This window comes from Neoarius graeffei, chromosome 11, assembly GCF_027579695.1.
Source record: "Neoarius graeffei isolate fNeoGra1 chromosome 11, fNeoGra1.pri, whole genome shotgun sequence".
In the NCBI taxonomy this organism is placed as follows: domain Eukaryota; kingdom Metazoa; phylum Chordata; class Actinopteri; order Siluriformes; family Ariidae; genus Neoarius; species Neoarius graeffei.
Window position 1 is genome coordinate 80,294,780 of NC_083579.1, and position 72,089 is coordinate 80,366,868.

General features: G+C 40.8%; 3 protein-coding genes across 7 annotated transcripts in view; 1 reads left to right on the forward strand and 2 right to left on the reverse strand.

Annotated features, from left to right (window-relative positions):
- The window catches only part of cnksr1 (connector enhancer of kinase suppressor of Ras 1), a 112,106-nt gene extending 111,268 nt beyond the window's left edge, over positions 1-838 (forward strand). For 2 of the 3 annotated variants that reach the window (XM_060934767.1, XM_060934768.1), the window contains exon 21: positions 1-838. This exon is cut by the window's left edge and continues 536 nt beyond it. Coding sequence is in view for 1 of the 3 variants with exons in the window: in XM_060934770.1 (XP_060790753.1) it covers positions 255-277 (23 nt within the window). In the remaining 2 variants the exon portion in view is untranslated. The other variant, XM_060934770.1, reaches the window with a different exon arrangement.
- Positions 839-7,916: 7,078 nt separating this feature from the next.
- cldn23l (claudin 23-like) lies at positions 7,917-8,606 on the reverse strand. Its single transcript, XM_060933188.1, has one exon. The coding sequence runs from the start codon at positions 8,604-8,606 to the stop codon at positions 7,917-7,919; it is 690 nt and encodes a 229-aa protein (XP_060789171.1).
- Positions 8,607-21,523: 12,917 nt separating this feature from the next.
- Positions 21,524-37,494, reverse strand: grhl3 (grainyhead-like transcription factor 3). Of its 3 annotated transcripts, none has more exons than XM_060934773.1 (15): positions 37,334-37,494; positions 35,804-35,915; positions 35,653-35,717; positions 34,497-34,752; positions 34,219-34,304; positions 33,895-34,048; positions 32,674-32,785; positions 32,085-32,179; positions 30,928-31,086; positions 30,141-30,222; positions 28,452-28,573; positions 27,576-27,702; positions 24,946-25,031; positions 24,742-24,806; positions 21,524-22,702 (listed from the first exon to the last, which is right to left on the reverse strand). In XM_060934773.1, exons 1-15 carry the CDS (start codon positions 37,348-37,350, stop codon positions 22,585-22,587), a joined length of 1,656 nt encoding a protein of 551 aa, XP_060790756.1. In that variant the 5' UTR covers positions 37,351-37,494; the 3' UTR covers positions 21,524-22,584. The 3 variants fall into 3 exon arrangements, with proteins under 3 accessions (XP_060790756.1, XP_060790755.1, XP_060790754.1); XM_060934772.1 differs by having other exon boundaries at positions 33,895-34,045; positions 35,804-35,969; XM_060934771.1 differs by having other exon boundaries at positions 35,804-35,969.
- Positions 37,495-72,089: the final 34,595 nt, after the last annotated feature.

The window sequence follows — 72,089 nt, forward strand, 5'->3', positions numbered from 1 at the left end:
TAGCTAGTAGCAGTGGCTGGCTTTGTTTTAGTGAAAATTTTTTAAATGAAACTCCAAATGGCCGTAAATAATCATGTCAATATTAACTGCTTAACCTTCATGTTTCGTTCACTACTTTTACAGTAGTGTTACTGTTGTGAAATGTAATTTAAAACAACCAGTATAAGTTCATCTTTATCTGAATATGGATTTGCAAGTCTTCGTGTCAGCAGCCCAAGTCCAGCATGATCAGTATTTATTTACTTTTCGTACAGTTCACGTCCCAGATCAGCTCTGAAGCTGTGAACTACTGATTGGAAAGAACACACTGGTGCTGGTGCTGGTCCACTGACGACTCACTGGATATGGAGCTTTAGTCCACGATGGGCTAAGAAAATAAACACTGAACCTGGAACCAAGAAGGAGATGACTAAAATCCCTGACGTCTGTGTGGAAGTGGACATGAGTTCGTAACTCATATTCGTCAAACATCATTATTTCCTGTTTTCTGAAACAGGAAGTTATTTTTCATTCACAGTAAATATTTTGTGATCTAAAAATAGAACAAAGTGGCCTGTGCACATAAGACATTACTACGGCCGTTTATTTTTACAGGCAAGTTTTAGAGTGGTCATTTTCAAGTTTTAATATAATATCCTTTTTTTCCCCCCGTTTGTACTGCATGTTAATATGTGCAATGATGGGGAGAAAAGGAAAAGAATTAATGTAAATGAGCTTGTAATTCATTTCACAGAACAAAAGCACGAGACTTGAGTCTTGAGTAATGTTGTGAACACTGTCAGTTGGATATGTGAATGTGTTTATTATTGTAAATAAAATGTCTACAGTTTACAAAAGAGACTTTTTTTCTCTCTCTTTCATTGTACTTAAAGATTAGTGGGATGGGATGATTCTAGATGGCAAACCCAACTTATCGGACTACATCAAATCACCAGTAAGATACTACATAATCCTTTTTTACAACATCCAAACAACCTACGTTTTCAGATACGTTCTTGTCAGTTCCAGGCTTAATAGCTGTTAGTCTTCATCTACAGATCATTGAGAATGTTGCTGTTTAATTCCCAGAAGTTTGTCATGTGACTCATCACAGTCCCTGTTGAGGAAAAGCATCCCCATGACGTAATGCTACCACCACCATGTTTCATAGCCGGGCAGGTTGTATCAGGGTGATGAGCAGTGTTGGCACTTTGTGCCAAGCTCAATTTTGGTCTCATCAGACAAGTCATGACAACTCCAAACATGTTTGCAAAAATTGTTGGTTTTTTTCCCCTCCCCTTTCTTCCATAAAAATTCTTCCTCTGCACTGGCAATTATTGTTTGCACACTATATCCTCACATACTGTAGGTTTTTTATCCCCCGCTGGCCAAAAGGGGGATTATGTCGTGGTGATGTCCATCCGTTTGTCCTGGGAAGGGTACTCACCTTCTGAAATCAACTCCTCTCACAATTTTTGGAGGAATCTCACAAAACTTGGCAGAATTCTTTGTTAAATGTCGGTAATACACATATTGCAATTTTGTTAAATTGGGTCATATTTTACCAGAGTTACAGCCCTTGATTAACAAAATTATAATTTCACAATTTCATGAGTGTGTTTTCCTTCTGACATCAACTTCTCTCACAATTTTTGGAGGAATTTCTCAAAGCTTGGCAAAAGGCCTTGTTATGTGACGGTAATACGCATATTGCGATTTAATTTCATTTGTGAAAATTTTACCAGAGTTTTGACCCTTGATTAAATAACTTGTACTTTGACAATTTCATGAGGGTGTACGTTCTTCTGAAATCAACTCCTCTCACAATCTGTGGAGGAATTTCACCAAACTTGGCAAAAGGCTTTGTTATATGACAGTTATACGCAGATTGAAATTTCATTTAATTTTGGCAAATTTTACCAGAGTTGTGCCCTTGATTATTAACAAACTTGTACTTTGGCAATTTCATCAAGGTGTGCTCGCTTTCTGAAATCAACTTCCCTCACAAGTTTTTTCCCTGCTGGCTGAAAGGCCCGAAAGGGGGATTATGTCGTGGCAATGTCTGTCCGTCCCGGGAAGGGTACTCACCTTCTGACATCAACTTCTCTCACAATTTTTGGAGGAATTTCTCAAAGCTTGGCAAAAGGCCTTGTTATGTGACGGTAATACGCATATTGCGATTTAATTTCATTTGTGAAAATTTTACCAGAGTTTTGACCCTTGATTAAATAACTTGTACTTTGACAATTTCATGAGGGTGTACGTTCTTCTGAAATCAACTCCTCTCACAATCTGTGGAGGAATTTCACCAAACTTGGCAAAAGGCTTTGTTATATGACAGTTATACGCAGATTGAAATTTCATTTAATTTTGGCAAATTTTACCAGAGTTGTGCCCTTGATTATTAACAAACTTGTACTTTGGCAATTTCATCAAGGTGTGCTCGCTTTCTGAAATCAACTTCCCTCACAAGTTTTTTCCCTGCTGGCTGAAAGGCCCGAAAGGGGGATTATGTCGTGGCAATGTCTGTCCGTCCCGGGAAGGGTACTCACCTTCTGAAATCAACTCATCTCACAATTTTTGGAGGAATTTCACAAAATTTGACAGGATTCTGTTATATGTCGGTAATACGTATATTGCAATTTCGTTCAATTCAGTTGCATTTTACCAGAGTTATGGCATCGTTGCCAGCAGGGGATATTGTGCTCTCAGAGCACTCTTGTAATTTTTGTGTGTGATCATCTAAACTGCAGTAGTACTTGTCCAATGAAAAATGAGAAGTGCTAAAATCAAGTACTGAAATGCAGCAAGTGTAGCTGAATTTCCTGTAAATCATTTCCAACCACAAACAGCATGGGTTCTATCAGAAAGCATGAATAAACCACAAGCCTTTATTTAGTTATTTAGCAACATTACAAGTTTCACTTTTTAACATTAGAGAAATGTACACAAAACTGATGAGACACACAACATGGCACAAAGTCTGCACATGTAAGTCCTATGGTTGCTGGTTTAAGGCAAAATATTACTTGGCTTCATATAAATAACTTTTAAGCACTTTCCGTCTACATGTGATGGTTTATAGTCAATCACAAATCATTTTTATAGGAAGAGATTAATCTTAAAGTAAAACACTGTAGATGTTCGATATTATAAAATGATGCAGTGTAGAAGCAAACAGTCTAATTTGCCTTGGGATTCATGTCACTATATCAATAATAATAATAATAATAATAATAATAATAATAATAAAAAAGGTGAATTATAACAACTGTAAGTGAAATTAGAAATGAATACTAACATTCATAAATATGCCACCAAGCAGCATGGATTTTCTACTGGCAGCTAAATTTCTTTAGCTGTTTTTTTTTTTTTTTTTGCATCTATTGGTGAGCACTGAACAGTATCGCAGAGTATTGTTGGTACCAAAACAAAACATTCCATCAAAGCATGAATAGACATGAATAGATGGCAGCTGCATTTTTCACCCTTCTCACATCTGTCATTAGTACTTTTGCTTTCATAGTCATGCACCATCACATGGCCAGAACTGATTCCAGATGAGGGCTGGTGTATGTATATATAAAACTTCTCAAGTTAAGACCAGAAATGTGAGACCAATAGTGTATCAGAATCTCTCTGAGCAAACCTGAAGTCATGGTAGTAATTTTTAATAAGGCATGGCCACAAATTTTTTATGCTGTGGGCAAGAGGTACCAAAAGCATGGCCATGAATTGTGTAATGAGTTGTGTAACTTGAGCCTATGACAGGGAATGTTGTATTTAATACAAAGCCTCCAGTTAATTATTTGGTGGGAAAGGGGGGCATCAGTTCACTTTGAGAATTCGTTTAAGGTGACATAGGTTAATATCCATGTTGCACGATCAACACCAGTATGTTTTTGTCCATCACACCAAGAGTGAAGTGTAATATTATCAGTCATTTAAAGTTAACTTCATATACTTAAACACAAGTATCTAATTTAGATTTCTCTGTCTCTCTCATTTTAATATACAATAATTGCCACTATTTCAGTATTTAATGACCACAAAATAGATTTTGAGAAATTTAACTCGTCCTTAATATAATTTGAGGCCTCAATATATTAATTTGTGGTCACATCTTATAAAAATATAACCACCATAGGCCCCTGAGTGGTGCGACTGAAAACTGTCCTATTGCTGGGAAGATTGTGAGTTTGAGAGCCAAAGGAGCTAAACTGGCCGTGCTCTCTGGGTTAGAGGTATGGCATGTGGTCTCTCTCTCCCCTGTCGGTCACTGTGACACTAGCCAACCATGGGTGTCTGTGAGCTCATGTAGGCAGAAGGTAGATAACACTTTCTTCTGAGAGTGTTACGCTGCCCTGTGATAAAGCATGAGCAGCAGTTAAAAAAAAAGTGTTCATGTTCACCCTTGTCGGTTGGTAGCTGTCTGATGATAGGGAAGAGCTGGCTGGTGGGTGAGAATTGGAAGGTGACCAATTTGGGGAGAAAATGGGGGGGGGTATTAATTTGTTCAGTATTCAAAGTATACTGGACAAATTAATAAGGCATGAAGTTCTAAGGAGGTTAAACTGTCCACATTTAATAAGCTCTTAAGGTGATGATACATGGGGCAACTTTTTGGGCAATGTCGCTGAGCAATTGCGCTTCGACACTTTCCCATTGAGATTGGGCAACATAAATTCTAGCTGAACGATTTTCCAATCAAAGTGCTAGCAGCGAATCATATGACCACCTGAGAGCTTCTGAAATTTTCAACAAAGATGTCAGCGTCTCACTCAGTGGCAGTGAAGCAAAGAAAAAGAGAAACAACTTTTTTTTATGCCGGTAAATTGTTCTGTGTAAACCCAAAGTGGTGAATTTACCTCATCAAATGCTCAGAAAACCAACAGACCTTTATTTTTATGCTCAGATTGGAATTAAGACATTGATTTTTTTCAGCTAAGTGTAAACTGTCGTTAGCTAACCACCGCTCCATAGAGATTGAATGGGATTTAGCTAACTAGCAGTGGTTTTTGCTAATATAGTTAGCTGAAATTTATCGCCAGCTATGTAGGGATAACGTTAGCTCTCTTGCATCAAGTTAAAAGTGATGGACAGTTCATTATTTTTTTTTTTGAGAGTTGTAATAGGGATTGTCTAACTTATCGTCTGATCTAATTCACATACAGAGCATGACTACTTGTGGAACCCAAGGGCCAAACAGTACAAACTTCGGGATCTAAAAAAGAAAGAAAGCCACCTCCTGGTCCATGCCCTTTTGTCTTTTTTGCTGAGATGAGAATTAAACGATGATGTTTTTGTGATGTATGTGTCAGTTATTAGTTACAGCATCTGTGATTGAGGCTAGCAGTATTTTTAAAGAGATTTAAAAAGTTATTAACAGAATAATGTGGTTATTTTGACTTATAAATGTTAAAAATAATGGTAAATTATCTTTTGACCTGTTCAGTTTTGTTCAGGATCTGTTCAGTCTGTCTCCCTGGCAACAGACTTGCTCTTATCTGATTGGTTGTTGCCAATTGTCTGTTGCCCTGTGTCTCACCTGGTTGCCCATTACCGGCAACATTGCCCAAAAAGTTGCCCCATGTATCATCACCATCTATCCATCCATCATCTGTAGCCGCTTATCCTGTACAGGGTCACAAGTAAGCTGGAGCCTATCCCATCTGACTATGGGTGAGAGGCGGGGTACACCCTAGACAAGTCGTCAGGTCATTGCAGGGCTGACAGAGACAAACAACCATTCACACTCACATTCACACCTACGGTCAATTTAGAGCCACCAATTATTCTAACCTGCATGTCTTTGGACTGTGGGGGAAACCGGAGCACCCGGAGGAAACCCACGCGGACACGGGGAGAACATGCAAACTCCACACAGAAAGGTCCCTGTCGGCCACTGGGCTCGAACGCAGGACCTTCTTGCTGTGAGGCGACGGTGCTAACCACTACACCACCATGCTGCCCCATGCATCATCACCTTTAGTCTTAAAGATTCAATTCAATTTGATTTGATTTGCATAGTGCTTTTAACAATGGACATCGTCATAAAACAGCTTGAAAGAAAGCTGGATATAGATATAGATTTATCTCTAATGAACAAGACAGAGGCAACGGTGGTAAGGAAAGTTCCCGTGAGGACATGAGAAGGAAATCTTGAGATGAACCAGAAGGGAACCCATCTTTGGATTGGTGAAACCAGATAGTGATAACAGAAATAACTACTCTTTAACAACTGTATACTCTACTGTCAAGCAGTGCTAAGTGTGTTGGAAAGAGCTTCAGGATCATTTTTTACTTCAGTCAAAAACGATAAGTTTACAATATCCAGGTGAAGTTTCTCGCTGTATAATGAATAGGACTTGAGCATAAAGTTTAGCAAGTGAAAAGATAACTGCAAAAGATAACTGTTACCCATGATACCAAGCTGGTGCTCTGTGGGACTGTTGGAGATTCAGCCTTTGGAATGACTAACTGATTGACTGGTGGGGATGAAAAAGAAAACAGTAATGGGCAGATTTAGATCCAAACTGTCCAGGATAAGACTGGATCCAATTTCATGGATACCATAAGGGGAAATCATTTCAAAGACCCCAAGTAGGCCCAGGAAGTTTGACAGCCAGTATACCTGGAGGTTATGTTGTGTGCATAAATGCAAAGCAGATTATTTATGTAATATGTTTACATCTATTTACTTTGTGTCTATACTATATTCCATGGTACCCTTTGATGTCCGGAAGTCATGATGACCTTCATTTCAGTTGTTATTGCATTATCTTGTTGTGTTGCCAGTGCTATTTTATCTCTAATTAAATCAGTGATCAGTAGGTTGTCCTCACAAATGGGATCCTTTCAATAAGCTTGGCATAATTAAACAGATTTAGTACTTTATGTCTGGTGTGGAAGCTGTCTTTTTCTATGAACATCTCTGCGTCTTTTTGCTTCTTTGTCCATTTATTTCAACTTCTGAAACCCTTTTAAACAGTCTGGGAGTTTAGACTACTCTTAAAATCTCGTATTTTTTTTTATCCATTGCTCTTATTTATATAATTATGAATGAGAGTGGTTCCTGATTTTGCCCACTTTTGCACAACTTTATCTGTACCAACCCTGATCTGTTTTTCAAAAAGTTATCATCATAGATTGGGGAGAGTTGCATCAGGAAGGGCATCCAATGTAAAACCTATGCCAAATCAAATATGCAGAACAGATCCACTGTGGCGACCCCTAATGGGAGCAGCTGAAAGAAGAAGAAGAACTGAGTCATCAGCTTTGTCAGTAAAAACAAGCCAGTTCAGGAGGCAACAGGAGTCCAAAAGAGTGTCTTTTGTGAAGAGTTGCATTTATTCTCTACTTACGCAATTATCATGAAACAAGCTCTACCTAGCTACGTGGAGCAAGACAAGTACCATAGGCTCCTAACTCGGAAATGCAGTGGCAGTCCACACAGCAGCCTGGGTTTGATTGTCTTGTTGGATCCTCATTAGTAAGCATAGTATCCTGGCTAGGGTCATTGTGGGAACACAGCAAAGGGTAACATAATTCACCTTGGATGGGGTCCATCACCCCATGGATGGGGTGGGGATCATCACCTTGCATGGGGTCCATTGTATGCACATTCACATTCTTATTGAGACCTAGGGGCAGTTTAGCATAGCCAATCCTCCTACCTGAATGTTTTGGGATGTGGGAGGAAGCCGGAGGTTCCAGAAAAAAAAACCATGTTACCTTGGAGGGAACATACAAAACTCCACACAAACAGGAACCTGAGCTCAGCACCAAACCAGGGACCCTGGAGCTTTTTGACAGCAACACTACCTACTGATTGACAGAGTTTATCAATTAAGCAGTTGGTGTTATCCTTCTGATCCAAGCAGTTACACCAATGTTGATGAGTAGAGTCCTGAATGTCCATTTATGAGCAAGCTTTTCTAGCAGCTGACATCATAGGCTTTCATCACAATCTCCCTCTGTACTTGTTTGGTGCGAACCGGGCACTGCGGTCGTCCAACACCAAACAGCAGTGCCAGCCCTCCAAGCACCTGCACCCATGCACCAACCCACCCGAAATACAGCGAACCAGCCGGGCGCAGGGTCAGACTGGGCAACTTGTGCAAGTCAAGCCCTTGGAAGTCAGATATGTTTGATACGAGCTCTACTCCCAGTTTGGGCAAGTGATGAGTGTAGATGCTCAATGCTGCGAGGCTGAGCACACCTGCAAGTGCCACCAGCAATCCTCCAGCTCCTGCTACGTTTCTGAGTGGCGTGTCCGTCCAACAGCGGGCACCAACACTGGCAAGCACAATCCCTGAGCCACACAGGAACAGAGACGAGAGCACAAGTCCCCGAGTGGCACGGACATGTGAATCATGTTGGTATGGTCCAGATACAGGCCAGCACTCCCGCAAGTCAGAGTGCACCACCTGCAGGCAGCTCTCCCATAGTCCATCTGAGCGGAGGAGCAGAAGCTCGATACCTCTGGCTTCACCTACACCAGTCCCAACCCTCCCCAGACGAGCCTGGCCTTCCCGCCACTGAGGTGTGATGGCTGCCGTGAACACCAGCACCAGTCCCAAGGGAGCGAAGACAATGCCAATCACAATTGAGGCTGGAGTGTGCATGATGGGTAATGTCACAGCAACAAAGAAAACAGCAGAGATTTTTGGGGGTTTTCAGTTTGCAAGAAATGAATATTCAAGGCTGAGAAACAAAAGACACAAACATCGAGTAAAGATCAGAATCAGAATTGATTAAGAGATCACCTCAGCTATTGACTCACATTATAAAAGGAAAAAATGAAGAAAAACATAATACAAATAAATAAAGACATATGTAATGAATTTGGATTATCATAAACTAGACAATCACTCACACACCGAGGAAAGGTTCCAGGATTTTCCGCAATCCAGATGTGCAAGAATCAAGTGTTTGATCAGAGCAAATCTGATCATTGTGTGTGTCAGACTCCGTTGAATCTTCTCTCCTCCAAGCTTAAATACAGAATGGCTCCAAACATCACCGTTACTCCTGGCAACCAGTAGAGTGGAGGTGAATGTCTGCCTGTTGCTAAGAGACGGTAACCTAGACGATCTCCTGGCTACGTGCTGCTTTACACTGATCTCAATGTGTTCAGCTACAAGTGTGTGTCCTTGTTGCTCAGGACTTTATTAGTTTGAACTGTGTGTGTGTGCCATCTGAATATTGAAAGACAATACTGGAAGCACATACACACCACATTCATGCAAGCAAATGAGGAAGCCCTCCTTAACACAAAGCCAGGGTCAGCAAGGTGATTGTGCAAAAATATATTACATCTAAGCTTTTTCTCTGGTGATGTGTTTACACAAGACACATCGAACCATTTTATTTCAAACAAGACAAAGATACTAAACATTAAAAGAGACCAGGTTGAGACAGAATGACAGAATGATGGAAGATAGAGGCAAGGTGAGAATAGAATTAATATCCAACTCGAATAAGAATAACTAGAGAGATCCATTTGTGCTGGAATAATTTCCATCCATCCATCCATCCATCCATCCATCATCCACAAGCGCTTATCCTGTACAGGGTCGCAAGCGAGCTGGATCCTATCCCAGCTGACTATGGGTGAAAGGCGGGGTACACCCTGGATAAGCCACCAGGTCATCGCAGGGCTGACACATAGAGACAAACAACCGTTCACACTCACATTCACACCTACGGTCAATTTAGAGTCACCAGTTAACCTAACCTGCATGTCTTTGGACTGTGGGGGAAACCGGAGCACCCGGAGGAAACCCATGCAGACACGGGGAGAACATGCAAAAAGGTCCTCCACACAGAAAGGCCCTCATCAGCCACTGGGCTCGAACGCAGGATCTTCTTGTTGTGAGGCAACAGTGCTAACCACTACACCACCGTGCCGCCCCCCTGAAATAATTTAACTTTATTAAGCTTGTTTTGAAGACTGAGATTAATTTCAACTGGACTAAAGGATTTCTAGGACACAATTAGCCTCAGGTTCATTTGTCCATGTGATAGAGAATGATTTTGCAATAGAAAAAAAATGTAGATGAAAATTATTTCAAAAAATAATAAATACAAATTACAACACTGAATTCTCGTTATTTTAGATACACTATATGTCAAAAAGACACCTGACCATAGCCATGCTATTATACTAACCTCCAATCTTCTGGGAAGGCTTCCCACTAGATTTTGGAGAATGGCTGTTGGAATTTCAGCCACAAGAGTGTTACTGAGGTCAGGTACTGGTGTTGGTGAGGAGGCCTGGGGTGCAGTTGATGTTCCAGTTCATCCCAAAAGTGTTCAGTGGGGTTTAGGTCAGGGATCTGTACAGGAAAGAGTTATTCCACTCCAACCTTGACAAACCATGTCTTCACGGAGCTTGCTTTGTGCACAGGGGCAATGTCATGTTGGAACAGGTTTGAGCCTCTTAGTTCCCACTAATAAAAATTATACAAATGAAAACTGAGAATGAAATATTTCTAAATAATAAAAACATATGTAATATATAAATATATATGAGTAAAATTAAGTTCATCTTAAAAATGTGTGTGAATGCATTATGTAAATTACACTGTACATTTTTAGCTGCGGGCGGCACGGTGGTGTAGTGGTTAGCACTGTCGCCTCACAGCAAGAAGGTCCGGGTTTGAGCCCCGTGGCCGGCGAGGGCCTTTCTGTGTGGAGTTTGCATGTTCTCCCCGTGTCCGTGTGGGTTTCCTCCGGGTGCTCCGGTTTCCCCCACAGTCCAAAGACATGCAGGTTAGGTTAACTGGTGACTCTAAATTGAGCGTAGGTGTGAATGTGAGTGTGAATGGTTGTCTGTGTCTATGTGTCAGCCCTGTGATGACCTGGCGACTTGTCCAGGGTGTACCCCGCCTTTCGCCCGTAGTCAGCTGGGATAGGCTCCAGCTTGCCTGCGACCCTGTAGGACAGGATAAAGAGGCTACAGATAATAAGATGAGATGAGATTTTTAGCTGCTTTGTATTTACCTCCATTGTTCGTTATTTTTTACAAAGATCTTTGCCAGTACTAAAATGACTGTTTTTGAAACTGATTTCTCAATAGTGTCGTGTCAGTGTGTGAGGGTGTGTGTGTGTCTATGTGTGTGACGGTCTATTAATATATCTATATGACTTATAATGAGTGAATATTTGTTTTCTTGTTGGTATCGGTAAAATAGCATTGATGTGCATGTGAACATATTGATTTATTTCTAAGGCATGAAAAATGGACATACAATAATGCAACAACCAGGTTTCTGTTGTGAAAGTGTGAGTAGCAGAATGTGTGTGGTTATTTGTGTGCGTGTGTGTATGCAGGCAAACTGACTGATCTGACAGCATGTTTTTATAGATTTGTGTCATTATAGCCTGTCGCTGCTAGAATAAGCACTGAGGCATTAACATCACGACCACAGAGTCTTTATCAACAAATCAGGAAATACAAACATCCACGATGCCATGGCAACGCAAGAACAAACATGGATTAATACAGAGATGTGCTTTGGTTGATAAACCTCACACAGACACACACACACACACACACATGCACAGTCTTGTGTTTATTAGACATGTATGGTTACGGTATCATGATACATTTAACAGTTATTCCATGAAATCAAGTCGTACATGAGCTGATAGCCAATATTCACCGGATTTTCAGAAACAGAGCATTTTTATTTTTTGCAAATTTGATAAATAAAAAGTTTTATACAAAATATCAGACAAAATCATTTCTGCTTAGAATGTAAACAAACCGGTGAAATGACAGGAGCAATTTGTGAAAAATACAATAATAATAATAATTCTTGAAAAATTTTAAAAAGATATGTTCTTACCATCGAATACTTTTATTTCATATTTTGTTCCAATTTTTGTATTTTTTGGGGTTTTGTTTTTGAGTGGAATTTTTATTTCGTCCTCGGTTGGTTCAGCAACACGCTCCGCCATTTTATTTTTCTCTACTCACAGTATATGAGCTGATATCCTAGTAGTAAAGTAGCCAATCAGAGTGTACGATTGCTCATATCCAGTGAGTGTGGAAAATATATTTAAATAACTGGCTGGTGTTGAGTGGTCTATCAGATATATTCCATTCAGCTAGCATGATATTGAATGAGTTGAAGACAAGTAGCTGCATGGAATATATCTGATAGACCATGAAAAAAAGCCAGGCAATAAAATTATTATTATTATTATTATTATTATTATTATTATTATTATTATACATACACACTCTCTTCGTATCAGCATTCTTAAAGGCCAATGCTAGCTTACCTGCGACTCGATGCTATTAGCGTGGCAGTCCAGTTAGCCTCCAGCTGGTGTAGTGTTAGCAAAAGCCAACGCTAGTGCAGTCAAGCTGAATGTTATTATTATTTTCCCTCTGTAATTTAGTTACTTTTAAAATCAACAACAGAGCGATTTTTAACAGATTTTTAAATTCTCTCAAAATCTTCAGTTTTTAATGAAGCAACCCTGGCGGCCATGTTTGTTTACAAATTGTCACTGTTACTCGCTAGCACAGAAGTTATACGTCTCTGACATGTGACATCATGTTGTCTTGACAACATGCAATATTGTAACAATATTGCATGCTCATTCTTCATTGGAGAGAGTGACATAATACACAAAGGATAAGTGATATGATAACAATATTGCATGCTATCAATAAACCCACTAGAAGGGAATAGAACGCATGTTTTTATTCCATGGAAAAAGTGTCCTGTATGTATAATAATAGGTGTTATTTTGCACTGATGCAACACATGAGTGAGTGAAAACTCTCCAGAGGGTCCTGATGATTGTTTGAGCCAATACAGGCAACCATCTTTACTCTATTCAAATTATTTTTGACTAACAGTGCTTGACTTACAGAATTATTCAGGATTCCAGTTCAGTCCAGTCATCCTGCCCACTCTCTTTGCCCTTTTACCATCTGGTATGTGATGTTGCATCATCTCAGCATGTGATAAAAGAAACTCAGGCAATGATTTACTAAAGGTTTGAATGTTTACAACATGTCCAAACCTAAAAAAACCAAACATGCTAGCTTATTTACTCGCGTAGAATTGTGTCTTTTATATGACCATGTATAGTTCTTTTTTCCCTTTAATAAACATATAATCTGTAATGTATCTCCCTTAAGATGCAAAATATGGGGCTGTATATAATATATCTTCTTCTTCTTTCGGCTGTTCCTGTTAGGGGTTGCCACAGCGGATAATGTCTCTCCATCTCCTTCTGTCCTCCATATATTTTTCTGTAGCACCAACCGTCCTCATGTCCTCCTTCACCACATCCATGATAAATCTCATCTTTGCTCTTCCACTTTTCCTTCTACCTGCAACTCCATCTCCAGCATTCTTTTCCCAATATACCCTGGATCTCTCCTCTGTATGTGTCCAAACCATCTCAATCTTGCCTCTCTCATTCTTACTTTGTCTCCAAGTTGTCCTACATGCTCAGTCCTTCTAATATACTCATTTCTAATCCTGTCCAACTTTATCACTCCCAGTGAGAATCTCAGCATCATCAGCTCCGCTCCCTCCAGTTCAGCCTCCTGGCTTTTTGTCAGTGCCGCTGTCGCCAAACCGTACATCATCACTGCTCTGACTACTGTCTCCAACACTTTCCCCTTCACTCTTGCTGGCAACCTTCAGTCCCAAATCACTCCTGACCCAAATCACTCCTGACCCTCTCCTCCATCCATTCCAACCTGCCTGCACTCTCTTCTTCACTTCTCTTCCACACTTGCCACTATACAATTCACTTTGTCCAGTTGACCCCAGATATTTGAACTCATCTGTATATAATATATACCAGGTGATTAATTCTGTGCCAGAAATTGAATGAATAACCCTAAAAGTCACTTCAGGGACTTGTGTGTTCAAATTTGTATGACCGAAGGCAAGTACTAAAGCTGTACTGCCTTTCAGATTTTTCGAGTGTAGGTCATAAAAAGAATTTTCTTGACACCCAATTATTTTTGTTTAGTGACTGAAAGCTACTGAATTCAAATCACAGACTTCAAATTTTATTAGTTTTTAAAAATAGACCAATTACTGAATTTAGAGCCACGTAGCTCTAAATTCTCCGCTATTTTTTCCTGCTTCACCATGACCCAATTCAAGATACTACATCATGCATCATGTGGTGGGCTTTCCCCGTTCGCTCAAGGCATTGTGGGATACAAATTTGAAACAGGAGAGAAAAATGGAGGACGTGAGTGTGCGAATGAAACGTGAAAGACCGACTACAGTAACGGAAAGAAAGCAAGAAGAAAAGACGTTATGTTATATATGAAGGAAAGGAAACGCAGGACCAAACTAATAAATATGGGCGCTCAGCGAGCACCTCGGTGTGATCAGCTGTTCGTTTAGCAACAGAATGATGGAACTGTCAGTGCACGCTCAAAGGGAAACCTGTAGATGGCAGTAATGCAACAATGTGGATGCCAGCTGCCGTAAAACCCAAAAGAAGAAGAAGAAGGTAAACCTGCGCATGCGCACACGGACTTCCTCTGTCTGCTTGACTGCGCCAAGCGAGCGATTTCATGCACATTATTTGCTTGAATCCCCTCAAATTAAATAACTTCCCAGCCACAGAATGGCCTGATATTTTGTGAGATATTACAGAAATAAACAGATATCACAATCACCACATTTCAGACGGAACTAAATTTCACCGATTTTATGAAATCGAAAGGCCGTCTAGCTTTAAATTTGTCAAAGCTCATTTCCATTAGGATTACTTTTATAATTTGTTTCCTATTATATTTGCACTTCATACTCACAAATCTGATACCAACAGCAGTTAAGCACAGCTTTCAAACAGGGCATTTTTAGAATTTGTAATCATGACTATACTGTACTTATTCACTGTTATAGGTTACAGCTGGTGGCAATAAAAGGAAGTAACAGGAGTGTGTACCAGCAAAAGACCCTGCAACACCTTTGACGTGTACCAAGTGCAGGAAGTCCATTTTTAGTACACTGAATGTGTAAGGTTTTGTTCATCATGATAAACAGACTGTGCATGTTGACAGATGAACACTGATTCCAGTAATCAAGTTCCTTAATCTAGTTCATTTATCATAAACATGAATGCACACATACTGTTCTGTTTTATCTGATTATTACATTACAGGCAGTTAGTAGAAACGTACAAATAAAACCCTGACATACACCCAGCAGTGGGGGTTAGGTACCTCGCTTTAGCCCATGGCTTCCCCATGATGTTATTTCAGAAGGAAGTGATTAATTTTTGTGTAAGCATAAATGAAATAAAATGAAATATAACAATACAAATGTGATTTCCTGTGTTTTCTATTTGTTCTTTAATCTTTTGCATTAATACAGCAAGTACACACACACACACACACACACACACACACACACACACACACACACACCTAACAGGCACTAACTGATGAACGGGCTTCCCTTTGTGACAGCTGCTTCAAATGAGATTCTGCCCTCAGGCTGAGTTGTGCCCCAGAAAGTATTTGATTGATGAATAATACAGATGATGTGATAAACATTTTGCTGTCACATTTTAATTAAGTTTTAGGGGAAGCCAAGCTTCCTGTGAAGTCTTGTAAGCAGTCGCCTGTGCACCGTAGCGACTTCTAGTGGCCAGACAATGCACAGTTAAGCAACTGAGGAGTCTTTTGTTTCTTTCTTTCTTTTTTTAATTTTAATTTGAAGACTTAACATACCATGGGTTTAGTTTCAGTTTATAGGTATCTCATGAATAAGAGTTAATTATGACTGTGAAGGTCATGATGTTGGACAGCCCACAGTGTGGTTTCAGTCCAAATGGTTTGATCCCAAATTATCAACTTCTGTTTTGTGTTGAAGTGTAAGTGGACACTTTCACAGCATGACAAATCAAGGACTCACTTTTTTCTTCCAGTGATTTGGTTAGGAGAATAACTGATGTTAATTTGTGCTTGAGTTCTTCAGTTTGACGATCTTTTTTTTTTTTTGGGGGGGGGGGGGGGGGGAGCTAGCTCCATTCACTTGCTCAATTAGATTATTTATTTGATGAACTCGAGTTTGTTGACGGTGTAGTGGCTGCTGCTTTATGTCCCGGGGCCCCTCATGCCTGTGTTACCTTCTGGCTCTCCCTTTTAGTTATGATGCCATAGTTAGTTTTGCTGGAGTCCCTGCTTGCACTCAGTGCAAAATGTATGCTGTTCCTACTCATCAGATGACATTGGGCATACCTAACAACCTGTGTCCCCCCCCGTCTGTCCCTCTGAGTTACATGCCAATCCTGAGATTGAGATGCTGAACTTCTTCTGCTCCTTGGACCTGCCTGATCCATCCTGGTGCTCTGTGTCTGGCTGGAGTCTTATCGCATCAATCCTGTGGAGGACGGCCCCATGTGGACAGTTGAAAGTCACACCTGGAAGACGCTCTGGACTCTTACAGTAATGCTTTTATGGCTGAGGACTACAGTTGACTTGCTAACTTTAGGACTGCAGTTATCATGAACAGTTTTGCACTCAAGTTTCCATCAATGAAGAGTTTATAACATCAACGAAACTGACTTCATGTTAAAACTGTTATAATCATGTTGTCTGTTATCACCCAAATGCAGAGGTGGAAAAACTGGATTGACAAAGTAAAAGTCCTGCTTAGGTTTTCCTTCTGCCTGTGCTCTCAACACAGGTGATTTCACCAATTAGCTCATCAACCTGGCTTAGGGGATGTGGTAATTAGGATCAGCTGGTTCATTGAATTGGCTGGAGCAAAAATGTGGCAGGGTTTTTACTTTCTGCACCCGGGTTTTTCCACCTCTGCCCAAATGAGGAAGGGTTCCCTTTTGAATCTGGCTCCTCTCGAGGTTTCTTCCTCATGAGTTTTTCCTTGCCACCTTCGCCACAGGCTTGCTCATCGGGGATAGATTAGGGATAAAATTAGCTCATGTTTGAAGTCACTAAAATTTTGTAAAGCTGCTTTGCGACAATGCCTATTGTTAAAAGCGCTATGAAAATAAAGTTGACTTGACTTGATTTCCAATTAATCATTGTAGGTTATGTGATATTCATTTGTTCATTAGTTTGTTTGTTTGCTCATTCATTCTATTTATTTATTGCTTGCTTCCTTGATTCTCTCGTTGCTGGATGTTGGGCTGAATTCATCTTCAGTCCTTGACTTTCCTTTTTGGTGTGAGTAATATGTTTTTTTTTTTTTAAAAAAGCATAATTAACCCACTGGCTAACACACAAAATTAACTTATAAGAAACAACAGGCCAAAGAATATGAGTGCTGATGATAATGCAAATGAAAATACATTTTATTTATATTTAGTATACAGGGTGTTTCCAAAAAATTGATATTATTTGAGATGTAAATATCCCAGAAAGTACATAGTCCAGGCAAATGAAACTGAACAGGCTTAATGTTGAGCAATATCCGATTTATTTCTCAAAATTTGAATGAGAAATTCAAAGGTATGTGGATACCATGAATGATTTCACAAATTTTCAATAGGCACACCGCTTGAGATATGGCACATGTCAAGTCGGCAGTCCAGCTCCGGCCAAACATACTGCAGCATGTCTTTGGTAACAGTCTTTTCTAGTAACAGTACAATTTTAGAGAATTCTCTCATAACTGCATGCTGCAGTCTTGTTTGAATGTGTTTGAGCATATTCTAACACACAAAACACCTTTTCTTTTCCAGGGAATGGCATTTCTATATCTAAAAAGATAAAAACAAAAACTATTTTGACCTGTTTCTGCACACACTGTTAAAATTCGAGGTCAGTTTAACGAGAATTGGCAAAGTTATTAGATTGTGAAATTATATCAAATTTTTTGAAACACCCTGTATAAGAAAAAGACAATGTTCTTTGCAGAAAATAAATTAATTAAAATAATTTCAAAAAATAACGCATGTCTGTAGAAGAAGAACAGGGCTTTTTTTGAAAAGAAGAAGAAGCCTTTATTTGTCACATATACATTACAACACAGTGAAATTCGTCCTCTGCATTTAATCCATGTGAACCAGTGAAAACACACACACACACACACAGCAGTGGGCAGCTACGCTACAGCACTCGGTTAGCAGTTTGGGGTCGATGCCTTATTCAAGGGCACTTCGGCTATGGATGTAGAGGGAGGGGAAGTGATGTTCATTCATTCCACCCACCCACACATTTTCTTTTCCTGCTGGTCCAGGGAATCAAACCAGTGACCTTTTGGTTGAAGAAAGTTTTTGTCTCTCTCTCTCTCTCTCTCTACACACACACACACACACACACACACACACTTGTCTTATTATCCTTGTGAGAGCCTTCCACTGACTCAATTATTAATGAGGCTAATTAATGTTATGCTACACCCTGATCTTAACCTCAATTACCAAAAGCCCCCCAATCTTTTTTTAAATAAAAGCTGCAGTGTTTATTAAAACGTAGTCTTCATTGTGGGAACCAGCTAAATGTCCCCACAAATTCAGAACTGGAGTCCTATCCTTCTGGAGGTATTTTGCCCCCACCAAGATATAAAAACTCCACTGCTGATCCAGAATCTGCCACTCTCCACACCAATCCTGATCCGGCTCGGATTTTACAACTCTCACACTCACCTAAACTCTAACACACCAGTTTTCTGTTTCTTTCAATCAACTCAATGTGTGTAAGAAACTCATGTTAATAAAGATTTACCAACATGTGCATCCACCTTCCACTGAATTTGTGATATGAGGGTTAAGAGACGTGCTGATGGACTCATCAGAAGCTATCTAAAGTGGTAACATTAGAGTTCATTCTGTCATACTGTTACCAATATGGCATCCAAAACAGGAAACAATAGTCTACGTCAGTAGGTGCCAGAATACTGGCAACAGCTGGTAGTGTACACATGATATAAAAATTGTATATGTACCTTATTTTGGCTCTATTTAGCTTTATACTTAAAAAAAAGTTTTAAAGTAGTATCAGCAGTGGTAGCTACTTCTGAGTATTGCTCCACAAGCATTTGTTTACGACGGTGAGATGAGAGGTCACACCCAGGAGAGTGCACTGAAGTCATTCACTGTGGCCAGGTTCCCAGATTCCCATAGTCTGGTCCTTTAAAAATTTGATTGATTGAATAATTATAGTATATGACCTGAGGACTTTGAAAACGATTGACTGAAACACCGGAGATATAATTTTAGTCAGAAATAGAGCTCCAAAGTTGGCTAAACTGTCCGGCTTCCACTACCTTTTTGTTTGGCACCATAGCTCACAAGTCATTTGAAAGCTACTGAAGAGCTCTTTTTTTGACAGTTAGAACATTGTGTGTGTGTCTGTGATCCATAGCTGTTGGCTATTCACAAGCGCAGACCACTCCCATTTTTGCTAATGGCACAAGCTCTCCGTGATAGAACACGGTCACGTGTCCAGCCTGCTCTCTCTATATTTTAACTCTCTGAGTGAGAAGTAAGGTGGAAAATGAAAATCTATCCAGTCTTAAGAAAGAACAATTTGGGACTCAGTTTATACCAGTGTTTTCACTTCACATGGTGAAACACTGCAATTATTTGGTGTTCAAATTTTGTTACATTAGATTTGGATTAATCCAAATGTTAAACCCTTATATAATTATAGAAAATTAGAACCTTTAAGGATTCTGGGGAAACCCTTGAAGGTCCAATGTAGAACCCTATAGGAAGTGAAGCCCCTTTAACTCTTAAACAAAGAACTCATTGAATAACCCTCATTCTAAGAGGGTTACTCTAGGTAACAGTGGAAGCGCATAACAGAAAACTAGCAACATATAAACTGCTTTTTGTTTTTTTCTGACAAATTTTATCATAAAAATTGACAAATGTCACAAAATACAAAGCTATAATAGCAGTCAATTAAAACCCAGAAATGTATCATGTTCAGTACCAATTATTATTATCCATATAAGACACTTTTTTGATGGAATAAAAACATGTGTTCTATTCCCTTTTAGTGGGTTTCCTTCATTTGGTTTAATAGCATACAATATTGTTAGCATATCGCTTATTCAATGTGTATTATGTCATTCTATCCAATGGAGAATGAGCACTGACTATGGTTTACAATATTGCATGGTTGTCAAGATAACATGACATCGCACGTTGGCGCTGATGTGAATATCCAATAAGAAAGTTTTCCGCTGTGCATGTGCGCAATCATTTCTTTGTTCACTGGGAAAGAGAAAGGTGCATTGAACACCCAAAAGACTACCAAAACTTCATTAGATGTTCTTCTTCTTTTGGCTGCTCCCGAACAGGGGTCATCACAGCGGATCTTTCATCTCCATTGCTCCCTGTCTTCAGCATCCTTCTCTACCACACCTGCCACTTTCATGTCCTCTCTCACCACATCCATGTAGCTCCTCTTTGGCCTTCCTCATTTTCTTTTGCCTGGCAGCTCCATCCTCAACATTCTCCTTCCCACATGCTCTGCATCTCTTCATTAGATATTCTTCATGCATATTTACAAGCAGTGGTGAACCGTTACTATTAGAGCTGGGACTTGAGCTCAGCCAAACCTTAGCCAGACACCAAAAAAGCAACAGGGTAAAAGATTTTGTAAGGGATTAGCGTCAGGCTGCCAGGTCACTCCGTTGTGTGTAGCTGTTGATGTTGATTTTAAAAGTAACTCAGTAAATTACACAGGGAAATTCATCTTTAAGTCTGAGTGAAAAATACTGTAGCGAGTGTGCAGCGTGAAAGAAGAGTCTGGAGACAGAAATCTTAGTTTCTTGGTCGTTAGCCTGTGCTACTTGCTCTCAATATCACTGGCTTGACTGCTTTATTAGCATTCGCTAACGCTACTGATGAACGCTACACCGGCTGGAAGGTGACTTCACTGCTGCGCTGACGGTGCCGACTTGCGGTTAAACTCGTGTTGGCCTTTGAGAAGGCAGGTGATAAATTTTTGGTCCCTCCCACTATAAATCAAAATCTGATTGGTTAATTAATCTGTCACTTCCAACGTAAACATACACTGCCGTGGCCTTTTGTCCCCGAAGTTCTAACCAATGAGTGAGCAGCTCTGAACCCTTCTCAGCCTAGAGACAACAAACAAAACAATCTCATTGGATAACTCGATTTTAATGTTTTCAGGACAGTAACCCTTTCATTTCTGAAGCACATTTGATAGAAAATGAGGCCAAATTAGAAGAGAATAATTATCATGAAATTATTAAAGAATGAAAGAAATTAAATATAACATTTGAAATACTGATATGTTTGGGCTTCTCTGAAGGACTAGAAGGCCCTGATGGTTCCTTTCTGTTTACAAGAGAAAAACATACCAATAGACATTGAAAAACTGGAAGAGTGAGTGTGCATTAATAATAATAATAATAATAATAATAATAGCTTTTTCATGGTATATCAGATATATTCCATTCAGCTACTCATCTTTGACTCATTCAGTATCATGCTCGCCGAATGGAATGTATCTGATAGACCATAAAAAAAGCCAGCCAATATTATTTAAATATTCAGTTATCGTATGTCATCTTAGTGAAGACACTTAGCCAAGTGATTTCATTTCATTTTTTATTTTCCTTATAAAAGTAGACGAAATACAAAAGCAAATAGGGTTAATGTGGCAAAATACCAATGATATACAATGGAAACACAAAGCAGTTGAAATGCTTGTGATGTGAAATCCGAATAAACAAAGAAATTCCACAAAAACTTAGATCATCAGTCCAAACTTCAACAGGGATTTTTTTTCCTGGTGATTTAAATTTTTGTGGTTCCTTTTTTTCTTTTCAACTAAATGTGGGAGGACAAGAGGCTACCTCGTCGTGAAACCCGTAATGCTTGAGCAGCCTCGAAATGTGCAGAGTCGACGGTGAGCAACAAAAAGCCACCAGCTATTGATTTTTCACAAGTGAAACACTGAGACAGAAATGCGGCTCCGCGGGCAGGAAATGTGTGACGTTCAAAGTCCAAAACCACCCTGGTTTTGACTTGGACAGTTTCGGATGTGAAACAGGCAGGCTAGTGTGAAGCTTCAGAGTCCTGACTGGAAGCATATGAACCTACTTAGTGTTAAGAGGCGCATACATGAAGTTAAAGGAATGTACACAAGCATGCGTAAGCAATACCGCTACCATGTTCTGTTTTTCCTTCCACAGAAAGCAGCAGTGATGGGGGGGGGGGGTTTCAAACAGGCAAACATTGCAAAGCTATCACTGAAATATTAACAAATCATATCTAATCATAAGACATACAAAGTATCTTTTTGTTAACAATATTCACTTCTATTTACAATTCCTATTTACAGCTCATTCATTCATTCCTTCGCTCATCATTTTGTTCAATGCATCTTAATTGCTTACGTCATATTCGACAGTGGTTAAAAAACAAACAAAAGTAATAATTAATAAAAATAGGTAAAATAGAATGTATTTACAGAGGTAATTAATATGGTCCTGATGTTTAGCTGTAAACCTGCTGCACTCTATTGTCCCCATGGTGACAGCTGTTGCCCCAAAAAAAAATATCTCTGAGACGTGGCAGTGCTTTCTGATTGGCAGGCTGAGGAGATGCTGCCAGTGAGGGGGTGGGACTTGCATCAATGGAAGATGATGTCCCTCATAACTCAAGTAGCGTGACTTGGAATTGATTGAGCAGGGTCTCGGTGATCTCGATGAGGAAGGCGGAATGGTTGCTGTAGTGTTCGATGATGTTATCGTCCATGTTCACAAAAATCCTGGAACAGAGAGAATAAAGAAAGGAGGTGAATCATGAGGAGTACAGGCCACTATAAAAGACAAAATATTGACTTATTACATTAACTAATATTATGCATAACTTTTAAGCAGGGCTGTTTCGGGACCTTTTGAAGCCCTAAGTGACATCCTATGTATGAGATCTTATGGGACCCCCTGGTGGCTTGGGGTCTCTAAGCAACTAACACAACACATAGCTGAATGTTGGCCTACTTTCAGTTCAGTCATTCAAGCAAGTTCCTCCATCCATAATGCAAAGAAAGAAGTAAGATTTGATGAAATGTGCAAAAGTTAATCCTTGACTGGCAGAATGTTGAAAACAACAACAAAACACCGCTCTCAGAGGCGAAATGATATCTACACTGAAATCTACAATTAATTTCCCAACACATGATGAATGCAACATAACATTAGCAACATAAACATTAACAAGAGTTTTAGTTTAACGGGGAAGCCATGGCCTAATGGTTAGAGAAGCAGCTTTGGGATCAAAAGGTTGCTAGTTCAATTCCCTGGACCAGCAAGAATGGCTTAAATGTCTTTAAGCAAGGCACCTAGCTTCCCAGGCTGCTCTGGGTATGCTGTACATCATTCTAGATAAGAGCGTCTGCTAAATGTCTGTAATATAAAGTTCATTTCAGTTCACTTTTATTTGTATAGCTCTTTTAACTTATATATATATATATATATATAGTCATAAAGTAGGTTCAGAGAAATCCAGATGTAGATTCAGATCTCTAATGAGCAAGCCAGAAGTGACAACAGCAAGAAAAATCTCCCTGACATGACATGAGGAAGAAACCTCGAGATGAACCAAGCTCAAAAAGGAACACTGGATAGTGAGAATATAAATCATTCCTCTTCTATAACTGTATACTGTAAAACCAAATGGTATGAAGTGGGTTGAATAGATATTGAGCATGCACATATTGTGTAATAATCGTGTTTATGATTCTTAGGTATAAATCTACAGTATAATCTCCAGGTGAGATTAACCACTTAAACAAGGGTGAGACTTGGCATAAACTGTTTATAGGAAGTGCAATCTTTAGCGATCAACAACAACACTAAAATGAATCACAAGTGCAGATGAATATCATGATATAAAATAGAAATGTAAGAGGACCCAACTGTATTGTTTTAAAAATGAGCAGTAAAAGGTGCCGTAATTGGCCTCCAGTTCCCGAATCTAGACTAACATTTAATTAAAATACAAACCATGGATCTGAACTCCATTTAAACTTGGTATCACTGACACAACAAGATTTAAGGAGATAAATTGATCATTGTTCCATTAGAAAGATATTTGATTTGTTGCATACTGCAAGTTTGCTTCAGCCTTACACCTACATCATAAATGAAACAAATGTTCCACCCAGAAGGTAATGTGTGCCAGATCTGCCAAGCCTGAGGGTACACAGGAAACAGATTGATGATGTGGGTTGGAGAGAGCGAGAGAGAGAATGCTACCTAACCTGTCCTGTTCTTCCAAACACTACCATCATCTACGTGTCTGAAGGCCAGCTCACTCCGAATCACAGCAACAAAGCCCTGGGCTAGATTACTGATACTAAAACTCATATATAAACCAGTGCTGTACATGCACAAGGGTATGAAAATATAACTCAGACGGTGACAGGTGACTGGAGGATCTGCACATTTGTGATTTCCCTGCTCTACTACTTCGTCTTCCTTTTATTTTATTTTATTTTATTTTCTACACATTTTTTTTCCCTGGTAAAGAGGTAAAGAAAACAGCAATTATGAAATTCTTTTACTACACAGTTCTTGTCCATCCAGTCTGTCAACTTAAGTTCCAGAAAGCTGACAACAAGAGACCAAAGCTAAACTTAAAATCACAACGAGAGCATTTCAATACATCCCAGCCTTCTTTTATCTCTAAGATCTGCTCTGTCATTACAGCGTAAACAGCAGCCATCATCTACCGAGACCCTCCCTGTGCCAAAATGGCCGATGCCACCTTGTCAGGCTCTGTGTGTTTAGTGATAATGTCACTCACCCTCGTTTGCATTTTTTGAAGATTTTCCCAATGGTGTCTTCTTGCAGGCTGTATTTTTCTGAAATCTGAGCATGAGAAAGGAGAAACAAGATGAGTTTCATGTCAAGGATCTGGTGGCATGTACAGTGAGGCCTTCACATATATGACAAAGAGATAGAAGGAAAAGAAGGAGAGCAGGAAGGAAGAGAAAGAAAAGAGGCTAACCGCTTGCCGGAGTCCTTTCAAGGTGGGAGAGTTCAGCATCAGGGCGTCAAACACTTCCTCTGATTCTTGTCGTACATACAGGAGGACTATAGCAAAAACAAACAAACAAACAAATAAATTGCCTTTTTGCTTTATGTTTGTTCAGTTTAGCTTGATGAAGTTTGGTTTACATGTTGCAGAGTGGCTTTATTGTTGTAGATGTTATAAGGTGGATGTGGTCTTAATCGTTTTTGCCTTTGTATGTGGACTACTGAGTTTGTTCGTTTTTAATTTATGCAGGATCTTTCTACTTTTTATTCTTCTTATTGTTATTATTCTCATAATGTTTTTTGGACGCTATTTCTCCCTCAGTTTTCAACAAATCATCACCAAATTTCACATGAAGAATACATCTGGGCTGAATTACATTGCTATGACTTTTGGTACTGATCTGGATCACCGAACTGGAATGAGCCATGAAAAACAGGATTTTTTTTTCAATCACTTATAACTCTGTCAATTTTCATGATTTTTCAATGAGGGTTTTTTTTTAGGGCAACAGGGTGCAACTTTTCCTCACTAAGCATCATTCTCTATCACTTACTGTTCCAGATCTATAGGGTACGGTGACCAGACGTCCTGGTTTGTAACAGCTAGCACAAATTACTGTGTCTCTACCTAGTTTGTTTGTTCTATAAAGTTATTATTGGACAACAAGTCCATAAGCTCGAAAGTCCATGAATCCAAATGTTCATGACTCTGGTGCACTTTTTTTAAATCTTGGATTTGTTACAAACTGTGATGCTGTGAGATGGTTTTGCGGTAGTTATATTGCGGTTCAGTCTGATTCAGCAGGGTTTATGTTGTGCTGTCTATGGTAGTGTTTGGCTTTCGAATGTTGTTTGGATTCTGTGCTTTATGTGATGGTGTGACTTGATAGTTTTGTAGTTTTGTGATGTTTATTTAGTGGTGGTCTGTGATTCCAGTGGGGTTATGAATGAATGAATGAATGAATGAATGATGATCTTTATTAAGGATGCCAACATCACAGAGTGATTTACAGAAGGGTCCTCAAAAAATATAAATAAATTAAAAACTATAAAAGTGATACAATATAAAATATGAAAAAACATAAGTTCATAGAGTGGTTTACATCAACTCATGAAATAAAGTGTAACTGTGAATTAAAGTAAAAAACTCAGGTCCGACCAATCAAGTCAGCGGATTAGAGAGAACTGAAAAGAAAATTCTACTACTGAAGTACAGTAAGCTAAAAATGATTAACTTAGATTTCAAAGGTTAATGAAAATGACTCTACTAAAAATAATAATATATGAGATAAAGTGAGTGGTTTTTTTTTTAGAAAGAGAGAGAGACCATTTTGGCAAAAGATACTAGAAAACTACTTTGCAGAGGCCTTTTTTAAACTTTCTTAATGATGTCACTTCCCTCAAGGATGCATCTAACTTGTTCCAGTGTCCATAAGCCCCAGTTTATATCGGCTGCTGTTTTTTGGATATTATTGTTAAATCTAGTGTTAGAGTTGTGATAAGCCTTATTGAAGTTAATTTCAAACTGATGAGCGAACAGCTGGTTTAGACACTTGTAAATGAAAGTCGCTTGATGTTCAGCACATTTGTGGCTGAGTGGCTTCCAGTTAAACTTGTTTAAGGTCTCTGTTCCTGATGAAGGAAAAGGTAGGCTAAAATTTTCTAAAATTATTCATGCTGCTTTATTGTCGAGAACTTGAAGTTGTGCCATAAGGGCAGAATTTCCCCTTTCACCCCATATGATATCTGCACAACTGAAAATAGGCAAACTATAACTGTTAAAAAATAATATCCGGGCCTCTGGGGTAAACAAGCTTTGATTCACCTGAGAAGACCCAGCTTCTTATTTATCTTGGAACTTATGTAATCTATATGATCTTCCCAGCTCAAGTTGGTAGTGATAACAACCCCTAAACAAGAGTGCTCTGAGAGCACAATATCCTCCGCTGGCAACGATGCCGTAACTCTGGTAAAATGCGACTGAATTGAATGAAATTGCAATATGCATACTATCAACATATAACAAAGAATCCTGCCAAGTTTTGCGAAATTCCTCCAAAAATTGTGAGAGAAGTTGATTTCAGAAGGTGAGCAGCCTTCTTGGGATGGACAGACAGACGGACGGACGGAAGGAAATTGCCACAACATAATCCCCCTTCAGGCCTTTCGGCCAGCGGGGGATAATAACTAAATAAGGTTACAGCTTCTAGAATATTGTTAGCAACAGAAATACAAACAGAACCCACTTTGCTTAAGGGTTGGCTCCTCCCTATTAGAATGAACTTAGACTTCTTAATGCTTAGAGTAAGTTGATTAGACTCAAGCCAAGAACAAACTCGAGATAAATCAGAATTTAACATAGATTCAATGTCATGCAGAGACTTAGATGATATATAAAACTGTATGCAGATGACACAGTTTTATATATATTATCTAAGTCTCTGAATGACATTGAATCTTGTGGTGTTTATATTGTGATATAGTGTGATTTGTTTGTGTTGATGTTTCTGTGGGGGTAGTGTGTAATGTAGGAGGTTTTATAATGCAGTTTCGCATTGTTCATGTTGTAGCTCAGCTCTGTAATGTGTCACGCTATCGTACCTCTTTGCTGTTCTTCCCTGCGTGGTTGTTTGCTGAGCGGTAAGCCACACTGCTCTCCTGAATCAGAGAAACAGGCGACACGTTTCAGCGAGTTCCTCTCACTTTCGTCTGCACTGGTAGTCACCACCTAAGAGCCAAAGATAACAGACACTATCAGCATTAGAGTAAAAGCAAAATGTGGCAATTGAAAAATTTCCTACTGCACTCTGACAGTGTTATCGTTTCTCAGATCGAGGCAGGTGCAACCTGGAGATGCATAGCATCACACAAACACAATCAAACGAGTGTGTATCTAACCGCCTGAGCAGGGATTTTGTTCTCATATGTACATGATTGATACTAGTGTGTGACATGATCCCAAACAGAGGCTATGATTGCATGACATCCAACACTGTGTGTGTGTGTGTGTGTGTGTGTGGGTAGCTGCATGCATGCAAGATGCTGAGATGGAAGGAAATACACATCTTATCTGAAACCCTGGCTCCCAAAGAGACTGTGGGAAAGGCAGTCCTTCAGAACAGTGTGTGAGTGTGTTACCCCTCCGCTGTGTAAACACGCAATCCCTTTAACACCAGTGAATAAGGCTGAGTCAGGCATGTGTGTGTTTGGGAGTGTGCAAGCCCCTGCAAGCTAATCCTCCATGTCCATCAGCATGGCCGACTCTTCATGAAGTGAGGTTCGTTTACTGTTGTGTAATCATACTTTCCCTTTCCATCTTTCTATCGTGCTTCCCAGCCCACTTTTTCCCCCCACTACATATTTTCCCACACTTTTCCTGCTTCTCTCCTGCAGCTGTTGGAACATGACTCAACAGCACTGTGGTTAACCGCAAATCACAGGATTTCTGGGGGGAGAGAGAGAGAGTGTTGGGCATACCAAGCGCTGCAGGTTGCTGTAGTGGGTCTCAGGGATGAACAGCACAGGTTGTGTGATGTGGTCGTCCAGGGCCTTGAAGAAAGTGCAGTCCTTCCCAATTGAGCTGGAAACAAGCTGTTTTCCTGGAAAAAGAAAGACACACTCTTTCAAAAACTCTAGTGACACAAGCTCAACAAAATTTTTGATCTAAAATAATTAGCTAATTAGCACTGAAAGTACAAAGAAACTGAATGCTGCCATTTACAGCAGGCTGAGTTCAAGCTGGGACTTTACAACAGCCTGTAATCATTATATGAAAAAGCCATAAAAGCTTTTGTTTGTTTGTTTTTTTGTTTTTTAAAGTGGTACCGGTATGACCCTTGAAATGTCCTACAAGGCTGTGCTGGTGATTAATTCCTAAATGCTAACAGCAATTCTGTTAGCCATTAAAAAGCAAAACAAAACCAAACATTAATATTTCCCCTGATAAAATAAGGGAGTGAATGAATTATTTCAATGTGTAGGTCAAATATTTCATACCAAACACACCTGACTTTTGCATATTACTAATTTAGAGTTGGAATTTGAAATTAGCAAGTTAGCAAGGCAGATGCTAATTCAGTTATCACAACTACATTTACAAAAACATGTCATCATGCTAATACAAATAGGTCAGGGTCTTACCAAGCTAAACAAAGCAACCCTGTTAGAGATGAATAGTTATTATAGCAGTGAAAATAGTGCAAGTTGAGCACTTTTTTTTTGGGGGGGAAATACAGTCCTGTGCAAAAGTCTTAGGTGCATGTAAAGAAATGCTGTCATCCAAAAATAACTTAAAAATAATGAAATGAAATGTTTTAACATTAAAAAAATACTCTAAACTAATCAGTGAGCCATAATAAATGAAATAAAGTCAGTATTTGGTGTGAGACGAAATTCCCTTTGCTTTAAAATAAAATATCCGTCAGAGGTCCAGTGAGTGCAGTTTTATGCGGAAATGATCTGTAGGTTTTCCTGAGCATCTTACAGAACCAGCCGCAGTTCTTCTGGACACTTTGACTGTCACACTCACTTCTTCATTTTACACCAAAACCCAGCAGCCTTCATTATGCTTTCTTTTTTCATCTGAAAAGTGCGCTTTTATGGAATATGCTGCTCAAACATTTTTTTTCTGTAACATTTAAACAAACATTTGGACTCTAAAATGTTTTTGTACTGGCTCAATAATGTCGAAGTCATAAAATAGAAAACTATAACAAAGTTTGTATGAAAAAAAAAAATAGTGTGCCTAGCCTAAGACCTTTGCACAGTACTGTAACTATGCTCATAGCTATTATTATCTAGCTAATCTCAGAGCTAGCTATGTGCTAGGAATGAACTTTTAATCTCTTCAGCCTGCTTTTCAGTTTGTTTCCTGTTTAAGCAGCTCACTGTCTGGTATATTACTAATTCTCCAGTGTGTTCTGTTGCTGTTTTTTCTCTCATGTTTGGATTCTTAATTAAATCAGGTGAAATAAATTATGGAAATTTTGGCTTGAGAAACAAATGTAAAACTCTAGAATGGGGAATACGTATTAGCTAAGAGGAATGAGCTACAGGTGTGGTCTCTGTACCAAACTTCTGTGATTGCATAAAGCTCATTTTTCTGACAGTGATCTCAGACCTGTGTGATTATATAACTGGTTAAAGGGCAGGATGGATGACACGTACCACTGTTAGTGGAGTCAGCAACATTCTTGGGTCGCCTCTTGACCCTTTTGCGTTCTTCATCTCGCATCTTCCTCTCTGCACCCTGTCAGAAGACAAGTGTAACAGCTTTATAATTTCATTTTTGAACTCGCTTGACTTCAGCCTTGACACCTCAGTGATTTGTGCCTCATCAAAACAGACCTTCAAGGTACAATACTGAAAAAAACAAAAAACAAGCTGCCAGCACCATTTGATGGAAAAACACACTGGTTCCTTGTTCTTTGGTGATGCGCTCAGCTCACCTGCCATGGCTAAACCTGTCAGACAGGTACAATTCTGAATGATTCTCTCATCCTGTACTCACTAAATACTCTAAGCTAGCTATGAAGGAAGCCAAAGAGAAGGAACACAGTAGATGGAGAAGATAGCAAGAATATGAGGGTTTGGAGATTTTGATCAGATTAGAGCTGAATAATGGGATGAATGGTGCGTCTTATCAACCAGCAGATACAAACGCGTTTGTGTCTGAGCAGACAAACAGATTCTCCAAGTGACCTTTTTTTTTCTCCTCCACGAGTTGCTATGAAAAAAGATCCTCCAGGTCACAAAGTGTGTGGCAGTTAGTAACAGTGAAAGATGACTTTTAAGGCACCTATTCGCTCCGAAGGCACAATCTCAAGTCTTGGGTAATAGCCTAGAGGGCCATAACTGTAGCTTCGTGCTTTAGTGCACAACTTTATCACAATTACCACAAGCTGAAACACCCCAGGATGTTTAAACTTGCATGGAATTGAAAAGTCTAACTGACCTTATCGCAGAAGATCTTGACCTGGCAGGCGGCTCGGTGGATGAGACGGTTGGTGCCAGAGCTGAAGTCATACGTGTCGATCTGCAGGTTTAGAGGAACGCCTTTCACTCCCTTCTGAGATGAGAAATCTGTGCTGAGGGAATTGATACCAATATACACCTGTGGAAAACCAAAGAACCAGCTGATTAGATTTTAAACTATTGTGCTACACTTTGAGATACTTCTTAATTAAGTAATAAAAATATCCAGAAGTCTAATCTATGTGTGTTTTTGATTAATGATTCGACTGTTAATAAATCATAGTGCTACTAAAGAATAAATACAATTGTTACTGCTAAATCCTGCTGTTATTAAGCCACTGTACAATACAGCACATTTAGAGAGAGAGAGAGAGAGAGAGAAACAGGTTTTAAGACTTTCATTAACTTATTAACTACATTTTCATGTATTAGCTAAAAGTGACAGAGCTGATCTCAGATACAAGAAACAATGAGCACCTTGAAATAGTTTCTGAGCCCCGAGCATAATCATAACGCATGTATTATGTCACTCGGCAAGTCTTTAAGATGAATTCCAAGCATCATGAATGACAACCTACCCCTGAATGCTGAAAGATGGTGGGGCAGCAAATACACAAGTGTTCATTTCCATAGGAAAGGTGTGGAATAAAAATGGGAAGACTGGGACATGACCAAGCAAGTTTTAACCCAGTGCAACGAAAGAAAGAAAGACTTAATATGCAAAAGGTTCAGTTCTAAGCCAGGATCAGCTTTATTTGTCTTTGTAATCCATTATCAACAACTAATCTGATATTTATCTCTTCTTTATACATTTTTATTTTCTACCCAGTTTATATTCTCAGTCAATTGTTGTGCTCTTTTTCATGCTCTTATAAATTTAGTCTTGGGTAATTATCAGGCGTGTATATATTATTTTCTTTTTTCTTCTTTTTGATACTGCTTCCCTCCTCCGCCTGTTCTTGGTTTCGCTGTCCCACCCTAAACTGCCTCAGGATATTCTTGAGATCTCTCTCTCTCTCCTTGTTGTCATGACAGGTGCCTGGGGTGGTGACATGCCATGGATTCCTCTGCCCTTGTGACTTGTGACACACACCACAACACAAACAGATGGATCAGTTCAAGTGTGTGTTTTTATACCTTAGCTTCTTCATTGGTGTTCCAGATGAAGGATAAGGCGTTAAAAGCGACCTCGTCTACATCGCTGATGCCACTGAAGACTTCTTTGTAGTCAGCTGGAAAGAAATGCATGAAAATGAGTAAATGACTGCACTGTCAAATGAAATGGATGGTTAAACATAAAAAAAATAATAAACGAGAGTGGTTCTGCTCAAAGGACAGGTGATAGTGCATCGTTTTTAACTGTGAACACATGGTGAATGAGGTATGGTTCATGAGGTTCCCAGCCCTGCTAATTGTGTTGTGTTTCCATCTTTAACACACCTTTTCCAAATAATCAGCAAATTAACAGACTTCCTGAGTCAATGTGGGTGTGTTGGATGAGGAAAAACACCACAATCTGTAGCACAGTGGTACTCTAGCCAATTAGGAGCCACACCTAAGAGTCATTTGAAGATAAACCTAAATCGATTAAACAAATACAATCAGACGAGGCTCCTGTCAGATTGGAAAGAAAACCGGACACCATACAAACCATTAACTAAGACTGCAGACCTCTGCATTGAGCTAAGGGACTTTTAAGTGCTATTGTGTGTGTGTGTGTGCATACCAATATCAATGACCCTCTGCTTAGCTGTCGGTTGCCGTGCGTGCCAATGATTCCAACACTTCAGCTGCATCTCAGGACTCTTCTCATTTTCAAACACTGCCATGATCATAGTCTGAGAGAGATAGTGAAAGATAAGAACAGAGAGAAGGAACCAAAAAAAGTAGATCGATATAAAAGGTTTCTTACAAAAGCAACTTGTCATCAAGCTAATACCTTGGCTTAAGTTTTATTGTCATTAATTGAGTGAGCATACACTCGCTTGAAAACAGGTTGGCATGCCTCTCCCTCTCCATTTCTAAGACTTTAGTCATTTGGAGTTTTGGCGTAAATGCTACAAGACAGGATTTGCACACATACATAGGTGTGTTCTGGAAATGTATCAGCAAAAAGACAACCTTAATGCCACCAAACCTCTGATCAAATCTCATGCTAAAGTGTTCACCCCTAATCACTGGAAACTGTCATGGCAAGTGACAGAAGTGATGACAACATGACATTTTTATGAAATGATCTTTAGGGAAACCATGTTTTCAATCATCTAAGCACTGGGCTAATAGTGGGAGGTTGTTTGAGCCAAGTGTGTACCTTGAGTCATAAATAATGACACTCTAATCAGCTCTGTAATTGGCTACAGGTTTACCAGTAGATCTTTCAGCATATAAAACATTCCACATTAGCGTTTTATGGTATGTGAGTTGGTGTCCTGGAACTGAGCCTGGCTGTCATATCATGAGCACTGTGAATGGTGGAAAACATTTTAGAACGTACTAGAGCCTTCGACAATTGTGCCAACTTCCAGAACCTTCACAATCTTTCCCAGACTTTGATTTTGTTATTCTTTTTTATCTGAGTGTTTTAACATTTTAACTTCCTTTCCGATGGATCTCCACAAGTACAGGAGGTAATTTGCAACACCTTTCCAACCTCTAAAAGCTTCATGATCTTTTGGTTAGTATTACTGACTGTATTTTATTGGTTTTTACCACCATTTTTACTGAGATCCATTCTAATATCTTGCCAACTTCTAGATGATTCCTAACTTTCCATCCCACTGATGACACTTTCTAGACCTTTCTGAGAGTTTTTTGTTTGCTTGGTTTTTTTTTTTACATTGCTAAAGGTCCCTGTATGAACTTTGGAGAAGGTTCTACCACCTTCCCAATAATCCAATACTTTGCTGGTGTCTGTTTCAACTTAAAATCTTTAAATGTCTTTTCTCACCTTCACTTTGTTGCACGGGATCCCAGCACTGCTGTCCACTCCCTGCAGGGTGATGGGGTAGAACTGACCCTTGTTCAGGTACACCATAGGAATCTCTGTGGTCTTGTTTTGAGAGGCTTGAGATGCTCCGAGAATAAACTGAAAATCATCCCTACTAACAAAGACAGCACAAAAACCAAATGAACAACCAAACAAGAATCAGTAGTCTACAAAAAAAAAAAAAGTCTTGTCCCTAGAGTAATGTGAAATATTAGCAGTTGGAAGAAGGTCTAAGTCTTGATGATTGGGTTTGGTGTGTGATTATGTGTTCCCTGCATGGCTCACCTGTACCTCTCAGGAGGAGAGTTTGAGTACGAGTCAGAATAATCAGGACTTGGGGGGGCCACAAAATCAGTGCTGTAGCCTAGAGGCTGTGTGTGAAGGGAAAAAAAGCAGAACATTGTATATTAGTTTGCATCAATTAAGTTTGAGTACTGATCATTTCATGAGTCATAGTATTGTTTTGGAAATTTAAAACCACTTGTTGCATAGCAATACATAAATCATAAGTCAACTTGGCTTATGTAAGTTCTTCATGTGAAGGTTTTCTTTGTGAGACTCACTTCAGTGCTGGCGTCTAGGTAGGAGGTATCCGAAGGCCATGGTTTATGAGGCGTATTGAGCATAAGGGAATCAAATATGTTGTTGATGGCTTGCTTTTCATAGCTGTCGCCCGCGACGGCCTGGATGTAGCTGTTGTTGCTTGGAGAAATTTGCTTCGTAACTTGTGATTGATTGATGCAAATACTCTCGGATACCAGCTTCATGAGGTTTGAGTTTTGTAGAGTTGTCAGTTCAGGGGAAGAACCATGTGGTGTTCTGAAAAATAATTGAAGATAATTGTGTTCATTGTGGAGGCAAACTAGGCATATGTGTCATATTTAAATGCTACAGTTAAGTGGAAGTAGCTAGGTAACTTGTCATTTATTCAAGAACAAATAAAGATCTTAATGTTTTTTACTCATAGCAGTAATTGGAGAACTTGTTAAAATCAACAGAAACAGCACTCAATCTCGACACTGTTTGAGGAGAGCTGGGTGGGAGCTGTTTGCCACATAATCCACATCTCTAACTCTGTTTGCCTTTCTCGTCGTTGCTTGAGCTTGAAGGGGGAAAAATATTCGTGTTCAGCTGCCATTTTTCAGCAGCACAAAAGACCAGTGACTCAGCTGTCTCTGGGATGGGATGAAGAAGAGGATTAGAATCTTAAAACTGCTCTGACCTCAGCTAAGCTTGAGCTAATCTTACTAGCCCCCGCTCTGCACACTGGAGGAGTGGCAGTAGGTGAAGAACCAAAACCTGTGAGAAACACCGACATTAAGTTTCATACACCGGTCACCATTGTCTCTCTTGACAATTGGACAGGCACACCTTTATCCTTTCCAATCTCACCCGTCAGTGTGTGTTTGGGGTTTGCCTTTTATCTTGGCAGGATGTGAAATGAATTGGGCACGTATGGTGAAAGACGCTGGAGATTACTCACTCTCCTTGTACAGAAGTAACAGCTAGTTGGGGAATTAAGGGGAAGCCAAGGCTTAAAGGTTAGAGAAGCAGCTTTGGGACCAAAAGGTTGCTGGTTTGATTCCCTGGACCAGCAGGAATGGCTGAAGTGCACTTGAGCAAGGGATTTAACCCCAGGCTGCTTGAGGTACATTGTATATCACTCTGGATAAGAGTGTCTGCTAAACATGTGTAATGTAGTTGTTTGTTTGTTTTTACCTGTCTATCGGTTTAAATGTACTGCCAGCATGTGAACAGGAAGTCATCTTCTGCTCTTTTGGAGTCTATAAAGAAGAAGACATGAATGAATGAATGAATGAATGAATTCCTCAACTGATTAGAAATTTCTGGAGAATTTTTTTTTTTTTACCTTGCAAATATCACTTGCAAAGATGGAGATACTGTTGAGATCTTCCTCAGTGAGCCTGGATTTAGTTTTGCTGCCATCAGTGTCCATGTAGTTCCAGGAATCCATTAGGTAGCTGTCAGGGTAGCATGGGTAATTAAAGATCTCGTTTTGTAAAATCATCAGAGCCCTAGATCAAGATGAGACCAGAAGAAAGAACGGTTGAGAAACTGGGTTAACTTTTTTTTAAAAAGAAATGCAACAGTTCATTAAGATTTTGCGCGCACAGATATGAGTTGTCTTCCAGTTTGTTGCCCATATCTCAAGCAAGAAATATACATTGTAAAAAAAAATTGCACTGAAGGATGCAGTACTTTAAGCAAATCCTGCTTTAAGAAAATACCACCTGTATGGATTTGATGTCAGTGATCCACATAAACACCTGCCTGAACATTGCGAAATGTGCTACTGAGATGATCCTAAACCCTCCCCGATACATTTGCTCTATAGATGTTCTTAGCACCTGAGGGAAAGAACTCATGCAAATATAAGATCTCTGCTAGAATTAACCAAAAGAAAGGCGGATGTCAGTGTCGCTTGAAGACCACAAACAAAACCTAGGCATTAGGGAAGGATCGCTTATCTCTCCATGCAGGGAAAAGTGGGGTCCATGTTTGGGTCTTCCCCCTGTGCCATGGATTAGCAGCTAGCAAGCAAACAGTTAGTGTACTCCTGACAAGCGTTCCATCACCTGAACTCATGACAGAGCTCTGTTTGACCAGGTGAGAGGTCTTGTTTAGCAAATGAACACATTTCCTGTTGATGATTTTTTTTCCCTTAAATAAAGCTCGTTTCCTTTTTAAAAGTGACAGAATCAGGTTCTGAAATAGTCTTTCAAGAAGCTAGGACTTGAAAACACTGCACTGTCACAGCCATATGAATGAAACGACCCTCACATGACACTTGTTTGGTGCTGTTATTATTGCATGCCACAGCGGGATACACCGTGCCATGCAGTTTCAATGCCCTTATTTAGTTTCTCTGTTACAATGATCAGGTGAAAACTTGCTTTTGTGATTCAGAACCCCTAGGACAAGTACTATGATTATTCGTTCTTAATCTTACGCAGCCTGGTGTGCTCTGAGTCTGTGGGTTGTGTGTGATATATATAATGTGTGTGTGTTGATTGTGGTGTCAGCTATCTGTAAAACAGCCCTTATGTACTGTTTCTGATCAGGGTCTAATTGCCCTGTGGCAGAAAACAGATGGAGTGTCAGAGCTGCAAGCAACGAAACTATAACTGACACCTTGAGAATGTGAAAGGAATAGACAACTTCCTGATGAATGTCTAACATCTGTAAACATCTGTGTCAGTTTGATTTCAAGAAGTTGTCTTTGCATTACCAACCATTTAAGAGCAAATCTTTTAACTAGATTGATAAAGTTTCTTCAATAGATTTTATATATATATATATATATATATATATATATATATATATATATATATATATATATATATATATATATATATATACACAAAAGCACGTTACTTACTCAGTCTCCTTGGTCATGTCGTTCCTCAGAGGCAGCAGAAATAAAATCCACAGTCTAAGCTCTCCTCTCTGGTAAGGTGTGTTTCTGTTTTGATATATAAAGGAGAGAGAGAGGTTATATCTGTGTACCTCCTTGAGTGAAGTGGTTTTGATTTGGGCCTGCTGCTGCTGGCACATTTATCTGTCCCAACAAGTAGCTTTCATACACTTGCACCTGATTGGTCGAAGGCTCCGAGGCAGGTGTGTAGATGGGACAGGTGTTCGCCCTTAACTCTTGTCGTGCTGGAGAGAAACTCAGGCAGGTATGTGAATGGCACTCATTAACACATGAAATAAAAGGCTGAGCTTTATCCCAGGCAAGTGTGAAAAAGAGTCAGAAACCAAAAGGCTGATCTCAGGGAAATCCTTTTATTATGCTAACTGGGATATGTATCACATGCATGCATGTTTCTCTCTGGTTTAAACACAGGATTAAATAATAAAAGGTTTTGTTTCTTTACAGTGTTCTTCTAATTGCTGCTAAAAAGGTTCTAGGTTTAAGATGTTTGATGGGTGAAACTTTCCCCCAGAACTTTAGCCTGGATACTGCATCTACAGTCTGTACAATTTACCTGAAGATAAAGCAACGCAGAAATAAAAGAAAAAGCAGGAAAACCAGTGCCTTAAAGGAAATAACTGAAAATTCTTTCCTTAAATTTTATATTTTATATTAAATTTGGGGTATTTAAAAATAGGACTGAAACTAGTATATGTGAAAAGAAGTAAGTGTCCAGATGTCCCCAGAATAATAGGATTATGTGACAGTTTTGAATTTGGCTGATCCCCTGAGTTTTTTTCCCCTGAAAATCTGCAGTTTTTTTTTTAAACTAAAATAGACAAAATATTTCATTTTAGTTATGCAGTTAATGTAAGACTTAGATAATTAACTGCAGTAATACTTATGCCAATAGAACGTCCTCACAAAGATAGAAATATCTGATGGTTTTGACATTTGGCTGGTCCCCACAAGGAAAACTGCTATTATTTTTTTAAAACAAAAACTAAAAACTTTTTAGTCAAAAGGGTTATTTTGAGGTGATGGCTAGACTGAGATATAGTATACCATTAAATAGCTGCATTAAAAAATATGTCAAAGAAAGGTCCTCACAAGGCTATTCAGTGTGTGTGTGTGTGTGTGTGCGCACAGCAGTAGTACTAGTGGTAGTAGTAGATGCAGCCTGAAGGGCAGTTAGCAAGTCTTCAAAGGAACTTTTTAAAAGACGGGAATAAAATTGCACATGAGTATTTCAGACATTTTAATTGGTGATTTGGTGATTAGATAGATAGATAGATAGATAGATAGATAGATAGATAGATAGATAGATAGATAGATAGATAGATCTAAAATAATTTGCATAACTTACATGGACTTTGCAGTTGTTTCTATCTAAAACACACACACACACACACACACACACACACACACACACACACACACACACACACGTCTCACTATCCTTGTGAGGACCTTCCACTGACATAATTATTATTGCAGTTAATTAATGCTGTGCCTGCACCTAATCCTTAACCTCAGTAATGAAAAGGAAACTTTTTGGCTCTTTTGTTTGTTTGTTTGTTTGTTTGTTTGTTTGTTTGTTTGTTTGTTTGTTTGTTAAAAAACACAATCCAGCCACTGGGGGTGCATAAGCGTACTCTTGGTGCCAGTCCCAAGCCTGGATAAATGGAGAGGGTTGCGTCAGGAAGGGCATCCAGTGTAAAACTGTGCCAAATCTAACATGCGGATTGAAAAGAGAAATAGCAGATATGATGGAAAGAAGGAAGTTGGACATTTTGTGTGTGCAGAAGAAGAGGTGGAAAGGAAGCAAGGCCAAGAACATTGGAGATGGATGCAAGTTGTTTTATTATGGAGTGGATGGAAAGAGAAATGGTGTTGGTATTGTTTTGAGGGGAGAGTTGGTCAACAGTGTGATTGATGTGAAGAGGCTGTCAGATAGAGTGATAGGCATGAAGTTGGAGATTCAAGGAGTGGTAATTAATGTTGTGTGTGCGTACGCCCCACAGGTTGGATGTGAGAATGAAGAGAGAGTTTTTCTGGGAAAAGATGGATGAAGTGGTAGAAAGTATACAGAAGGAGCTGCATGCTGATAGGAGCAGATTTCAGCGGACATGTTGGTGAGGGAAACAGAGGAGACGAGGACATGATGGGCAGATATGGTGTAAGAGAGAGAAATGTGGAAGGGCAAATGGTGGTTGATTTTTCAAAGAGGATGAATTTGGCAATAGTCAATACATACTTTGAGAAGAAAGAGCAGCACAGGGTGATGTTTAAGAGTGGAGGAAGATCTACACAGGTGGACTACATACTCTGCAGAAGGGGTAACCTGAAGGAGATTGGAGACTGTAAAGTGATGGCAGGGGAGAGTGTAGCTAGACAACATCGAGTGGTCGTGTGCAGGACGAGCTTGAAAGTGAAAAAGAGGAAGAATGAAATAGTGGAGCTGAAGATTAAGTGGTGGAAACTAAAAGAGGTTGAACATCAGAAGGAGTTTAGGGAAGAAATGAGATGAGCATTGAGTGGTGATGGAAGTCTGCCAGAAGATTGGAATACTACTGCTATACTAGTAAGAGAGGCAGCAAGGAAGGTGCTAGGGTGGTCATCGGGAAGGAGGAAGGAAAACAAGGAGACATGGTGGTGGAACAAAGAAGTGCAGGAAATTATAAAAGAGAAGAGGCTAGCAAAGAAGAATTGGGATGATCAGAGAGATGAGGAAAGCAGGCGGTTATACAGAGAGATGAGACAGAAGACAAAAAGAGCGGTAGCGAAATCAGATGCATACCAGGAGTTGTACAAAAGACTGGAGACCAAAGAAGGAGAGAAAGACCTGTACAGACTAGCTAGGCAGAGAAACAGGGAAGCAAGGGATGTAGTACAGCAGGTAAGAGTGATGAAAGATGGAAATGGAAATGTGCTGACAAACAAAGAGAGTGTATTAAGAAGGTGGAAAGAGTACTTTGAGGATTTATTAAATGAGGAGAATCCAAGAGAGACAAGGTCAGATTTGTTGGCGACAGCAAATCAGGAAGCAGAGTTGGTTAGTAAGGATGAGGTGAGGGCAGCCATGAAAAGAATGAAGACTGGGAAAGCAGTCGGACCAGATGGTATCCCGATTGAGGGTTGGAGATGTTTGGGTGAGACAGCTGTGGAGTTCCTAACAAGATTGTTTAATAAGATCCTAGAGAATGAGAAAATGCCAAATGAATGGAGAAAGAGTGTGCTCCTCCCAATATACAAGAAAAAGGGAGATGTACAGAGCTGCAGTAATTACAGAGGGATAAAATTGATGAGGCACACCATGAAGTTATGGGAAAGGGTATTGGAGGCGAGATTGAGAAGAGAGGTAGCAATCTGTGAACAATAGTACAGGTTTATGCCAAGGAAGAGCACAATTTTTGCTTTAAGAATGTTAATGGAGAAGTATAGGGAAGGCCAGAGAAAGCTACATTGTGCGTTTGTAGACCTGGAGAAGGCATACGATAGAGTGCCGAGAGATGAGTTATGGTATTGTATTAGAAAGTGTGGAATGAATGATAAGTATATAAGAGTGGCGCAAGACATGTATGAGAACAGTGAAACAGCAGTGAGGTGTGCAGTTGGAACGACTGAATAGTTTCAAGGTGAAGGTGGGACTTCATCAAGGATCTGCTTTGAGTCCTTTTTTGCTTGCCATAGTGATGGATAGCTTGATGGATGAAGTGAGGCAAGAGTCACCATGGAACATGATGTTTGCGGCTGATGTTGTGATATGTGGTGAAAGTAGAAAGGAGGTTGAGTTGGGTTTGGAGAGATGGAGGGATGCATTGGAACAAAGAGGAATGAAGGTAAGCAGTAGCAAAACAGAATACATGTGCATCAATGAGAATGGGGATGAGAGTGTAGTGAAGATGCAAGGAGCAGACGTAAAGAAAGTTGGTGAATTCAAGTACCTGGGGTCAACTGTGCAGGAAAATGGGGGCTGCGATAGTGAGGTGAGAAAGAGAGCGCAGGCAGGGTGGAGCAGTTGGAGAAGGATTTCGGGAGTCATTTGTGATCGGAAAGTCCCAGCAAAAGTGAAAGGTAAGATGTATAAGACAGTAGTGAAACCAGCTGTGATGTACGGATCGGAGACCGTCCCCTTAATGAAGAGACAGGAGGCAAAGTTGGAGGTGGCGGAGTTGAGGATGTTAAGGTTTGCGATGGGAGGGACAAGGTTGGACAGGATAAGGAACGAGCACATCAGAGGGACAGCACATGTGGAGAGCTTGGGAATTAAGCTAAGAGAGATGAGACTGAGATGGTATGGGCACATCCTGAGAAGAGATGCAGAGCATGTGGGAAGGAGAATGTTGAGGATGGAGCTGCCAGGCAAACGAAAACGAGGAAGGCCAAAGAGGAGATACATGGATGTGGTGAGAGAGGACATGAAAGTGGCAGGTGTGGTAGAGAAGGATGCGGAAGACAGGGAGCAATGGAGACAAAAAATCCGCTGTGGCGACCCCTAATTGGGAGCAGCCAAAAGAAGAAGAAGAAGTTGTTTAAAAAATACAACAGCAGCAATTTCCTTGTGGGGACCATCCAAATGTCTCCACAAGTTCGAAATTGTCAGATTTTACTATTCTTGTAGGGACAGTTGGTCCTCAGTCGTATATAAAAACATGTGCACGCGCACACACACACACACACACACACACACACACACACACACACACACACACACACAAACAAAAAAAAAACCCCAGAGCAATTACTTGAGAAATTAATGTGAAGTATTGCTCATCTCTGCATCCTCCAGCACCTGCAGGACTTTTTAAATCTTTCAAATCGCTAATAAGGAACATTTCACTGAATTTTCCCTTCACATTACACATCACATTCACAGGTAATCTGAGTCATGCTGTTCTCTGCACCCTATAATTTGCAAGATAACAATAAGATAAATTAATGCGGTGCTTATCCAAAGCCCAGAGCACACTCCACACTGATACACAACACAGAATGTAATAACAGAGCATCTACAGTCTATCCAGCATAAAACAGTGTGTGTTTGTGTATGACTTTTGGTTATGCATGATTTATCGCGTGGCAGTGGAGGAATGTGCGTGCTGAGCAACCTGCCTTTACACTCCCACATATCTATAAACACACAAATACATAGGTATCCTGGCATAAATCCAAATGCCCCACGCCCCGCCCGCCCAGAGTCCTTGGGGCAAATTGGCCATAAGCCGAAAGGAGGTGGCAAAAAAAGACAGACGAGGAGAAATGTCAGAGTGAGATTTCAATATAACACATTAACGAAACTAATGCAGTTCACTTTAATGTCCATCAGTTTCATCTTTCTGCTTCATCAATGTCTGTGCAATGTCAGTGTACACCCTGCATCACCCATTATAGCCTATACACTGTATTACTCACTTCTCTCATTTCTTTCTCTGCCTTTTTTTTCACCTGATCATCTTCTTCTTTCTCCTTCTGTTTCCAAAGAACAAATAAATCAATTCTGACCAGAACACGTCAGTAGGTAACCTGACGTGTGAGAAACACATAAGAGAGTGCGAATCCAAACCTGCATTTCAATCTGAATGAGTGTGTGAGAGTGCGTCACATCTGGCAGCAGGTGTTAATGGTGATGAGTTTGAAAAAGAACAAGCCATAAAAGAGAAATACGCCCAAACCCACCTAGAAACCACCAGCAAAACCAAGTGGACCTTTAAAAATCGCATATAATTGAGCTGATATTTACATCAGAAAAGAAATGTGATAAATCATGAAGCCGCTTTCTAACTTCATGATCTTACACAAGAGAAATATTTTGAGGGAAAATGCAAAATGCCATGTAATGATGAGGACGACAATAAATGTTATCTAGTTATATAATTATATAGTTTTATTTAAAGCCTGAAATAGAAATTAAACCACAATAAATTATAGTGAATTTAGTATAGTTCCTCATAGAAAACTACGTGTGTTTTCAATATCACTACATATGTACATGTATACAAACACATTTTGATTTTGGAATATATGATATAATAATAGAATTGTAATGCATCTAATCATACATATGCTTTACATTTTAATAAACCCTTGTGCAAAACTGGATATTTACAGTATAACTGTACTGTACTAGACTGTAAAAAACTACTGTAGATTTTACAGTAAAGTACTTTAATATTTATTTATACTGTATTATTTTAAACATAGTATAAAATCACACATCATCTGGTACATTTGCTCATTTGGCTGATGCAGAGTACATCTGAGCTGAAGGTTAAAGGTCTTGTTCAGGGATCCAACTACAGTGGTGCTTGAAAGTTTGTTAACCCTTTAGAATTTTCTATATTTCTGCATAAATGATCTAAAACATCATCAGATTTTCACACAAGTCCTAAAAGTAAATAAAGAGAACCCAGTTAAACAAATGAGACAAAAATATTATACTTGGTCATTTATTTATTGAGGAAAATGATCCAATATTACATATCTGTGAGTGGCAAAAGTATGTGAACCTCTAGGATTAGCAGTTAATTTGAAGGTGAAATTAGAGTCAGGTGTTTTCAATCAATGGGATGACAATCAGGTGTGAGTGGGCACCCTGTTTTATTTAAAGAACAGGGATCTATTAAAGTCTGATCTTCACAACACATGTTTGTGGAAGTGTATCATGGTATGAACAAAGGAGATTTCTGAGGACCTCAGAAAAAGCGTTGTTGATGCTCATCAGGCTGGAAAAGGTTACAAAACCATCTCTAAAGAGTTTGGACTCCACCAATCCACAGTCAGACAGATTGTGTACAAATGGAGGAAATTCAAGACCATTGTTACCCTCCCCTGGAGTGGTCGACCAACAAAGATCACTCCAAGAGCAAGGCGTGTAATAGTCGGCAAGGTCACAAAGGACCCCAGGGTAACTTCTAAGCATCTGAAGGCCTCTCTCACATTGGCTAATGTTAATGTTCATGAGTCCACCATCAGGAGAACACTGAACAACAATGGTGTGCATGGCAGGGTTGCAAGGAGAAGGCCACTGCTCTCTAAAAATAACATTACTGCTTGTCTGCAGTTTGCTAAAGATCACGTGGACAAGCCAGAAGGCTACTGGAGAAATGTTTTGTGGACAGGTGAGACCAAAATAGATCTTTTTGGTTTAAATGAGAAGTGTTATGTTTGGAGAAAGGAAAACACTGCATTCCAGCATAAGAACCTTATCCCATCTGTGAAACATGGTGGTGGTAGTATCATGGTTTGGGCCTGTTTTGCTGCATCTGGGCCAGGACGGCTTGCCATCATTGATGGAACAATGAATTCTGAATTATACCAGTGAATTCTAAAGGAAAATGTAAGGACATCTGTCCATGAACTGAATCTCAAGAGAAGGTGGGTCATGCAGCAAGACAACGACCCTAAGCACACAAGTCGTTCTACCAAAGAATGGTTAAAGAAGAATAAAGTGAATGTTTTGGAATAACCAAGTCAAAGTCCTGACCTTAATCCAATCTAATTGTTGTGGAAGGACCTGAAGCAAGCAGTTCATGTGAGGAAACCCACCAACATCCCAGAGTTGAAGCTGTTCTGTACGGAGGAACGGGCTAAAATTCCTCCAAGCCGGTGTGCAGGACTGATCAACAGTTACTGCAAACGTTTAGTTGCAGTTATTGCTGTACAAGGGGGTCACACCAGATACTGAAAGCAAAGGTTCATATACTTTTGCCACTCACAGATATGTAATACTGGATCATTTTCCTCAATAAATAAATGACCAAGTATAATATTTTTGTCTCATTTGTTTAACTGGGTTAACTTTTAGGACTTGTGTGAAAATCTGATGATGTTTTGGGTCATATTTATGCAGAAATATACAGTAGAAAATTCTAAAGGGTTCACAAACTTTCAAGCACCACTGTTCTGTGGGATTGGACCATATGGGCTAGCCATTATGTCCCATGTGAATCAATGAGCCTTCGACACCCATGACCCTGTGGCCAGTTCACCGGTTGTCCTTCCTTGGTCCACTTTTGGTAGATACTAACCACTACATACTGGGAACACCCAGTGAAGCATCCTCTTCAGGGTCTGGTTGAATCGTCCCACCAGACCGTCCATTTTGCGGGTGGTAGACCGAGTTCCATTGATATTTAATCTGCAGCAGCTGTCACAGGTCAGCCATCAGTTTTGAAACAAGGGCATGCTCTGGTCAAGGAGCAGGTCTTTTGGGATTCCCATCTGGTTGAAGGGGAGGACCAGTTCTTGTGCAATATTCATTCAGGTAGCTTTTCAGAGGGGGATAGCCTTGGGATTACCTTGTCATGTAGTCCACCAGTACCAGCATATATTCATGGCCCAGGTGAACTTGGATAGTGGCCCTACCCAGTCCATGCCTACCTGCTCAAATGACATGTTGATAATGTGCAGTGGGACGAGGAGCAGACCCGTTGCAACAAGGTAGGCAGACTTGGGAATTGCCTAGGGCCCCAGCCCTCGAAGGACCCCCGCTGCTGAACGACTGGTTATGTATTCAATAGCAATGACAACTTTTTGAGCGCGGCAGCGCAGCGCCTAATGACACTTGTTGAAATACCCTAGTTCCAAGGGGGGCCCCCTAATGCACAACAGCACCTCCCTGCATGCTTTGGCTGAAAAGTGCAATGACAGTCTGTTGTCAACCCCTCAATGCCCATCTCCATCCAGTCAAGTGGTTGCAGAGCTCTGCGGCAAAAAAAAACAACAAAATCAAATATGGAGCGAAATTAACCCTCAGGGAGCCAGAAGAGAAAGAAGAAAAGGGAAGAGGAAGACAAAAAAAACAAGACACTGGTAAGTGAGAATGTACACACTCATTAATACCAAGCGGGTCGACAAGCAAATTTGGTAGCTAGCTTACGTTAATGGTAGTTATCTTGTAGACAGTGTTTATAACAGTGATGTAAACATTGTCATGCACAATAGGCTTACAAATTTGCAAGGACTGGCTAAAAATTCTAATATGTGCCACACAAATAGGTGAAAGACTGTCAACTTCTCCCAGATTAACTTATTGTGTTTATCAAAATGTCATAGTCAGAGTTAGTTTCAGCGAGCTGCATGGCTTTCATCAGAAGTAGCTAGTGTGTCGTGAGCATGAATGGAGTAGGACAGGGGATGGCTCACAAGAAAGCTCTTTTTTACATAAATAGGCTACGTTTGTGACCTTGGTTGGATATTAATGGAGTAATTCAGCTAAGAAACCCGAACTTTCTGCAAGGAAGCCCTGCTGCGATCAGCACGGCTAATGGCTACGACATGGCAAGTTTGCTTCGCTTGTGTCTCTGTATTGTTTTTGCTTCCATGGGAAGGAAGGACAGCCCTTGCCATTTTCTCTGAAGCTTATTAAGAACTATATGAGGTCCGCCATGGGCCAAGAGAGGCTCTCCGGACTGGCACTGATGTCAATTGAATGTGATGTCCGCAGGTCTTTGGACATGGAGGGTATTGTGGCTGCCTTTGCTGAAGCCAAAGCCCGCAAGCAGCAGTTTTAGACATTTTGCCCATGATTCTAGTTGTGTATTCTTAAATTTTTATGTGTTTTTCTATACCTTTTGCACTTTTCTGTGTGTGCTGGTTCTTATTAAGATTCTTATTCATGTTTGTAATCATTTAATCACCATTTGAAGTTATTTCTACTTGTGTATATACTGTAAATATTTAGTGTTGTGTTATTTGCACATTTTATATTACTTTGTCTTATTTTCATATTTGATTTATATATATATATATATATATATATATATATATATATATATATATATATATATATATGTGTGTGTGTGTGTGTGTGTGTGTGTGTATATTTTGTCTATTCTTGTGTTTAATTGGGTTTGATAATTATTTATAATAATGTACAGAGTTCATTTATTAAGTAAAAATCGTAAGAATGATTACAATATGTGTGATGTTTATTTATTAAGTCTTCAGTGGGTAGGCGGCCATAAGGCCTTTCGTCGAGGGGGGGATAATTATGGGCCCCAGATCCCCCTTTGCTTAGGGCCCCCAAATAGCTTGAAACGGGCCTGACGAGGAGGGCAGGTGCTGGTTTGTATGGGGACACCCGTTGACACTGGGGCACCAATGGATGAAATTCATCACTTCAATTACCATATCGGGCCAGTGGAAGTGGTCCCATAGCTTCTCTAGAGTGTTGTGGGCCCCCAGGTGGCCCCAAGCAGGTGAGTGTGGACCAGGGTGTGGGCCATATATATAATTTATTTATTTTCGTGTCATGAGCGGGGCTCCGTAGTTAGTTGAGATTGAAAGAATGTCTAAAGGGTATGTGGCTGCGTTTATCTCTCATTAGTCTACTGAGCAGCACTCAAGGGTCACTGCTCTCACTTAACCATGCCCTTGTCTCTCATCTTTTCTCCTCTTCCCTATTCTTTACACTTCTCTTCATCCATGAATCATTTAAATAAACCCAGTTCTTGGCTTTTAACCTGATGATGTCATCTGAGTAAAACACTTTCTCTGCAAGATTTAGTGTCTACACAATTAAAACTCTCCAAAAGGTCATCGAGCATCTGATCAATGTCATGATAACTTTCTCCGTGTGTGTGTGTGTGTGTGTGAGAGAGAGAGAGAGAGAGAGGTCAAACACAACACCACTCCTTAAGTGTGCAGCTCTAATTCAGCTCTAATCCCATAGCTTTAGGGAACAGGTGCACAAGTTGTTGTATTCAAACTGTCATATATGTGCACACACACACACACACACACACACGGAGATTCAAGGAGATACCCATGTTGATAATAGCTTTTTAACAGTTATTAATACTTAGAATTTGTTGTGGATATCTTCTCCTTCCTTATTTGCTATGCATTCATAGAAAAGTTATTTTCAAAAAAAATAAAAAAAACACTTATAAAAGCCAGAAATATAAAATAGACATGTGAATAGAAGTTATTTCAGACACCCACATTAAGTGACCTAACATTTTGAAATGCTCCTGTTAAAGCTGTAAAGTCTGGCAGGCATTAATTGTCTATACTGTTTTGTCATGGTAACATTACACAGGGCGGATGCCTTCAGTTCCTGGAAGAAAAGAGGGAGAATGCAAGAAAGAGAAAATGAAAAGGATTGTGGCAATCAGAGCAAGGTGAAAAGAACCGTTGAGAGAGATGTTTAAGATCAGCCCTGGGCTATGTACATACACACGCACGCACGCACGCACGCACACACACATATACAGTTAGGTCCATAAATATTTGGACAGAGACAACATTTTTCTAATTTTGGTTCTGTACATTACCACAATGGATTTTGAACAAAACAATTCAGATGCAGTTGAAGTTCAGACTTTCAGCTTTAATTCAGTGGGTTGAACAAAATGATTGCATAAAAATGTGAGGAACTAAAGCATTTTTAAAACACAATCCCTTCATTTCAGGGGCTCAAAAGTAATTGGACAAATTAAATAATTGTAAATAAAATGTTCATTTCTAATACTTGGTTGAAAACCTTTTGTTGGCAATGACTGCCTGAAGTCTTGAACTCATGGACATCACCAGACGCTGTGTTTCCTCCTTTTTAATGCTCTGCCAGGCCTTTACTGCAGCGGTTTTCAGTTGCTGTTTGTTTGTGGGCCTTTCTGTCTGAAGTTTAGTCTTTAACAGGTGAAATGCTGCTCAATTGGGTTGAGATCAGGTGACTGACTTGGCCATTCAAGAATATTCCACTTCTTTGCTTTAATAAACTCCTGGGTTGCTTTGGCTTTATGTTTTGGGTCATTGTCCATCTGTGTTATGAAACGCCGACCAATCAGTTTGGCTGGATTTGAGCACACAGTATGTCTCTGAATACCTCAGAATTCATCCGGCTGCTTCTGTCCTGTGTCACATCATCAATAAACACTAGTGACCCAGTGCCACTGGCAGCCATGCATGCCCAAGCCATCACACTGCCTCCGCCGTGTTTTACAGATGATGTGGTATGCTTTGGATCATGAGCTGTACCACGCCTTTGCCATACTTTTTTCTTTCCATCATTCTGGTAGAGGTTGATCTTGGTTTCATCTGTCCAAATAATGTTCTTCCAGAACTGTGCTGGCTTTTTTAGATGTTTTTTAGCAAAGTCCAATCTAGCCTTTTTATTCTTGAGGCTTATAAGTGGCTTGCACCGTGCAGTGAACCCTCTGTATTTACTTTCATACAGTCTTCTCTTTATGGTAGATTTGGATATTGATACGCCTACCTTCTGGAGAGTGTTGTTCACTTGGTTGGCTGTTGTGAAGGGGTTTCTCTTCACCATGGAAATTATTCTGCGATCATCCACCACTGTTGTCTTCTGTGGGCATCCAGGTCTTTTTGCATTGATGAGTTCACCAGTGCTTTCTTTCTTTCTCAGGATGTACCAAACTGTAGATTTTGCCACTCCTAATATTGTAGCAATTTCTCGGATGGTTTTTTTCTGTTTTCGCAGCTTAAGGATGGCTTGTTTCACCTGCATGGAGAGCTCCTTTGACCGCATGTTTTCTTCACAGCAAAATCTTCCAAATGCAAGCACCACACCTCAAATCAACTCCAGGCCTTTTATCTGCTTAATTGAGAATGACATAACGAAGGAATTGCCCACACCTGCCCATTAAATATAGTCTGGCTAACGCAACTTCAAAGCTCTGCGAGTTAAGTTCGCAACAGGCCCCCGTGTTGCGTCACACTTAGGATGGGCGGGCCCAGGCTACATTAAATAGCCTTTGAGTCAATTGTCCAATTACTTTTGGTCCCTTTAAAAACAGGGTGGCACATGTTCAGGACCTGAAACTCCTAAACCCTTCATCCAATTTTAATGTGGATACCCTCAAATGAAAGCTGAAAGTCTGGACTTTATGTCCATGTCCATTATATAACTATAACTTGAATATGCTTCAGTAAACAGGTAAAAAAACAAAATTTGTGTCAGTGTCCAAATATATATGGACCTAACTCTGTGTGTGTGTGTATATATATATATATATGTGTGTGTGTGTGTGTGTGTGTGTGTGTGTGTGTGTAAATCTTTGTGTTGAAATTTCTAATATATACACATTTTGCTATAAAAGGGTTTACTTTCATATATGGAAGTAAATGTGGATTATATTTCTATAATTACAAATTACACATTCACTGTGCAGAAGTCCTAAGCACCCCATGTTTTTGGCAATTTTATCTTCCAGTCCTATTTTGATTACTGCATTAGCGTGTCATTAGAAAAAAGAAAAATTAGAGTTCCATTTTTATTTTTTTACAGAAATTCATTGTTGCAGATAAATGTCTTTTGTTGTTATGTAATGCATCATATTAAGAAATAGATTATCTTTCTGGGAGGAAATAAAACAACATTAAGTTTATCTGGGATTTGATCTGCTGAGACAGAAGAACTGTTGTGAGTTCTCCAAGAAGCCTAAATCAAATTACCAGGTGATTTACTTTGACAACTGCAACGCAGTATACCTGAGAGATCCTCTGCATTTTTTGTCAATTTGTTTTAATGCTTACTGCTTATTACAGTAATTATTTTGATATTTAAAAATTTATAGTATAGTATTGTGCAGTGGGCGGCACAGTGGTGTAGTGGTTAGCGCTGTCGCCTCACAGCAAGAAGGTCCGGGTTCGAGCCCCATGGCCGGCGAGGGCCTTTCTGTGTGGAGTTTGCATGTTCTCTCCGTGTCCGCGTGGGTTTCCTCCGGGTGCTCCGGTTTCCCCCACAGTCCAAAGACATGCAGGTTAGGTTAACTGGTGACTCTAAATTGAGCGTAGGTGTGAATGTGAGTGTGAATGGTTGTCTGTGTCTATGTGTCAGCCCTGTGATGACCTGGCGACTTGTCCAGGGTGAACCCCGCCTTTCACCCGTAGTCAGCTGGGATAGGCTCCAGCTTGCCTGCGACCCTGTAGAACAGGATAAAGCGGCTACAGATAATGAGATGAGATGAGATGAGATGAGTATTGTGCAGTGCAGTGCAGTATAGTACGGTATAGTCCAGCACAGTGTGGTATAATACAGTGCAGCGTAATGTGGTATAGTGTAACATTGTATAGTGTAGTATAGTGTAGTACAGCACAGTATGGTGTAGTTTAGTACAGTGCAGTGTCATGTGATATAGTATAGTACAGTGTAGTATTTTACAGTGCAGTGCAGTATAGTGTAGTGTTGTATAGTATAACACAGCATGGTGTCGTATAGTACAGTGTAGTGTAGTAAAGTATAGTAAATGTTAGTAGAGTATAATGTACAGCTGTATAGTGTAGGATAGGTTAGGATACAATAGTATAAGTCAGTGCAGTACTGGAGAGCATAGTACAGTGTGGTGTGGTATATAATTAGATGGTATAGTGTAGAATAAAAGAGCATAGAGTAAGGAATGGTATTGGATAGTTTAGTATGGAATGGGATAGTCTGTAGTGGTATAGTATACAATATTATAGTATAGTATAGTTTCATATAATGTAAAACCAGGCATGTAGTACTTGAGTCCAGGACTTGGACTTGAGTCCAACTCGTGCCCTAATTTTAAGGACTTGTGACTTGACTTGGACTTGAGCACTGATGACTCGGCCTTGGACTCGGACTCGTGCATTAACTGCATTCAGACTCGTAAATTGGAGACGAGGACTCAGATTTTTTCTTTATTTTTTGTAACGTGCCATAATAATTTGGCATAAGATATTTATATCTACATTAATTTTTGTACTAATTTTGTGTAAGAGTGTCACACCTGCGTACCTTGGTGCATGCATCAGATCGACTCTCGGGAGTGCTCCAGACAGCATGCGCACCAAGCAGATTCTCGCGTGCATGCCATAAACAACTCGCACCTGCACAGGATTAAGGCGCAATCAGCGCACCGAGATAAAACCTGTGAAACACACTTTGCAAAGTATTGAGTTGGGTTGCTGACACACTACTGAGCTTTATTTCCTTGTTTGGGTTCCTGATCCCTGATTTCCTGTTTCTCGTCTTTGATTCTGTTGAGTCTACGATAGCCTGTTTGTGCCTCACTTGACCTATCGCCTGTTTCGCCATTTTACGATTTTGCCGGTTGTTCTGGATTGTTTACCGTCTTCACTTGTATTAATAAACACACCTACTGCACTTACATCCATCTCCCAACCATCTCTGACAGAATACTTCACACTCCCTGATAAAGAGAAGCACATTCACCTGTTCAGGAACAAACTCATGTTAATGGCACTGAACCAGCCACCGTCAAATGGTGCAGTTGGAGTCTTGGACTTGACTTGGATCAACAGTGGACTCGACTCGGACTCGACTCGAAATTTTTTTGAATGACTTGGACTTAACTTGGACTTGAACACTGGGGACTCAAGACTGGACTTGAGACTGGACTCGGACTCGAAGTTTAGTGACTCGACTACAACACTGTGTAAAGCACTGTAGTATAGTATAGGACGGTATAGTGTACACTATAAAATATGGCTATAGATTTGACAGCAATTTACTGGCAAATTGAGTCATGTGTTCAAATCCCACCAATACCAAGCTGCCATACAGTGGTGCTTGAAAGTTTGTGAACTCTTTAGAATTTTCTATATTTCTGCATAAATATGACCTAAAACATGATCAGATTTTCACACAAGTCCTAAAAGTAGATAAAGAGAACCCAGTTAAACAAATGAGACAAAAATATTATACTTGGTCATTTATTTATTGAGGAAAATGATCCAATATTACATATCTGTGAGTGGCAAAAGTATGTGAACCTTTGCTTTCAGTATCTGGTATGACCCCCTTGTGCAGCAATAACTGCAACTAAAAATTTCTGGTAACTGTTGACCCACCTTCTCTTGAGATTCAGTTCATGGACAGATGTCCTGACGTTTTCCTTTAGAATTCGCTGGTATAATTCAGAATTCATTGTTCCATCAATGATGGCAAGCTGTCCTGGCCCAGATGCAGCAAAACAGGCCCAAACCATGATACTATCACCACCATGTTTCACAGCTGGGATAAGGTTCTTATGCTGGAATGCAGTGTTTTCCTTTCTCCAAACATAACGCTTCTCATTTAAACCAAAAAGATCTATTTTGGTCTCATCCATCCACAAAACATTTTTCCAATAGCCTTCTGGATTGTCCACGTGATCTTTAGCAAACTGCAGACGAGCAGCAATGTTCTTTTTGGAGAGCAGTGACTTTCTCCTTGCAACCCTGCCATGCACACCATTGTTGTTCAGTGTTCTCCTGATGGTGGACTCATGAAAATTAACATTAGCCAATGTGAGAGAGGCCTTCAGATGCTTAGAAGTTACCCTGGGGTCCTTTGTGACCTCGCAGACTATGACACGCCTTGCTCTTGGAGTGATCTTTGTTGGTCACCCACTCTTGGGGAGGATAAAAATGGTCTTGAATTTCCTCCATTTGTACACAGTCTGTCTGACTGTGGATTGGTGGAGTCCAAACTCTTTAGAGATTGATTTTTAACCTTTTCCAGCCTGATGAGCATCAACAACGCTTTTCTGAGGTCCTCAGAAATCTCCTTTGTTCGTGCCATGATACACTTCCACAAACATGTGTTGTGAAGATCAGACTTTGATAGATCCCTGTTCTTTAAATAAAACAGGGTGCCCACTCACACCTGATTGTCATCCCATTGATTGAAAACACCTGACTCTAATTTCACCTTCAAATTAACTGCTAATCCAAGAGGTTCACATACTTTTGCCACTCACAGATATGTAATATTGGATCATTTTCCTCAATAAATAAATGACCAAGTATAATATTTTTTGTCTCATTTGTTTAACTGGGTTCTCTTTATCTACTTTTAGGACTTGTGTGAAAATCTGATGATGTTTTAGTTCATATTTATGAAGAAATATAGAAAATTCTAAAGGGTTAACAAACTTTCAAACACCACTGTTTGTGTGTGTGTATATCACGGGCGATTGCTCTAAGACAACGAGGGAGGCTCAGCCTCCTCTAAAAATGACGAACATCGTGTAGGATGAATTGCGCTAGGCTTATGTTATAGCCGACCTTATAACATTGCTATTTCAGATCCAGAATCATAGAAATATATGTGCTCAACCCACTACAGTGTGAAATCATTCCCTTATAACTTTAATGTGTGCGTGAGTTTTTCCCCCTCGTGACAGCACAATGCAGCCCAGCCTCAGTGGACTTCAATGGCATTTGGGAGTGATGCGCTTTTCAATATCAAAATGCAAGACGGTTATTGGACAAATACTGCGAAAATGCCCGCCCATGGACTCCGAGCCTCACAGTGGGAGGGACATGGCAGTTTCCGCGAGGAGACTGATGATTGGTGAAAGCGGCTGGATATTTTCTTTGATTGACAGCTCGTTTCAACTATAGACAGGCAGCGGTGAATTTCAGTTCAGTCCCATGCGGATTCACAAGTGCTGTGGTGTATTGTAAGAGATCAGCTTACATTTCGATTTCTTTCATTACATACGGTTTCTACCAGCTTTTTTAGTTTGTATATATTTTCATTGTAAATAAAGTGTAAATATAGTGTTGTCAAGTTTGCTATCTTAGTTCCAGAAATTTTGTTTATTTGAGTGACTGAACTTGAACTTGAGGGGGCAAGAAAGCTGCGCACGGATGCTAAGCATTGCTGATTTAATTTTGGTGAAGCCATTTGCCAGTCTTCCTTTCCAGGAAAAAATTAAAATTAAAGAGCAGGGTAGACCAACGCCTCAAATTGACTTGGTGAAAAAGGTAGGGAATAATACTCGTTCCTTTCAGCTCTCCTGGTACGAGAAAGTGAATTGGCTAACAGCAAGTGACCCACATCAACAACAGTAAATAGGCTACTTTAGTAATATGTCATGGATGGACCAAAAATATAGAATCTATTTAAAATGTTTATGCTGAGTATATTATATTGGAATATATATTTTTCTGGATATGAATTAAACACAGCTACAATTTGGAAAACATTTTTAAACAAAAACACAGCCGAGAACATTTCACACTACAGACCTGGATTAAAAGTGAAGGGTTATCAAAATTGTCAATAAAACATTTCTCAGTCAAAATAAGTAAAATATAGGGAAAGTGTCATTGAATGAAATGTGTGGCACCCAGCTCTATGTTTGGCTCCCCAAGGTCAGTGCTTGTGCCTATTCCAGAACACTCTGCTGTTACTGCTGAGGTTCCTGACAAAGAGCTGCTTTCAATAATGATCAATTTTTAAACAACATGCCACAATTTTAAAATATAAAATGTTAAAATATACCCCTCCCCCCAACACCACCATCATGTATATTGGACAGTAGGCTAATGGGCCAAAAGAACCTGTTATTTCACAGTTTGTGACGCTGCCAACAATCAGCCAGATCAGAGGCAAGAATATGGGCAAAATTGATGTTTTTTCTTTTAAAATCTGGAAATATCGTAACCGACCAGCCTCCCCTGTTTGAAAGACTACCAGCCGCTACTGATATATATATATATATATATATATATATATATCACTATCAGCTAGTACAGTGGTAATGCTCACTGACTACGATGCAGGAGATCGGGGTTCGAATCCCAGTTGGGGCAAAACATCATCCAGTAAGGGTCCTTAGGCAAGACCCCTCATGATATATCAGCCTACCTCAGGAATGAGTGAAGACATAACTGATAGAGTCATACCGGCTCAGACGTCGCCCGGGTCAACAAGGTCTGCGTTAGTTGCTAGGGAACCAGGGCAAACTGATGAGAAATGGGCTACTGGAACCAGACATCGATGGACGAGGACAGAAAATACGGATTTGCTGGAATGCTACTATACAAGCAATCCCAGAGAGAGGGGATACATGCAGCGAATGTGGGACCATTGGATACTTCGAAACCCACAATCAAGGCTAACAAAGAAACAGCTATTAGCCCAGTGTTCCAACATCCGTAATCGAAATCTACTATCACAACTAGAGATTAATGAAATACAACAACGATGCTACGGCAAGGGGGAGCCAGGAAGACAGGTCATTGGGAAGATGTCATCATCCCCACAACCAGAGATTGGGTACCAAGCCCCAACACCTAACAGCCTCAACACAAGAGCTGCTGACCTGAGAAGGAAGATCGTGAACCAACTGGAAACCTGGAGCCCCCGACGAATACCGAAGCTGAGTTGCCAAGTACCTTCAGAAGATCTACTAGTAGATGCGAATGCTGCTCTTAAGACAATCTCCACAAGAACCATCACTGAGACCAACAAGCTGATACACAGTACAGCAACAGTAATCATGGAGATGCTTGGACACAAGGTGGGCTCGGGACATAACAAACAGTATCCACCATGGAAGAGATGATTAGAGGCCAAGATAAAGGCAGCACGGAGAGAAGTTAGCCAGCTAGCTGAACTACAGAAAGGGAACATGGTGAATAAAGGGGCACCCAGGAAGTACAACTCACTCTCCATACCAGAGGCACTCGAAACTGCCAAACAGCGACTAACAGCTCTGGCCACCTGGTTGAAGAGATACACCAAGGAGGGAGAGGCCAGAAGAATAAACAAGCTGTTCTCCACTGAACCACCCAAGGTGTACTCTCAGTGGCAGGGGAACAACAACCGGTCAGACCCACCAAGAGCTGAGGTGGAAAAATACTGGAAAGACATACGGGAAAGAAAGGCATCACACAACACTGATGCCCAATGGTTAGTGGACCTAAGAGCTGACCACAGCAACCTCCCAGAACAAGAACCAGTAACCATCTCAATGGCAGACATCCAAGAAAGAGTGTCAGAGATGAAGAGCTGGACAGCACCAGGCCCCGATATGATCCATACGTACTGGCTGAAGAAGCTAACTGCACTCCATGAATGCCTAGCAGCACAGATGAACCAGCTGCTGAGGGATGGAACCCACCCAGAATGGCTAACCCAAGGCAGGACAGTCCTAATCATGAAGGACCCCCAGAAGGGACCCATCCCATCCAACTACCGGCCAATTACCTGTCTCTGCACAACATGGAAGGCCCTGTCAGGCATCATTGCGGCAAAAATGAGTAAGCATGTGGCTCAATACATGAGCGAGGCACAGAAAGGGATTGGCAGTAACACCAGAGGAGCCAAGCACCAGCTACTGGTCGATAGAACAGTTGCCCGAGACTATAAGAAGAGACAGACCAACCTGTGCACTGCCTGGATTGACTACAAGAAAGCCTACGACTCAATGCCACACACATGGATACTGGAATGTCTGGAACTGTATAAGATCAACAGGAACCTAAGGACCTTCATCCAGAACTCAATGGAAATGTGGAAGACAACCCTAGAGGCCAGCTCAAAACCCATTGCCCAAGTCAACATCAAGTGCGGCATATACCAAGGAGATGCGCTATCACCACTGCTGTTCTGCATAGGCCTGAACCCCCTCAGTCGGATCATCACGAAGAGCGGCTACGGGTACCGATTCCATAGTGGGGCAACAATCAGCCACCTGCTCTACATGGATGACATCAAGCTGTATGCCAGGAATGAGCGAGAAATAGACTCGCTGATCCACACCACCCGGATCTACAGCGATGACATAGGGATGTCATTCAGATTGGACAAGTGTGGCCGGATGGTCTCAAAGAGAGGCAAGATGATCCGGACTGAGGGGATTGACCTACCAGAGGGCAACATAGGTGATATCCAAGACAGCTACAAGTACCTTGGCATCCCACAGGCTAATGGAAACCATGAAGAAGCCACAAGGAAGTCAACCACAGCCAAATACCTCCAGAGAGTAAGGCAGGTCCTGAAAAGTCAGCTGAATGGTAAGAACAAGGTCCGAGCCATCAATATGTACGCACTACCAGTCATCAGATACCCCGCTGGTATCATAAACTGGCCAAAGGAGGAGATAGAAGCCACAGATATCAAGACTAGAAAGCTCCTCACCATGCATGGAGGGTTCCACCCCAAGTCCAGCACCCTGAGACTATACACTAAGCGGAAAGAGGGAGGCCGAGGGCTAGTGAGCGTCAAGACCACGGTCCAGGATGAAACATCAAAAATCCGAGAATACATCAGAAAGATGGCCCCAAAGGATGAACTGCTAAGTGAATGTCTCAGGCAGCAGAACCCTGATGAGAGTGCAGAGGAGGAGGAGGAACAGACAACCTGGAGAGACAAACCCCTACATGGCATGTACCACTGTCAGATAGAGGAAGTGGCTGATATCAAGAAATCCTACCAGTGGCTGGATAATGCAGGACTGACAGACAGCACAGAGGCACTAATCATGGCAGCACAAGAACAGGCCATAAGCACAAGAGCCATAGAGGCCAGGATCTACCAGAGTAGATCAGACCCAAGATGCAGACTGCAAAGAAGCCCCTGAAACAGTCCAGCACATAGTAGCAGGGTGTAAGATGCTAGCTGGATCAGTGTACATGGAGAGGCACAACCAAGTGGCTGGGATAGTATACAGGAACATCTGCAACCAGTATGGAATAGAAGTACCCAAGTCCCAATGGGCCATACCACAGAAGGTGGCTGAGAACAACAGGGCCAAGGTTCTGTGGGACTTCAGCTTCCAGACTGACAAACAGATCCTGGCTAACCAACCGGACATAGTGGTGGTGGACAAAGAGCAGAAGAGGGTGGTGGTGATAGATGTGGCGATCCCAGCTGATGCCAACATCAGGAAGAAGGAACATGAGAAACTTGAGAAGTATAAAGGGTTGAAAGAGCAGCTGGAACGGATGTGGAAGGTCAAGGGTTGCGTGGTCCTCGTGGTAGTGGGGGCACTTGGGGCAGTAACCCCCAAACTGGGAGAGTGGCTCCAGCAAATCCCAGGAACAACATCTGAAGCCTCAGTCCAGAAGAGCGCAGTCCTAGGAACATCGAAGATACTGCACAGAACCCTCAAACTCTGAGGCCTCTGGTAGAGGACCCGAGCTTGAGGATGACATGGATACCACCCCCCCACCGGGGGTGAGAAGGAGATTTTATATATATATAAAAAACCCTGATTCCAAAAAAGTTGGGACAAAGTACAAATTGTAAATAAAAACGGAATGCAATGATGTGGAAGTTTCAAAATTCCATATTTTATTCAGAATAGAACATAGATGACATATCAAATGTTTAAACTGAGAAAATGTATCATTTAAAGAGAAAAATGAGGTGATTTTAAATTTCATGACAACAACACATCTCAAAAAAGTTGGGACAAGGCTATGTTTACCAGTGTGAGACATCCCCTTTTCTCTTTACAACAGTCTGTAAATGTCTGGGGACTGAGGAGACAAGTTGCTCAAGTTTAGGGATAGGAATGTTAATCCATTCTTGTCTAACATAGGATTCTAGTTGCTCAACTGTCTTAGGTCTTTTTTGTCGTATCTTCCGTTTTATGATGCACCAAACGTTTTCTATGGGTGAAAGATCTGGACTGCAGGCTTGCCAGTTCAGTACCCAGAGCCTTCTTCTACGCAGCCATGATGCTGTAATTGATGCAGTATATGGTTTGGCATTGTCATGTTGGAAAATGCAAGGTCTTCCCTGGAAGAGACGTCATCTGGATGGGAGCACATGTTGCTCTAGAACCTGGATATACCTTTCAGCATTGATGGTGTCTTTCCAGATGTGTAAGCTGCCCATGCCACATGCACTAATGCAACCCCATACCATCAGAGATGCAGGCTTCTGAACTGAGCACTGATAACAACTTGGGTCGTACTTCTCCTCTTTAGTCTGAATGACACGCCGTCCCTGATTTCCATAAAGAACTTCAAATTTTGATTCATCTGACCACAGAACAGTTTTCCACTTTGCCACAGTCCATTTTAAATGAGCCTTGGCCCAGAGAAGACGTCTGCGCTTCTGGATCATGTTTAGATACAGCTTCTTCTTTGAACTATAGAGTTTTAGCTGGCAACGGCGGATGGCACGGTGAATTGTGTTCACAGATAATGTTCTCTGGAAATATTCCTGAGCCCATTTTGTGATTTCCAATACAGAAGCATGCCTGTATGTGATGCAGTGCCATCTAAGGGCCCGAAGATCACGGGCACCCAGTATGGTTTTCCGGCCTTGACCCTTACGCACAGAGATTCTTCCAGATTCTCTGAATCTTTTGATGATATTATGCACTGTAGATGATATGTTCAAACTCTTTGCAATTTTACACTGTCGAACTCCTTTCTGATATTGCTCCACTATTTGTCGGCGCAGAATTAGGGGGATTGGTGATCCTCTTCCCATCTTTACTTCTGAGAGCCGCTGCCACTCCAAGATGCTCTTTTTATACCCAGTCATGTTAATGACCTATTGCCAGTTGACCTAATGAGTTGCAATTTGGTCCTCCAGCTGTTCCTTTTTTGTACCTTTAACTTTTCCAGCCTCTTATTGCCCCGTCCCAACTTTTTTGAGATGTGTTGCTGTCATGAAATTTCAAATGAGCCAGTATTTGGCATGAAATTTCAAAATGTCTCACTTTCGGCATTTGATATGTCGTCTATGTTCTATTGTGAATACAATATCAGTTTTTGAGATTTGTAAATTATTGCATTCTGTTTTTATTTACAATTTGTACTTTGTCACAACTTTTTTGGAATCGGGGCTGTATTTGCCTTGCCTTGCCTATGGTCCCCATCATCTCTGCCGATGGGGAACTCTTGCATGACGTCTGTCACGGTGCCTTTCTTGTCACAGGGTTTGTTGTGTCTCGGACAGGATGCGGCCTTTCTTAGTCTGAGCATGACAGACATCTCTGTCGGCAGTAAGTTGGTACCAGGAGGCTGGATCGAAACCGAATGTCTCTAGGTCTTGCTTGACACAGTCCTTCCAGCGGTTTTTCGGTCTGCCTCTGCCTTTCTTTCCTTCAGTAAGTTCCCCGAACAACATCTGTTTTGGTATGCGGGTGTCCTCCATTAGACACACATGCCCAAGCCACCTTCGTCTGTTGTTGTGGTCTGGGCACATTGTAGTACTTCTGTGTTGATCTTTTTGTGTCACCATTTGATGTTGAGGATTTGACGTAGGGAGCACTGGTGGAAGGCTTCTAGGCTGCAGATCTGGTAAGCAAGAGTGGGCCATGTCTCACTGCCATTGAGTAGAGATAGAAGCATTATGGACTTGTATACAGTGAGTTTGGTTGATATTGAGAGACCTTGGTGGTTCCATACTCTTGAGCTGAGGGAGCGGAATGCTGCTGCACCTCTTGATATATGCCTCTTGATCTCTGAGTCCAGTATCAAATCATCAGTTAGATCACCACTGAGGTATGTAAAGGTCTTAGCATGCTTGAGAGTGTAGTTGTCTATCTTTATTGGAGGAGGGTCAGGGCAATTGACATGCATCACCTCTGTTTTTGGTTTGCTCACAGTTAATCCCCAATCCTTGCAAGTGTTATTTAGTGTGGTTGCTGCATTCTGCAGAGATGTCGTGGTGGTAGTTGCCATAGAAGCATCATCTGCATACAGGAAGTCATCTAGCCTTGAGGTGGTTGTCAACTTGGTCTTTAATAGATGTAGATTGAAGCAATTGCCAGTGAGTTTGTATCTAATGTTAACACCACAGTCGGGCATGGATTTGTGAGCATTGCATAAGACAAATGTGAAGAACAGCACAAAGAGAGTAGATGCCAATATGTAGCCCTGCGGAGATTGTTGGATACTTCAAAATCCTCTGTGAACTCACCACTGACTGATACTCTAGCCTGCATACCATCATGAAAGCTTTGTATGATGTTAACAAGCTTCTGTGGTATACCAACCTTGAGCAGGAGCTGCCACATAATCTCCCTGTTAACCGTGTCAAAGGCCTTCACTAAGTCTATGAAGATAATGTGAAGTTCTTGATGTTGTTCACAGCATTTCTCAAGAAGCTGGTGCAGAGCAAACTTCATGTCATTGGTGGATCTACTTCCACGGAAGCTACATTGGGCCTCTGGTAGGAACTTCTCAACGGCAGGCCAGATCCTGTTGAGTATGACCTTGGCAAATTGTTTCCCTGTGATGGAAAGAAAGGTAATGCCCCAGCAATTTCCACATGTAAAGTGGCAATTCTTCTTGAACAACGTTATGATGGTACCATCCTTGCAGTTTTGAGGCACACGCTCTTCTTGCCAGACTGCTAACAGCAGTTTTAATAGTTCTTCTTGAAGGTCATTACCTCCAGCTTTTAGGACTTCAGCTGGGATGCAATCTTGGCCAGGGGCTTTGTTGGATGCCAGTTGGTTTAAGGCCTTCTTAAGCTCCTCTATGGTACCAGTAGGTGGCTCTTCTAATTCCATAAGGATTTCCTCTTGGGGGATGTCATCCAGTATGGATGGATTGATGTCACTCTGCTGCAGTGGCGGCTGGTAGTCTTTCAAACAGGGGAGGCTGGTCAGTTACGATATTTCCAGATTTTAAAAGAAAAAACATCAATTTTGCCCATACTCTTGCCTCTGATCTGGCTGATTGTTGGCAGGGTCACAAACTGTGAAATAATAGGTTCTTTTGGCCCATTAGCCTACTGTCCAATATACATGATGGTGGTGTTGGGGGGGAGGGGTATATTTTAACATTTTATATTTTAAAATTGTGGCATGTTGTTTAAAAATTGATCATTATTGAAAGCAGCTCTTTGTCAGGAACCTCAGCAGTAGAGCTGGGTGCCACACATTTCATTCAATGACACTTTCCCTATATTTTACTTATTTTGACTGAGAAATGTTTTATTGACAATTTTGATAACCCTTCACTTTTAATCCAGGTCTGTAGTGTGAAATGTTCTCGGCTGTGTTTTTGTTTAAAAATGTTTTCCAAATTGTAGCTGTGTTTAATTCATATCCAGAAAAATATATATTCCAATATAATATACTCAGCATAAACATTTTAAATAGATTCTATATTTTTGGTCCATCCATGACATATTACTAAAGTAGCCTATTTACTGTTGTTGATGTGGGTCACTTGCTGTTAGCCAATTCACTTTCTCGTACCAGGAGAGCTGAAAGGAACGAGTATTATTCCCTACCTTTTTCACCAAGTCAATTTGAGGCGTTGGTCTACCCTGCTCTTTAATTTTAATTTTTTCCTGGAAAGGAAGACTGGCAAATGGCTTCTCCAAAATTAAATCAGCAATGCTTAGCATCCGTGTGCAGCTTTCTTGCTAGCTGACTAGCCCCCTCAAGTTCAAGTTCAGTCACTCAAATAAACAAAATTTCTGGAACTAAGATAGCAAACTTGACAACACTATATTTACACTTTATTTACAATGAAAATATATACAAACTAAAAAAGCTGGTAGAAACCGTATGTAATGAAAGAAATCGAAATGTAAGCTGATCTCTTACAATACACCACAGCACTTGCGAATCCGCATGGGACTGAACTGAAATTCACCGCTGCCTGTCTATAGTTGAAACGAGCTGTCAATCAAAGAAAATATCCGGCCGCTTTCACCAATCATCAGTCTCCTCGCGGAAACTGCCATGTCCCTCCCACTGTGAGGCTCGGAGTCCATGGGCGGGCATTTTCGCAGTATTTGTCCAATAACCGTCTTGCATTTTGATATTGAAAAGCGCATCACTCCCAAATGCCATTGAAGTCCACGGGGGCTGGGAGTCCGTGAGACTCCGTGGGCGGGCATTTTCGCAGTATTTTTCCAATAATCGTCTTGCATTTTGATATTGAAAAGCGCATCGCTCCCAAATGCCATTGAAGTCCACTGAGGCTGCTCTGCATCGCGCTGTCACGAGGGGGAAAAACTCACGCACACATTAAAGTTATAAGGGAATTATTTTGCACTGTAGTGGGTTGAGCACATATATTTCTATGATTCTGGATCTGAAATAGCAATGTTATAAGGTCGGCTATAACATAAGCCTAGCGCAATTCATCCTACACGATGTTCGTCATTTTTAGAGGAGGCTGAGCCTCCCTCGTTGTCTTAGAGCAATCGTCCGTGCTCTGCTGGTTGAGAAGGGTGGAGAAATGCTCTTTCCAGTGTTTAAGGATGTCATCCTTTTCAGTAAGACGCTCTCCCTCTGTACTGTTTATGGGCGCTAGCCCAGTTGATCACCGATTTGAGATAAATTTGATGGCCTCAAAGAAGCTTTTTGGGTCATGGCATTCTGCATACTGCTCAATTTCCTTAGTGCAGTCTAAGCACCACTGGTTCTGCATAGCTCGCAACTCAGTTTGGCACTTGTTTCTCAGAGCACAGTATCGCCGATGGTTTTCTGCAGAGTCATCCTGGAGAACTGCCTGGAAACTTGCATGTTTCTGTTTCAGCAGGTCCATGATAGCATCGTTGTTCTCATCAAACCAGTCTTTATGGCGTCTCTTTTGAAGGCCAACTGTGTCTTTAGTAGTGCTGTAGAGAAGATCAAGCAGAGACTGGCAATGCTGATCAAGAGATGATGCATCAACTCTTTCCAGATTCTCTGAGATGTTGTTCCGAAACTGCTCTTTTACTTCAGAGGTGAACAAAGTACCCAACTTCATTATTTAAGTCAAAGTACAGATCCCACTGGTTAAATGTTACTCCGATACAAGTGAAAGTTGTCCGGTCAAATTTTTACTTAAGTTAAAGTACTGAAGTACTTGCTTTTAAAAATGCTCAAGTATTAAAAGTACATTTTCTGTCAAAGCATCATTGTATTATTGCCACAACATTTACAAAACCTAATGTCATTGCCAAAGACAGAAATGTGAATTCACAAAACGAATGCATGCTGTGCCATCATGGTGGTTTAACATTAAGCTAGCTAGCCAGTGAAACTCCACCTGACATGCTAGCAAACTCTTTTCAAACTCAAAATCATATTGGATAACTAATGCTACTAGAAAAGAAATATGTCTACATTCTGTTTATTTGGCAAGATTATGTTAAAACATATTTCTGAAAGGACTTCAGATAAGTTAACGTTATTCATGTTAGTGTAACTCTGTTTTTACATGCTAACTAACAGTGTCCAAGTTAACTAGCTATGTGCTAATGTTAGCCATGAACAAGGCTATGGCAACTTGGTGGGCAAATCCATAGAAAGTCATTTGACTAACCAGACTGCATCGCTATTGCAACATTATCGCTAGCTCTAAAAGTACAGACAACTCCGTTGCAAGCTTTCTCTTGGAATAAAACCTTTATATACCTCAATATGCTCCCGCAGGTTGGATGGCGAGTTTTTGTAGGCCGTGATGTGGTTCATTTTCAGCAAACAAAGCAAACATTTAAAACGAAATGAATCTTTAATTCTTTCAGAAAACTGAAACATGGGTTCTAGCTAGGGTGGTGTAGTGGTTCGCACTGTCACCTCACAGCAAGAAGGTCCGGGTTCGAGCCCCGTGGCCAGCGAGGGCCTTTCTGTGCGGAGTTTGCATGTTCTCCCCGTGTCTGCGTGGGTTTCCTCCGGGTGCTCTGGTTTCCCCCACAGTCCAAAGACATGCAGTTTAGGTTAATTGGTGGCTCTAAATTGACCGTAGGTATGAATGGTTGTTTGTCTCTATATCAGCCCTGCGATAACCTGGCGACCTGTCCAGGGTGTACCCCACCTCTCACCCATATGGGGCTTTTCCACTACCAATGCGGCTGAGTTGGGCTGAGCCGTGCGGTGCTGAGTTGGGCTGAGTCGAGCTGAGTGGGGCTGTTGGAGTTGCATTTCGACTACAACCGCGCTGAACCGTGCTGGCTGGAAGTGGGTGGACACATTGGGTGGAGTTAGCGAAAGTGGGTGGACGTCATGTGATGTCATTAGGCGGCGCAAACAGTGACATCAGTGACCTTTTAAGCGGTAGTCTCACGACCCGGATAGTAAACAATAAACATGGAGGACATGGAATCGTTAGTGTTGCTGGTCTTGGTGCTGTGGCTTGTTGTCACCGACAACGCCAACAGATACTGGCAAGAGCGTATAGATGAGGCGAGGCGCATAAGGCTTCAGAAATTCTCGTAATTCATAATTCTTCTTCTTCCGGGTTTACGGTGTTTACAGATCCCAGCGTGCTCGCGGGGCGTGTGTGGGCATGTGAGAACACTCCTCCTCACCAATCAGTGCACAGGGGAGTGTCTCCTCACGCCCCTAGCCCTGCTCGGCTCGGTTTGGCTCGCTTCAGCCCCACTCCAAAACCGTGCGAGTTTTGGGTGCTGAGTAAGGCTGAAGTGAGCTGAGTCGTGTTGCTCTGAGGTAGTCGAAACGCGAGCCGTGTTGGGCTGAAGTGAGCTGAAAAAGGGTAGTGGAAAAGGCCCATTTGTCAGCTGGGATAGACTCCAGCTCGCCTGCGACCCTGCACAGGATAAACAGTTATGGATAATGGATGGAACTCAGATTTTTTTTAAACTTGGGCCCTATTTTCCCATCTCTTTGTGTTTAAATATTTACATGGGACAAAAATTATTGAAATTGGTTAGAACTCTTGAACCAACAATTGCATAACCGGCTGTACAATGTAATTCTATGAGGCAAACATCTGCATCAATGTAAACTGCATGTTTTCACCACTCACAGGCTCATAATGCTATTATAAATGTCTGACAATGTCTGTTGTGTAAGCATTCCTTTAATGCATCTTCAGATGAGGCAGACATTGTTCATTGTTTCAGATTTAGCAGAGGGTAGAGACATTGAGACACTGAGACATCAAAAGAAAGAGATGGCAGAATGCTGTCCGAGCTTTATGACGAGCTCAGAGATGGAGACAGGTGATAAAATCTTCATTACACACACACACACACACACACGCTATGTACTATCCAAGTCTGATTGAAAACCAAAGATATTTCACACCATGGGTATGTGCACTATATCCATAACTCATAGTGTGATGAGGGTTCTGTGATATAGATTGATGACTATGAAACACTCTTGCATGGTTAGAAATGTACAAAGCTTTCACCAGGAATAATAAAATAATCCAAACTCCTGTGCCAACTTGCTTGTGGTTATTACTTGATGCTTTGTCTTCTTCAGCTTATAATAGTGTATCATGTGGTGTACTGTGTCATTTGGAGCTGTAATGAATACTAGCAGTTGAAACAAATTCCATGTTTTGTTTTGGCTCTGCGGGTTTTTTGACAGATATTTCCTTCTACATTTCTGATTAGCTAGTGGAAGAATTTGCTTTGATTGGATTCCGCCTCATTTATGAGTCTCTTTGTATAATACTGTCTGCCAAATAAAAAAAAATGTACTAAAAGATTAAATAAAGGGTGCAGTATATATACATTAACAGTCAAAAGTTTGTTTTTGTGTATTTTGACTATTTTCTACATTGTAGAACAATAGTGAAGGCATCAAAACTATGAAATAGCATATGGAACATACAACCCCGATTCCAAAAAGTTGGGACAAAGTACAAATTGTAAATAAAAACAAAATGCAATAATTTACAAATCTTAAAAACTGATATTGTATTCACAATAGAACATAGACAACATATCAAATGTCGAAAGTGAGACATTTTGAAATTTCATGCCAAATATTGGCTCATTTGAAATTTCATGACAGCAACACATCTCAAAAAAGTTGGGACGGGGCAATAAGAGGCTGGAAAAGTTAAAGGCACAAAAAAGGAACAGCTGGAGGACCAAATTGCAACTCATTAGGTCAATTGGCAATAGGTCATTAACATGACTGGGTATAAAAAGAGCATCTTGGAGTGGCAGCGGCTCTCAGAAGTAAAGATGGGAAGAGGATCACCAATCCCCCTAATTCTGCGCCGATAAATAGTGGAGCAATATCAGAAAGGAGTTCGACAGTGTAAAATTGCAAAGAGTTTGAACATATCATCATCTACAGTGCATAATATCATCAAAAGACCCAGAGAATCTGGAAGAATCTCTGTGCGTAAGGGTCAAGGCCGGAAAACCATACTGGGTGCCCGTGATCTTCGGGCCCTTAGACAGCACTGCATCACATATAGGCATGCTTCTGTATTGGAAATCACAAAATGGGCTCAGGAATATTTCCAGAGAACATTATCTGTGAAGGGCGGCACGGTGGCATAGTGGTTAGCGCTGTCGCCTCACAGCAAGAAGGTCTGGGTTCGAGTCCCGTGGCCGGCGAGGGCCTTTCTGTGCGGAGTTTGCATGTTCTCCCTGTGTCCGCGTTGGTTTCCTCTGGGTGCTCCGGTTTCCCCCACAGTCCAAAGACATGCAGGTTAGGTTAACTGGTGACTCTAAATTGACCGTAGGTGTGAATGTGAGTGTGAATGGTTGTCTGTGTCTATGTGTCAGCCCTGTGATGATCTGGTGACTTGTCCAGGGTGTACCCCGCCTTTCGCCCGTAGTCAACTGGGATAGGCTCCAGCTCGCCCGCAACCCTGTAGAACAGGATAAAATGGCTAGAGATAATGAGATGAGATTATCTGTGAACACAGTTCACCGTGCCCTCCGCCGTTGCCAGCTAAAACTCTATAGTTCAAAGAAGAAGCTGTATCTAAACATGATCCAGAAGCGCAGACATCTTCTCTGGGCCAAGGCTCATTTAAAATGGACTGTGGCAAAGTGGAAAACTGTTCTGTGGTCAGACGAATCAAAACTTGAAGTTCTTTATGGAAATCAGGGACGCCGTGTCATTCAGACTAAAGAGGAGAAGGACGACCCGAGTTGTTATCGGCGCTCAGTTCAGAAGCCTGCATCTCTGATGGTATGGGGTTGCATTAGTGCGTGTGGCATGGGCAGCTTACACATCTGGAAAGACACCATCAATGCTGAAAAGTATATCCAGGTTCTAGAGCAACATATGCTCCCATCCAGACGACGTCTCTTTCAGGGAAGACCTTGCATTTTCCAACATGACAATGCCAAACCACATACTGCATCAATTACAGCATCATGGCTGTGTAGAAGAAGGGTCCGGGTACTGAACTGGCCAGCCTGCAGTCCAGATCTTTCACCCATAGAAAACATTTGGCGCATCATAAAACGGAAGATACGACAAAAAAGACCTAAGACAGTTGAGCAACTAGAATCCTACATTAGACAAGAATGGGTTAACATTCCTATCCCTAAACTTGAGCAACTTGTCTCCTCATTCCCCAGACGTTTACAGACTGTTGTAAAGAGAAAAGGGGATGTCTCACAGTGGGAAACATGGCCTTGTCCCAACTTTTTTGAGATGTGTTGTTGTCATGAAATATAAAATCACCTAATTTTTCTCTTTAAATGATACATTTTCTCAGTTTAAACATTTGATATGTCATCTATGTTCTATTCTGAATAAAATATGGAATTTTGAAACTTCCACATCATTGCATTCGGTTTTTATTTACAATTTGTACTTTGTCCCAACTTTTTTGGAATCGGGGTTGTATATGGAACTATGTGGTAAACAAAAAAGTGTTTAAAAAACCCAAACAAAATATGTTTCATATTTTAGATTCTTCAGTGTATCCAGCGTTTCCCTTGATGACGCTTTGCACACTATTGGCATTATCTTAACCAGCTTCATGAGGTCGTCACCTGGAATGCTTTTCAATTAACAGGTGTGCCTCGTCAAAAGGTAATTAGTGCAATTTCTTGCCTTCTTAATGTGTTTGAAATCAAATAGTAAATAATAAAAAATACAGTAAATAGCCCTATTCCACAACTATAGCAATCCATATTATCTCAAGAACCATTCAACTAAGTCCAACAACAGTCTATCATTACTTTAAGACATGAAGTGACTTTTAATTCCATCCATCCATCCATTATCTGTAAGCGCTTATCCTGTACAGGGTCGCGGGCAAGCTGGATTCTATCCCAGCTGACTATGGGCGAAACGCGGGGTACACCCTGGACAAGTTGCCAGGTCGTCGCAGGGCTGACACATGGAGACAAACAACCATTCACACTCACATTCACACTTACGGTCAAGTTAGAACCATCAGTTATCCTAACCTGCATGTCTTTGGACTTTGGGGGAAACCGGAGCACCCCAAGGAAACCCACACAGACACGAGGAGAACATGCAAACTCCACAGAGAAAGGCCCTCATCAGCTACTGGGCTCGAACCCAGAACCTTCTTGTTGTGAGGCGACAGTGCTAACCACTACACCACCATGTCACCTAACTTTTAATTAATACAAATAAAGAAAATAAATTGAATTAGAAGGTGTGTCCAGACTTTTGACTGGTACTGTACATAATGAATGATTTGAGTCCTGTTTTCACTCCATTGATTATTTTCCCATAACAGCAAATCCAGAAGTGTTTTATTCCTCTTATGCCACAGTAACTTGTCAGTGACTTATTTTCTATTAAATAATATTTTATATATATATATATATGTGGGTGGCACGGTGGTGTAGTGGTTAGCGCTGTCGCCTCACAGCAAGAAGGTCCTGGGTTCGAGCCCCGGGGCCGGCGAGGGCCTTTCTGTGTGGAGTTTGCATGTTCTCCCCGTGTCCGCGTGGGTTTCCTCCGGGTGCTCCGGTTTCCCCCACAGTCCAAAGACATGCAGGTTAGGTTAACTGGTGACTCTAAATTGACCATAGGTGTGAGTGTGAATGGTTGTCTGTGTCTATGTGTCAGCCCTGTGATGACCTGGCGACTTGTCCAGGGTGTACCCTGCCTTTCGCCCATAGTCAGCTGGGATAGGCTCCAGCTTGCCTGCGACCCTGTAGAAGGATAAAGCGGCTAGAGATAATGAGATGAGATATATATATATATATATATATCAGTTTCTGTGGTTTTACTATTTTACTATTTGCAGGTATATATTTGAGAAAAATTAACATTTTTGTTTTATTCCATAAACTCCTGACAACAATTCCCCCAAATTCCAGATAAAAATATTGTGAATTAGAGCATTTAATTACAGAAAATGATGACTGGTCAAACTAACAAAAAAGACCTTGAATAATGCACAGAAATCAAGATCATATTCAATTTTAAACAACGCAATACTAATGTTTGAATTTAGGATGAGTTCAGAAATCAATATTTGGTGGAATAACCCTGACATTTAATCACAGCTTTTATGCGTCTTGCCATGCTCTCCACCAGTCTTTCACATTGCTTTTGGGTGACTTTATGCCCCTCCTGGCAGAAACATTCAATCAGCTCAGCTTTGTTTAATGGCTTGTGACCATCCATCTTCCTCTTGATCCCATTCCAAAGGTTTTCCATGGGGTTCATGTCTGGAGATTGGGCTGGCCATGACAGGGTCTTGATCTTGTGGTCTTCCATCCACACCTTGATTGCACTGGCTGTGTGGTATGGAGCATTGTCCTGCTGGAAAACCCAATCCTCATTGTTAGGGAACATTGTCAGAGCAGAAGGTAGTAAGTTTTCTTCCAGGATAACCTTGTACATGGCTTGATTCATGTGTCCTTCACAAACAAAAATCTGCCCCATTCCAGCCTTGTTGAAGCACCACCAGATCATCACCGATCCTACTCCAACTTTCACAATGGGTGTAAGATGCTGTGGCTTGTAGGCCTCTCCAGGCCTCCATCTAACCATTAGAGGACCAGGTGATGTGAAAAGCTGAAAATTGGGCTCATCAGAGAAGATGACCGTACTCCAGTCCTCTACAGTTCAATCCTTATGATCTTTAGCAAACTTCAGTCTGGCTCTTCTTTGCTTCTCATTGATGAAGGACTTTTTTTCTAGCTTTACGTGACTTTGACCCCACCCAGATGAGCCTGTTTTGAACCATCCTTGCCATGCACTTAACCCCATCTGCCATTTTCCATTCTTTTGTCAGTCACTTGATATCATCCTATGGTTGTCAAGTGACATTTGATAGAGTTGATAATCATCCCAGTCAGTGGAGAGTTATTTTCGCCCTCTGCCAGTCTGTAACTTTGTTGTCCCCAATGTCTGCTGCT

Excerpts from the sequence above, each read along its gene's own strand:
- cldn23l (XM_060933188.1), bottom strand. The coding sequence starts at position 8,606 with ATGCACACTCCAGCCTCAATTGTGATTGGCATTGTCTTCGCTCCCTTG.
- grhl3 (XM_060934771.1), bottom strand. Across the intron at positions 31,087-32,084 it reads ACACCAATGAAGAAGCTAAG|GTGTATATTGGTATCAATTC; the intron begins GTATAAAAACAC and ends GGTTTTCCACAG. Across the intron at positions 28,574-30,140 it reads TGCTGACTCCACTAACAGTG|GAAAACAGCTTGTTTCCAGC; the intron begins GTACGTGTCATC and ends TTCTTTTTCCAG.